Below are 60,948 nucleotides of genomic sequence, written 5' to 3'. Positions count from 1 at the left end.
AGGTCTTAAACTGGTTAAAAGAAGTAAGTGATCTGGCCTCATTTGGTAAAGAGTTCCAAACCTGTGCCGCCTCGTATCTAAAAGATTTTTTGCCAAAAGATGTAGTTTTTGGCCGGGGCACCTCAGCAGTATTTTTATACCTAAAATTATAATTACTATTTTTAATAATAACCAGATCTTGCAAAAATACAGGACATTCCTTATTCATGATTTTGAAGGTCTCCAAGGCAATAGTGCGCATCCGGCGGGTTTTCAAAGATGGTAATTTCGAAAGGTCCAAAAGATAATCGTATGAGCTGGAATAATCATCATAAATAAAACGGAGCGCACGTTCCTGAATTTTTTCAATTTTTGTTGTATTCTTTTCACTACAAAAGTGCCAGGTCAAAGGGCAATAACTGAAGTTTGACATGATAAATGAATAATAAATGGTAAGTTTTCCAAGTCTATTCAAATGTTTTCCAATTCTTTTAAAACGTTTAATTGCCTTGCAGCCTTCTTACAAATGTTTGATATATGTGAATCAAAATTCAATTTAAAGTCAATTGTAATACCAAGTAATTTTACTTCTTCATCACAAGAAATACTAATACCATTTAAATCAAAGGTAACATTTTTGTCATGTGTTCTCTTGCCAATCGAGATGGCTTGAAATTTCTCAGGATTGGCTTGCATTTTATTATCTGAAAACCATTTAATTAAAGATTTACTGTCCTCTTCTAAAGCTGAAATAACAGAATTTAAACATTTACCAGATTTTGAAAGGGTATTGTCATCAGCATAGTTATAAAGAGAACAGTTTTTCACAAAGAAAAATAAATCATTTATAAATACATTAAAGAGAACTGGACCAAGTATTGATCCCTGAGGTACCCCTTTAAATATATCCATCATACTACTAGTATTTTGACCAATTTTGACACATTTTTCCTATTACAAAGGTAACTAGCAAATCTGTTGCAGACTTTGATGAACCATAGTATTTGAGTTTAAGTAAAAGTAGATCGTGAGGAAGGCAATCAAAGGCCTTAGAAAGGTCCATTAAAATTGCAGCTAAATATTCGCTGTTATCTAAGGCTTTTTTCTAATCTTCCATCACACGCAAGAGAGTTGATTGAAAACCGAAATCAGATTGAACGCTACGTCAGGCTAAGAATATCTACACTCAACCTGGAGACACTTAGGTGATCGGTAATCAGAATGTAGATGAGGGAGGAACCTGAACAACGGGGAAAGACATGGTACAAGTCATAATGCAAATGTCATATGCCAAATATATAAGCATTACCTCATATAGGATGTAGGCTACAAACCACTAGTGTCACTTCCCATAGGCTCCAATGCTAATTTTATGAAGTTCAATGTGTTATGGGACTTGTACGTTAAGTGTAACCAGAAGAAGACTACACATTACCCAAACGGTACATATTTACACTAATATCCAAATATCATGTGGGATTTACTACCTTGCAGTGTGACACCAGCTCCTAGAAGACAATGAGCTAAAAATAGAATGAGAATTCCCCTTCATTTCACAAAAAGGGGTCTTCATGAAGAACCCATAAAAATATTTCATTCAGAAAGTTACAGTGACAATTGTTATGTAGAAATAAAAAATATATAATTCCCTGTCAAAGACAAACTCGATTGTACAGATTTGATATGCACTTTTTCCACAGCAACATATCACTCTAGTGCTCTAAAACTTGTGTAGGACTATTTTTTTTCCTATGTTCTTAAAGCTGGATGTACATTTGACAAATTCACATTCCCCAAAATCAATCCTTGTCTTCCATTTATTTGGCACCGTGTGGTATGATTTCAAGGAGATCTCAAATAATTGTTGGGACATTCTTAAAAAATGCTTGTTTCTGGCCTTTTTTATGGCCCTTCATTTTTAAATATGTGAAGTCACTACCCCAAAAAAAATCCTGGCCTCCCTTTGTTCGTATGGCATTTTGTGGTACAATATCAAAGAGATCACTTTAACTTGAGGTCAAGTTATAGTCAAGATTTCAGGAAAATGATTGTTCTTGGTTCCTATCTGGCTCGTAATTCCTAAAAGGTTGACCTTAAGTGAAAAGGTAATTATGCTGAAAGTATTTGATTAATCCACAAGAGACCTGAAATGATAGACAAAGCCGTCAAAAAAATTTCAGTCAAAGCATCTGAATAAATTAATACAGTACTTCCATCACAATCTTTACAACCAACTCAATGTCGTAAAACGGACCTATGTAAAAAAAAACAAACATAAATATGTATGGTCTTTTTCAGGTTTATTCATAATTAAATACCTTAATACATTATATCACAATTACTTATATATTTATTGAATAAATCATTAATATATGTTTTGTTTTTTTTTAATATCACAGTTCGGTAGGAAATATATGAACAAATAACACAATAAATATGAAGTACACAGATATACATATATGACGACTGCTTGTCATGCTTATTCAGCAATTAAAAATGCAATAAAATGAAAATTAAAAATCCGAGTTAAAATAAAAAGATTTGCCTAACATGATACGACCATAGCCAGTTGAACTATGTTCGCTTTGGGAAAATGTGGACACAATATTAGTTTTTGACACACTAAACAAACAGAGTTACAATGCATTGTGGACACATTAACTCATTAGGATACAATATTGCACAATATTTAAAAATTCAGTTATCAGTACAAAGTTTTGCTTTGATGAATTCATTCATAGATCACTTTGTAAACTCCTTGAAACATTCACGTTTTCCATTTTAGTGTTCCTGCATCATTTATCGTGTGTTTACATATTGTTTTGGGTTCGTTTAAATTCACGATAAATGCATGATACAAGTGTTCGTTTAAACGCGCTAGGAGCATTTGTTTAAATGCACAATTGAACCATTCATTTAAACACACAGTGGGAAGGTTCAATTGAACACACGATGGGAGCGTTCATTCGAATGCATGATACGAGCGTTCATTTAAAAACATAATACAAGCATTCCTTTAAACGCACGGTACGAGCGTTCTTTGATTTTTGTTCTTTGATTATTTCCTTTATTCAAGTGTTATTTTTATATTTTTTGCTATTATTAATTTATATAATTTCATTAATTTAATTTTATTTCTTTCTTCATTATTTGTTAATATCATTATTTTTCATCAATTGTCTGTTGTGTGTTTAAACGATATGAGCGTTTATCTATCGTGCGTTTAAATGCACACCAGGAGCGTTTATCTATTGTGCGCAGAAACGCATGTTGGGAGCGTTTGTTTCCAGCGTTTGGTGAGCTTTAAGTGTGTGTTTGGGTATCGTGCGTGTTGGAAACCTAAACGTCTCAAGGAGTGTACTTCATAATCTCAAAGACAGTTAATAATGAATTAAATTTTGCTTCAAAGAAGCATAATTCTTAAAGCTCTTGTATTCGGGCAGGGATTTTCATAAGAAATCCATTAAAATACATTATTCAAAAATAAAAAAAGTCCCTTTTTCCGTGCGCCTTTTTGCCCCTTATTACTTGGAAACCGTAGGAGATATCAGAAAACTGATTAAAAAATGTACGCAGATATTTTCATGAGGAATTAAATAAAATCAAATTTCAAAAGTGGACTAAAAATAGAGGAGACAATTTTGGGGCATGGCCCCCTTCAGTTTTTAAAAATCATTATGTTTAAGAGATATCATAAATCTGAGAGGAATATGCAGGCAGGATTTTTTATCAGGAATATAATAATAAAATTTAAAAAATATGACCAGAAATTAAAAAAAAAAAGGTATTTTTAAGATGTATCCACACTCTGGCCCCCATAGACTGACAATGTTACATGCTATTTTCATTCTGTGAATTCTCCTTGAAACATAATTTAATAGAAACAAATTAAAACAAGAATTGTCAAAACTGAATGAGAGGTAAACCTTCTACATCAATTTTAAATAAACACTTATTTTACCCTTTTTGGCCCCATTTTAGCAGAACTGTAAGAGGCATTAACTCTTTGTTAAATGGCAAAGTTCATCAAGCAGTAAATAACAATATCAAACTTTCATGACATTTGGTACACTACATCTAAAACAAAAAAATAAAACAATGCTGAAGGCAACAACAAGGACAGCATCATAACATATAAATATGACCACAATTTTTGCGGTTGTATAATGGGTGAGATTATAAAGCAATAACAGTTGTTTCTGTGGTAAAAACATGGAAATAATGTACATATATAAATAAATTAATTGGTTACCATTTTGATTAATAGTCAAATGTTTATTTCGTTTTTTAACCCGTGGACAGTCCAATTCCAAGGCTGATAATTACATCTTATAGACCATTTATTTTTGACACAGCCAGTGCTTTCAAATCATTCAATGGTTTCTCTCCTAATATAGACAACATCCATTCCAATGCTTTGTTGTATATAAGGTCCCATTCGTCTTTTCTGTTGCTGAAGTTCTTCTCTAACCATACCAAAATCAGGCAAGTGATCCAGCACACAGAATCCTTAAACAATAAATGCAACTACTGAAATAAACATTTTCATTGAAATTACACTGAAATGAAAAATTCAAGGGCAGATATTATAATCCTGTAAAAAATTTTTTCTAACATTTTATAATTTTTTTCCAAATCCAGAGATGAAGAGGTCAAAGAGTAATCAAGGGAACCAAGGTTATAGCGGTAATCAAAAGAATGTAATCCAGGAACAAAGACCAGACATGGAAAACAGACATACACAACAAAGAACATAGAGTAACTCAAATCATACATATTAAGTAACAAAAGAAATGAGCAACTCCGAGTCCTCAAAAAACTGGGAGCATGCACTAGGTGCATCGGTAGGGTAAACATCCTCAGCTTTTCTAGAAACTCCCGCCGAGTTGCTCATAGAAAGTCAAGTCCAGGGTAGACGAAAGAGGAAATGAAAACTATGACACATTGAACAAATCAGTTTTCATGTGCGCAGAAGGATACACTGTAACTATTTATGAGTTCATGATGATGGCCATAAAACTTTTGTAGTGATGACTTCAATCTTGTAGCAACATAACCTTGCTCCAGAAGCCTATCTGTTAGAATTCTAGCGCGATACAAAAAGTCTGCATAGTCTTAGCAAGTTCTGGCATAACGTATGAGTTGTGATATGAACACTCAATACGCAGATGCTGAAGGGATGTTGCCACAAATAACGGTCTTTCCAAGCACCATTTAGGTGAAATTATAATGTCAGATCAGTGTTTTTTTTTTAATTCTTACAAAAACACACTTGAAATCAAAAGCAATATTGCAGGTGTAAAACTACCTTTTCATGCTCTCTGATACTAATGGGCATTTTGAATACAAAGGGAATTTTCTAAACACAAGAAACTATTCAATTACTCACAATGCCCTCAGGTGGAGTAGTGATATTTTCAGGTATCTTCAGTAAATTAATCAATTGCTCTGACATTGGCCAAGAACCGTCAAAGTCCTGTAAACTTATAATACCTATCATTGCATCACCTACAATGACTGAAAGAGAAAACAAAAAAAGATTATGGCTCACCAAAACAGGCAAAGTGCAATTTTTCTCTTCTGAAAACTCTCTTGAGAAGAACATGTAGCCCCTGAGTCAAGACAGGTGGTTTTCACTACTTAAAATGTGTTAAAATAGATATAAATGGACTGAAGACTTGTCTTGTTAATAAATATTTCTGGTTTACCCAGGATAAGGTTCAAACAGGTTTCTGGTTTATTCAGGATATGGTTCAGACAGGTTTGACTGTACTGTAACATGTGTAAGGCCAAGTAAACTTATATGGAAGATTCTCTGCCAACCTTCACAAAAATTATGGGGCAAGTGGGAAGATTTTACTTTTTTTTTATTTCTTACCAGATTTACAAATTTGTAATTAATTGTAATTCTCTCATCTGCAGCAAATTTAACCATCTGTCAACCTGTTACGTAAATGTTGACTCTGGCTAAATTCTTTCAAATTTAAAGCATTTCATTGCAAATGTATATTGGAGCAATTCCCATATCCATTTATAAATTATTAATGGGCATTAATGTTGAATCATATAATAAGTAATTAAGTTGCTATTAGTAACTTTCTACATTTTTTTCTTGCAAAAACAACACTTTAATAAAGTAATCTATACATGTACAACAAAATAGCAAATCCAATTCCAGATTCTCAATACAAGTATATACATATCTACTAAATTATGACATTATAGCATGCAAAAAAAAACAAAAAAAAACAATGCGATCAATTGTTTCATACATTTGCATACATCACAGTATAAAGTCTATCTTGTAATAATAAATTTAATATTAGTATTTGCAAAGAAATGCAGTGTGAGATATTACTGAATATAAATATACCATTAACAGGTGAATTTGGCAGGTGTAAAATTTTGCCATTTTTAGGCAAAAAGGTATACGGAAAATGTTTTCTTTCTTTTTTTTATGTTGTATTTTCAGTAACTACATTCTACTTTTTTTGTAGAAAAGGGGCAGCATCTACAACATTGTCTGACAGATTTACACAGATTAATCTTACCATGCTCACTGATCAGATTTTTCTAAACCTATCAATTTTGGAGATATATGCAAAAAAACTTTTGCATAACCCCCTATGATCTACTTTCAGTAATGGCAGCCATGTTTGTTGACAGGTCAAGTCTCCACATCAGTTCTATGCAGAATAACCTAAGGAACATTCAGATCAATTTTGGTTGGAACTGTTCTAGTAGTATCGGAGGAGGAAGAGTTTTGAAAAAAAATTATTAAAGATGAGGACAGACAAGAACGACAGGTGCAAGTGATGGCAATAGCTACAGCCCAGAAACCTTTTGTTTCAAACACACAGACAAATCACTATAGGACATGCACCACTTCTTATGGAAGGGCTCTTATTAATTTCCATTTTATGGGTGATTATTTTTATATTCATTTTTTAATTTTCAAAGTTGTTTAAAAGAAAATGTAACATTTCTTACCTGATTGTTCACTACCTTTAGACTGCCCACCAAACGCACCTCCAAACTAAAATGTAAGATAACAAAATTAATAATACTTGTTTATAAATTACGTTTAGAATCATTCAATCGGTGGCAAATCCAGAAAAAAGGAGGCGTGGCTCCAAGTATACTGGTTTCATTTTTTTTTTCTACATATTGAACATTTTTGGGACAAGAATTCCTTTAGATTCACCTACAAGTATGTCAATTTTACTTATCTGTAAAAAAAAAAGGAAGAAAGACAAACTAAGAAAAGGTACAATGTAATTAAGTATATATATATAATCTTAGGGTGTTTCAGCAAATACAATGGTGTTTCTTTTTTCATGTTTTCTTAGTTCAAGTATTGATTTCAATGAAGAAGAACTATGAAAATAAGGTATAAAGAACAGCATATTGTGCATCTATATATTTGGCTGGCTTAAATTTGCGATAATTTTAAAATCAGTTATGTTAATATGTTGATAAATGTACTTTAAAGTCATTCTGTGAGGATATGTTTCAAAACAGCACACACACACATATACATTGACAAACAAATAGACTCTCAACAGCCTCATTTGCTCACTGAGGGAAAAGAGTAATCAAGGGAAAAAAGGTTATAGCGGTAATCAAAAGAATGTAATCCAGGGACAAAGTCCAGACATGGAAAACAGACATACACAACACATAAGATAAAGTAACTAAAAACTAAATTCATACATACAAAGTAACAAAAGCAAACGAGCAACTTGGACTCCACTAAAAATTGGGAGCATTGACCAGGTCCACCGGTAGGGTAAGTGTCCTCTGTTTTTCTAGAAAAACCTGCCGAGTAGCCATACACTCCTTGAGACGTTCACATTTCCCATTTTAGCATTTATGCATAATTTATAGGGCGTTTACACATCATTTTGCTTTTGTATAAACGCATGATAGAAAATTTTCATTTAAATGCACCATAGAAGCATTTAAACGCATGCTGGGAGTGTTCATTTAATTACACGATAGAAGCGTTCGTTATTTTTGGACTTAGATCATTTCCTTGATTTAACTTTTATCATTATATTTTTTACGATTATTAATCTTTATATTTTCATTTATTTCATTTTCTATTTTTTCTTTTGTCGTTATTTGTTATTATTATTATTTTTCATTGTTTGGCTATCATGCGTTTAAACGTATGCTGTGAGCGTTCACCTATTGTGCATTTAAACACATGCTAGGAGTGTTCATTTATCATGCTTTAACATACGCTTGGAGCATTCATTTATCGTGCATTTAAAGACATTTAAATGCATAGTTGGAGTGTTCATTTATCGTGGGACTAAACACACAAAAGGTGTGTTCGATTAAACGCACAATAAAAGGGTTTGTTCATTGTGCATTTGAGGAGCATATAGTGTTAGCTAAGATATTGTGCATGTGGGAAAACCTAAATGTCTCAAGGAGTGTAAAAAGTCAAGTCCGGGGTAGTCGAAAGTAGTGAAATAATGTGATCATATCATTTGATCATTTAAACAAAAAGTTAAAAGAGTTGCCTATACTTACACCATTCCTACCGCCTGTTGAGCCTGTCAGAAAGGCCTTGAGGTCATTTACCCTATCATGTTTCAAAATATTGTCACCTGTTGTTTCAGGGGAGTTGATCTTTGATAACTGGGCAATCAGAACTAAGATTGCAGATAGAATAGGGTATGTAAGTCTCGCCATGTGACTCTGTGGTTTCATGAGAATGGATCCTTGTCTACCATTCATGGATAAACATCTTAAACATAATTGAGTTCAATATTAAAAGCAAAACATTTTTTTTTGTGTAAAAATACTGATAAAAAATTACACATATCTAATTATGCAGGACAAAAATGTTAAGAAAAGCATAAAATAGAAGATCTTGCATTGTGATGCAGTGTTGTGATTTTCCAAAAGTAAACAATAAAATGCAGATGGATCTTCAGATTTCAATACATTCTACAACGAAAACGCCAGAAGGGAAACTGGGACGAGACTTACAAAACCTATGGGGCATAAAAATATGTGATCAAGTCTCAAGATGAGACTTATTTTTACTTTTCAAAGATTCTTTCAATTTGCAAAGACAAATACTTCATTTTCTACTTACTGGTGCATTTTCACTTGCAGAACCCTTGAAGCAAAATACATGTGCAGCCGAATCCTGAGGTTTACCAAATCCTCCTGAAAGCTGAGCTGACCCAAATGCAGCAGTTGGTTGAGAACCAAATCCTCCCATACTTTGAGGGGATCCAAATCCTCCAGGTAGTTGAGGAGGCTTAAACCCAAAACCACTGTTCGGTTGGTTTGAACCAAATACCCCTGCTTGCTGAGCTGAACCAAACCCTGATGGCTTCGAGCCAAAAAGTCCACTGTGAGACTGAACACTATCAAATCCTCTATCTGACTTGCTTGCTCCAAAAACTCCACTAGACTGTTCATTTGCTGTTCCACTTGACCTAAATGGCAATGAACTGCCATCAAATAATGCAGCTCCACCAGAACTAAAGGAAGCTGGCTGGCTGGACCCAAACATTGGCTTAGATAATTTGGCAGTCTGGAATAGCTGAGATTGGCTACCAAAGGAGGCTGAACCAAACAGACTACTTGACTGCTGAGGAAAGCCTTGCCCTACAGGGCCTCCAAATGAAAACCCTGATGATGGTGCTGAACAGTTAAACAAGGAAACTGGTCCTCCAAATAGATTGTTTGAATTAATCAAAGATCCAGAGTTCTGAAGAATAAATTTGATGTTTTTAGTTGTCAGAAAATAAATACCTTAAAAAGTCACTGAAATTAAGCCTACTGTGAAAGTACTTTAATTTGTGGGTACCAATTCTCGTGGATAAGGTCAGAAATACAAGTTCTTGATTTCGTGGCTTTGATGTTTTCAGTAAATATATCAATGTAAATCTCCTTTTCGTTGGAAATCAAATTTCGATGTTTGGCCTACCGACGAAAACCATGAAAATTGGTACACCACGAACAATAGTACTTTCACATTATTTATCCACAGTGCATATATAATTTACTTAACATGAAGTTTTAGAATATGTTTTTTGAAACAATGTAGAACTGTTCAATTTGTGAAGCAAATAACTGGTTCTTCCTTCCGAGGGACTCAAACTCGTACTGCTGTAACATCAATGGCAACACTGCCTGCACGAAGTCCAGAGCCCTAGACCACCCTGTTTCCTTAGATCCCACATTTGAAGTGCATTGAATAATAGATCCTTTAAACACCTGACAGGAGTGTTCATTTATAGACAGAATATATATAATATGTGTACATGTTCTTATTTTGGACGAATTACTTGTACAATGTTCTAACTGAAAATAGCAATGACTTGGACAATGACATAAATACAGAGTACATGGCACATTTGAAAAGATAAAAGCATATCATGTCAGAAGTTAAGTTACCATGGTAAATTCCATGCTTGTCACTAAATGCCAGAAGTTGATTTACCTTGGTAAATCCCATGCATGTAACTACATGTCAGAAGTTGAGTTACCATAGTAAATTCCATGCTTGTTACTTAATGTCAGAAGTTGAGTTACCACAGAAAATTCCATGCTTGTCACTAAATGTCAGAAGTTGAATTACACGGTAAATTCCGTGCTTGTCACTATATGTCAGAAGTTGAGTTACCATGGTAAACTCGATGTTGTCACTTAATGTCAGAAGTTGAGTTACATGGTAAATTCCGTGCTTGTCACTTAATGTCAGAAGTTGAGTTACCATGGTAAATTCCATGCCTGTCACTTAATGTCAGAAATTGAGTTACCACGGTAAATTCCATGCCTGTCACTTAATGTCAGAAGTTGAGTTACCACGGTAAATTCCATGCCTGTCACTTAATGTCAGAAGTTGAGTTACCACGGTAAATTCTGCGCTTGTCACTAAATGTCTATATAACTTATAATACTTCTAAACAATGTAACTTACAGATTGTTTAATGGGAACTTTTGATTCTTTATCCATCCCAACAAAAGCTGTATATTTGCTGATGATATTCGCTGCTACACTTGCTAGCACTATATCATGCTTCTTATCTGAAACATTGATTACAAGTTTGGTTAAACCTAACGGTTTTGGAGATATTTGCAAAAAACTAATGTCTGACCCCTATGTCCGATTTTTTGTAACAGTGGCCATGCTTTTTTCACAGATCAAAAATCCAAACAGTTTTTTTTTTGTGCAGGATACCCTTAGGAATAATCATGCTAAGTTTCATCCAAATCCAGAAAGTAGTTTTAGAGATGAAGATATTTGAAAAGTTGTAAGTGACAATGACAGACGCCTACAACCAGGTGAGCAAAAAATACAACTTGATCTGCACTTCATACATGTTACAGAACTGGTACAAATCTACTTCATCAGTTTATAGCAAATTATTTGGATAGTTCTAAAATTACAATCTTGAAGACAGACAGACTGACACACACACACATACTTGTCAATTAAAAGAAAAAGTATCACATTGTTTTTCATCACTGTAGCAAAAGTCTTTTTACTTTGATTTTGAGGGCAGCAAGTCAAAATGAGGTCTTCTTCAACTTCAGCAGTATTAAAACGTTTTTTCTCCAATTCTCAAACCTGATGTCTTGATACCACGAAAATTGATACCTTGAATATGTTAACATGACAGAATCTACCAAAATTAATATGTTTACAGTGTTTTAATTTTAAACCAATTTTAAAAGCTACTTTTACTTTGAATTCATTTCCCTGTGTGCCAATCTGATACCTATTCAGGTTTGACTGAAGATCTATCGTAAGCCTTGCATGCAATGCTCAGTATATAATTTACATGGGAATTAACTATCAGGCTAAAGGTGTCCTCCAACAGTTATCATATTCCTTCACACACATCCAAATATCATTCCTTCCTAAAAAATATTGTCAAACCCTACAAGTGGTTTAGATGGTATTGCGCTTACAAAAAAAATCTGGACAGAGTGTGAGACAGACAGTACAATCAGGATGACTCCTACATACCAATAACTTTGTATGCATGGGGTATAATTATCATAATAACATAATCAGTTGATATCAGCCTGTAGGTAGGCACTTCAACCCACTTGGATACATTATTCTTTTTTAAATACAGATGAAAAGTTAGACTGCACCCCTGAAATTTGCATCACAATTAAATCAACAAAGATTTCATTTTTGCATCCAGCGCATCCTGACCAAGGGTAATAAGATTAAAGCTGGCCTACCATTTCCATCTGTAGCCATTTCTTCAATTTCTAAATCCTTAACAAGAGCTTTGGCTGCTAGTCTATGTATTGGTGCTGCTGCTGTAGTATTGTCAGATTTCCCTCGTCCTTCAAATTCCAACTGGTATTCAAATGATTGTCCATCAATGTCTCCAGTCAACTTGACAGTTCCACACACAATTTCCTTGAACAAATAAAATCAGTTACCAATTAGATATCCATCTTTCTTAAAATCAGAGGTCAATGGCAAAAACCCAACAAATCACTTTTGTTTCTTATTCAGATATAGTTACAGACCAAAGTACCAGTCTTACTTTTCATGGATTAGAGAAGAATTCAAGTTTGTGGAGTCTTGAAACTTTGGTGTTTAGGTTTTCAGTATACACATCTATAGGAATCTCCTTTTCGTTGGGAACCAAATTTCGTGGATTGGCCTACCCACTAAAGCCACGAAAGTTGGTACTCCGTGAACAATATAACTCAGCAAAACATCTATAGACCAAAACAAAATTCAATCTTGATCTTCGACTTGCCATAGTAAAGCAAAGTTACAAATATCAAATGTGATTTAATAAGCATGGCAGTATAAAATGTGGAAAACTGAGTTAAAGCATCAATTTTCAGGGGCCAAAACTCAGCAAAAAATCAATGGACCAGAACCATATTCAACCAACCAACATATGAGAACTCCAATCTCTCTTGGTGACAAGAAATGGTCCATTGATTGGTCCTGTCCAAATTGCTCATTTGCTTTTGTTACTTTGTATGTACATTGTATGACTCTAGTTACTTCATGTCTTTTGTTTTGTGTATGTCTGTTTTACCATGTCAGGTCTTTGTCCCTGTATTACATTCAATTGATTACCGCTATAACCTTGGTTCCTTTGATTACTCTTAAACATGATCTCTAATTTGTCATGGTAAAACTGTGTTCTACACATCAAATCAATGCCTGTAATCACAACAAAATAAAAAAAAAATGAGAAAAACTGATTTACCAGACTGACAACCCAACCTAAAGATTCCATTCAATCAAAATTGCTGGTAGGGGACTAATAAAGAAATTACTCTAATTTTCAATTTTTCAATGATTTTCATACCATCTGATCTACATGTAAAAATATTTCTTATCACTTAGAGAGATTACAGTTCTTATATGTCGACTGGTTGAATACATTGGGGTAATGGGTTGTTGTGTGATTGTTTCACACAGTCTATAAAATTTCATTGCTCAAAAGCAATGTTGTGATGTTTCTTAAATTAATCTCCCGTAAAAATTGATGACAACATAAACGGAAAAAGGTTAAAATTTCAGCCTTGACACAGTTGCCAAATGAGGCCTTAAAATGATGTTGGGAGAACTTATTTTCCTTTGAAGTGACATTCTATGTGCACCTCTGCTGGTGTTTCTAGAAAAGTAGTACGCCTGTTCATCCTGCCAGTGTTTAGTGGAATTTGGATTGCTCATTTACCTATGTTTCTGCATGTGTGTTATTCAGAGTATTTCATGTTCTTTGTGTGTCTATATACTTTAATTTGGTAGGTGTTATCCCTTGATGATGCTTTTTTCGATTACTCTTTCAATCAAGGTTTCTTTGGTTTCAATTTATGATATCCAAATTTTATCAAAATGCATTGAACATGTATAGAAAGAGCTGTATTTATATACTGTGAAAGTACTATTATTCCTGGTTTTCATCAGTAAGCCAAACCACAAAATTTGGTTCATAAGGAAAGGAGATTTCAATAGATGAATAAAATGAAAATCTATAAAAAACCATTAATCGAAGAATCCATGAACTTGTGTTCCATCCCTAAGCCACGAAAACTGGTATCCACAATTTAAAGTACTTTTACAGTAATGTACATAGAAAGAAAAATGGACATGGTGACTCCTATACATATCTTAAAAACTTTATTAGGAGTTAGTTAAGAAGTTGATTAAAAGCAAATCTTGCTCAATAATTCATAGGAAATACAAAATTAAAAAAAACCTACATGTCTCTCAGCTCCAGATATTATAGCATACAAAGTGACAAGTTCTCCTACAAATATTGTTGGCAAGTGTTGAGGAATGGTGACAGCAGTGACACCTGGTGACAACAGCCATTCCAATGATAAATTCTTTATTTCTGGTTGTAGGGAGAATTTCATCAAAGCCATCACCTATTTAATATAATTATTAAATGCATGTATATCTATAAATTAAAAAAAAACAACTATTTAAGTAAAAGTGCATATGAAATGTTTTTCAGCCATAAGTGTGTCTTTATATATTAGGGTAATACTCCAGCTAAGAATCATATAAAATGTGATTCTTGGTTGGAAAGCCTACATATTTTTATTTTGATACAATGTGTATTTTTTTTCTGAATGTTAATATTAAGCAGAAATTACCATATGTTTTTTTTGTTATAACCCCTGTTCATAAGAGATATAAAATAAAATAGAATGTACTGTAGAATTCAAAATAAAGGGAGATAACTATGTAAATGACACAAAAATACAATAGAAACCATTGAGTTTTCATTGTGAATTATCTCCTAAGAGCAGACAGATTAGAATGAATGATTATACATTTTATCATATAAACCTTAAAAGCAACTTAAATCTGCATTAGCTGCTAAATTTGTTCAGCTTTGATTCTACTGAATTTTGCTGATTCAATGAAATAAGTTGGTAGTAATGCAATTGAAGCAATAAATGTTGATAATGCCTACAGAATATTGCACAAAAAAATGTTTTCTTTACCAGAGAAGATTGATAGCTCTGATCTAATTATTTTTCACCATTACATGTACTTCTGAAGATTGCCAACAGGACATTCACCTCGGTTAATAATACATTAACCTTGGTAAAAAATAACAATAACGGCTATACAAGTAAGTATGTGTCTTCTTTTCATTTCATTTCATCTATTTCTTGAATAGTTTTCAAATAAATAATGACCATATTTAAGCCACATTATATCACAATATGTAAATTTCAAAAGGATCCTTGCATTATATTTGAAGTTTTTTCCTGTACGGCTTGAGTCAGTCGGTCTTCGTTGCAGTTGAACAACCACTTTTGCTTTACAATTAGATTTGTTATTAAAGAACCGACCCTTACAGGACATGAGTGGATTAAGGTCACCAGAAGTCACATGCATGCAAATTTATCTAGGTCGATTTTTTGTCTTACAAGACAATAAATATATAGACACCTATTGCATGTATTTAATGCATTTTATTTGTGGATATCAAATGAAATTATACAGGAAAAGTACAATCTAGTATAAACAATTCAAAGTTCAGATGTATTTCAACAAAAAAAAAATTATGAAAATGACAGCTAATGCAGATTTAATAACAAAAATAAAAATGTGGAGCCTTTTTTGGGATCGTTGTATCACACATTACAGAATTTGCATGATTCTTAGCTGGAGGACTTCTTAGTGCCTCATCCTATCTATCTAGTTGTTACCAACTTGCAAGACAATAAAAAAATACATTTCACAGAAAGGTAGTTTACATTATATACTGTCAAAATTTTGCATTTCTGTGCATCTTTTGTTACATGTACTTGTTTAACTGTGCCAATTGTCTTTCTCTTTAATTGGTTTTAAATTTTACCTTTTGTTGCAGACGATCTTCACCATAAACAAACTCATATCTCCCACGCCCTGCTCTGGCCAGACCTTTAACTAGTGCTGTAGAAGCTCCTTGGCCAATTCCCACAGAAAACAACCTGAAATATGAAGTTGTACACATTCATGACATTGTCATACTACATATCTCTCACTCTTACAGGAAATTGATCTTTGGTAGCAAAATAAATCACTTACGGACATTCCAGAATAATGTGTGTTCAAGGATTTTAGGGGTACCACCAACACATTCAAATTAAGGTGTAGTACAAGTGTTACATAGAGAATTCTGAAATTTGACCCCAAACCAACACAACACATTAAAAATAATTCAATGGCATCCTGTCCCCTGGAGGCACTTTTCTGGAATAGCCCTTACAACACATGCCCCGTTTATATAAATCCAAGTACTAAATTTGAAATAAATTTATTCATTGGGAGTTGTGATAATTGTCATGAAATTTCAACTGAGGAACAAGGTAATTTCTATAAACCACCCACTAGTACACATATAGTACACCAATTAGTTTAGATGTTTTAACTCTATGCCAGTTGTCCAATATCCCTTTGTCTTTTTAACCATCTGGTAGTGATTAATTTTCCATGAGACTTCAATTAAACATGTTTTAAGATAATTGGAGTAAAATATAGTTTCAACAAGAATCAGTTCCTCCTACAAACCATATTCAGCAAAACCTGCCTAAACCAAAACCCTTTCGGACTTTTAAGTTGTTCTGTTCAGAAAGGAAATTGGTTTACCCAGGTTAAAATGCATTAAAATTGACACAAAGGGACCTCAAAAAGTGACTGGTTTAGACAGGTTTTCATATTATTCAGGGTTTGGTTTAGACAGGTTTTCAGATTATTCAGGGTTCAGTTTAGACGGGATTCACAGTATACAACTCGGATGTAGCTCCAATGATACACCTTGTTTCAGCATTAAGCAAGAGTTACTGTTCTTGAAGTAGAGAACTATCAAGTAAATGAATAGTTATATAACAAAACAGTCTGAAAAAGCATCTTAAGTTTTAGAAGACCATAATGTGAAAATTGAAATAATCTGAAGTGACTGCAGAGGTTTAACACTGAACAGTAGGGCAATGAACACAAATAACAAATAACACAAATACTAACAGTGTCATACAACCACAAAGGAATTTTCAGCAAATAATGAAACTCCTATTTTTTGGGATACAGGATAGGACAAAATGCATTCGCACAGACTTGATTTCCATCTCCTTTAAGTCAAATCTGGACTAAAAAATCCTCAAAAAAATAACTCCAAGCTTAAGTAATTCATGCACCAATTAGCATCTACCAAAACAGGCAAAATAATTTGTATACATTTTTGCCTAAAAATCACAAATTTTTACACCTTCTATATGGTATCATGAGTGTCCCTTTGTTAATGCTTACCTGGCTGTTTTAGAATTTCTTTTCACCAATTCCAATGTCTCATTAACATTACTGATAGCTCCATCTGTTAAAACAAATACCTGAAAGAGTGTAAGAATTTTGTAAACTGAAATTTCCACGGCAGTTTTATTTTCGCTATTTTCGCTGCAATACATCTAATGGCAATACATGTAACCTGAAAATAAAACTGTTGTAAATATTTTTTTTTGAAAGAACATGACTCTATAATTAGGGGAAAGATTGCAAATTTAGAACTGCATGAAAGTAGATTGATCACAGAAACTCTGAACAACAGACGGCACAGAAATTTCCCGGATTACAGTACATGTACTAGGATTATTGATTTGTACATGTAAGAGTGAATAAAAAAATATTCATCAGTGCAGAACAGTAATTCTCTGCATGTGTTGAATGTTCAAGCATACTTGGCGCAAGTAAACCGTGAAAGTACATAAATTCGTGAATACCAATTTTTGTGGATACCAATGTTCATGGATCAGGGAAGAAACACAAATTCGTGGATTTTTTATAATTTGTGGTTGTGAAGATTTCAGTGAACATATCAATAGTATTCTTCTATCCGTTGGCCCACCCATGAAAACCACAAAAATTGGTACCCCACGAACAATGGAATAATAGGACATTAAAAGAACATGAAATGATACTCTGCCATGCATGTAATGGTGGTAAAAGGGGGAAGACAACATGTTCAAATTGATATAATTTGAAAACTACAGTTTAGACTTTTTTATGATACTTTACCACAGTTTTAAGTTTTTAAAAAATTAATTGATCTCTTCTCAAGTTAATGTCTCGAAACAGATGGGCAGGTCGTTAAACAGATGAACAGATGGACAGACATGTACTTTTTTAGTGTGGCGGGTGTTAATTTGGTTGGTTGTTTACCTGTCTTGGATGCTGGTGAACTAGGGGGTCTCCAAATATTTTATTGAGAGGTCTTAACAACTCTGTCCCTCCCATATCAGCTGTTATCCTGCTGATGTGTTTTACAGCCTTAACTGAGTTCTCTCTATTGTACTCTACACTCCTGAAATGGAATACAGTATAACCTGTCAAAACAAACCACTTTTGAACTATAAACTTTGTTCAATTTGGAGAGGTGTTTGGTTTTCCCCGGTTAAAATACAGCAAAACCTTGTTGTATCGCCATTATCTGCCTGACCAGACAAAATTTTGCATTACAACCAATTTGGTGATAATCAAGTTTGATAAAAACCAGATATTTGCTTATGATAATATAATCGGAAAGACTGACATGTGACGACTGATAGTTTAAAGTGAAATACATGTATTTGATATGGATGTTCATTTATTTATTTATTTTTTTTTTTTTGTGTTTTAAATATTAGTATGTTCATTTACATTGCTTTATTTGTTCTATGTTTTTTTTATTATTTATGATGCTGAAATCATGGCAAAACAAAATTGGCTAGGGTACCCTCCTCATCAATGTTGTAAGATTCCTTGTCAGATAAAATACAACTGACATTTCTACATTAAACTGGTAAATCCCATAACGAAGTGCAATATTCTCCAATTTGCTTCTACATGCTTTTATGCAATGTGTAATTTTGACAGTATAACTGGGTTGTTTGCATGTACAGAAATCAGGACAATGGAATTTTTTTTGCGAGTTTGGTGATAATTTGAGGGGCATTAAATCAAGATTTCACTGTATATCAAACCTGGTGAAAAGAGAACTTTCAAAAGTGTCTGGTTTAGACAGATTTTCAGATTATTCTGGGTTCAGTTTAGCCAGGTTTCCCAGCATAATCAAATTAGTTTGTTTCATTGCTAGAATTGATAACTAATACAATTACTATGGAAATGATATGGAAGCATCCCGAGTATGCTCATTCATGTACTGCATAGAAGAAAAAAACAAATATGTTGAAACCCATCATATACTCCTTTGTATAACTTTTATAAAAATAGTAAATACTTACAGAGATCACCAAAAATTCTTCAACAAGTGTAAACACACCTATAAGTAAGCTCTGGAAGACCCAGACAACGAAAGTATCTCCTGCATTATGGTTTTTTTTTATATTCAGTAAAAATCATGTACGTATAATTTCACAAGTCAATATGTGCATGCACATACATTAACAATATTTTATTCTTATTTTAATCTATGAATTTTTCTTCTTTGTAAGTTCAGTTTTCTGGAACAAAATATTCATTGTCAAAATGTGTCAACATTCTAGAATGATATTTAATTACATTATAAAATATTAGGATTAGGATCAGGTAACTTGTACAATTATAAAAAAAATGATTTACAGGGTGCAGCTTGATAGTACCACAAAGGTCCAATCAAGAACAGTAGGGACAAATATGGACACACCATTCGCACTTGATACAACATTGTATTTTGATTCAATTAGATATTTGACACAGGATAAAAATTTGACTAGAACCAAAATGGTCGCTTTTTGTCCATTATTCCTAAATGGTATAAGTTGAAACCTGGAAAATCAATTTCAATCTTTTTTTGGGTAGATGGCACCTTGTACAATTTCAAAGCAATCCATTTGTTACCAATTAAGTTAACATCTAGAAACAAAATTAAATACATGTAGTTCCTATATGTCCACTCATTCTTACTTGGCTGAAGTCGCAAGTTATTACATGGCAACAAGATTTAAGTCTAAACCCCCAAAATCAAACCCAGTCTTTCCATGATGGTATGGAAACTTGTAATACAATTACAAAGAAATTAAGGAGGTAGACCTAGGGTAAGGGACATAGCTCTTGTAATCAGTGAAATGTTTGCATCATATTCAATTTTATCAAATCCTATCAAGCTTTCATATGAAACAGAATGAAATCAGTCAAAGTTATTTTGATGCTTACATGGGATTGATATAAAATGCTGAATACAAATGTTCCAATGACTTGTATGAGTTGCGTCCCTTACCCTAGGTCTACCTCCTTAACTGACCAAAATCCAAGTTTATTGTCTGGATATCGGGGAAAAATTTATGTTCTAGCCTCTAATTTTGGGCACTAATTTCTGAAAAAAAATCCCCAAAATCAACCCAAGGTTGACAATTGTGGTATAAAAAATTATAAACATTCCTATGCTTTTACCAAAATTGTATTGCTGAATTGTATGAAATGCTAATTTCCTCATTCTAAAACGGGGCTATAACCCCCATAATCAATTACAACCCTTCTTGAGTGGTTTGGAACCTCACTATTAAGTTTTTTTTAAAGATCAACCAACTTATAATCAAGTTATAGCGGGAAACCCAATTGTCTACGAACGATTACATGGACAAATCTGCCGCCGATAACAACAGTGCAACACCAATATATGGCCGCAATTTTTTTTTGAACGTATCAAACCTCTGTACCCTCAGATTTTGACATTGTCAGAGGAGAAGATGGAGTCAAGCTGCTAATAGACCAGCAGTCCTTTCCACAAAAAAAACTGTACGAGTAAAATTAGTTTTGATGTCATAATAGATAATAGTATTATGACCTTATAAGATACTACTAATTTTACACTTATGATCTTTTTGTGAAATCAATAGCTGCTTTCACCATTCATTTGGCAATGAAAAGTATGATTACACATATGTTCCAGTATTTCTTGGCATTTAATAACATCTCTATATATGACAGAAGCCAATGGCACAGAAGGAACTAAGAATCACTGCTTTCCTCAATCATAGGCTAGCTAGAATACTTAACTGACTTACTTCTCGAATAGGCAGGAATGGGTTGTCCCAAAACTGATGATGTTAAAGTAACATCCAGGCCTTAGACTTTTCACCAGCAACATCAGGGTCTGTACCGCATTTTCAATATTAGGCCCTGTCATACTCCCTACAAGTGCATAAATGTAATAAAAGAGTAATCAAGGAAACTAAGGTTATAGCGGTAATCAAAAGACCAGACATGGAAAACAGACACACTCAACAAAGAACATAGAGTAACTAAAATCATACATACAAAGTAACAAAAGCAAAAGAGCAACTCCGACTCCACTAAAAATATAGCACAAAAACACATGTAAAACCCTACTTTTTTTGTGGTCAAGTCATACATCTCATGTATCTTAGACAATAAATTTATACAGAACTATAAAAGATACTGTATCATTCCAATTCATTTCAAGAATGTAGTGTAAAAAGATATTTTGAATTAGAAATCAGCTAACTGTGAATCACAACATTGATTGAAATGTGAACTCTCGACAGCTACCTTAAAGCAGATAAAATGTCACATTTTGTACATGTAGCTTACTGATGAACATTTTGATTTTCTTGGGGATTATTTTTAAAGTTTGTTTCCAAGAAATAATTTGTCACCAGAGATGCTATAAAAAAGATGTATGTTTTACTCTCAGCTTTTAAAAGCTTTAATCATATATTAAAAAAAAACAAACAAAAAACGATGTTTTTGAAAAAAAAAACTGGTTTTTCAGACAAAGAAAACTTTGTCTTGATAGAAACTCATAATCCCCCAGAAAATCAAATAATCGCTGCCTTTAGGTTAAATCAAGGCAAGTATAAGTCAGAGCAAATTTAAAATACTGTTACATGTGCAATTTAACCTATTCATGAAACAAAAATGACTATTGTTATATACCATAGTATATTACTAACCTAGCTACAATACTCACAAGACTATGTTACTCACTAGAAAAGAACTCACCAGAACACCTAATACTACATTACTCACTAGAAAAAAACTCACCAGAACACATTACTCACTAGAACATATTACTAATCAGACCACGTTATTCACCAGAACATAATACTCACAAGACTATGTTACTCATAATACTACATTACACACTAGAAAAAAAAAACTCACCAGAACACATTACTCACTAGAACATATTACTAATCAGACCACGTTATTCTCCAGAACACAATACTCACAAGACTATGTTACTCATAATACTACATTACTCACTAGAAAAAAAACTCATCAGAACACATTACTCACTAGAACATATTACTAATCAGACCACGTTATTCACCAGACCATATTACTCATCAGACCACATCACTCACTAGAAAAAAAAAATACTCTCCAGAACACATTACTCACTATACCATATTACTAAACAGGACACATTACACACCATATATTATCAATCCACATTACTCACCAGGCCATATTACTCATCAGGTTTCCTTACTCACCAGACTATGTTACTGAACTCACCATTTTACCCACCATTACGCATATAGACTACATCCTCATCTGACCATGTTACTCACCAGACTACATTTCTTACAAGACCACATTACTCACAAGACCATATTGCTGACCTGACCATTGTACTCACCAAAATACATTACTAACAGGCAACATTACTAAATAGACCATGTTACTTACCAGACCTATCTATCACAAATATATATTCTCCATTCTTTCTTTTGGCCTCCTTAATCTCAGGATAAAAATTCAGCAATAACATGTCTGACTTCATAATACCATCTGAATTATAACATGTATAAATAAAGAAAATTCAATAAGGATGCTTCTACCATATTTTTTGGGACACAGTCAATATAGTTACGCTTTTTACCCTTCAACCTTTAAGACAGTCAGTCTTCTATGGAAACGCAAGTCACCTGATCACAATTCTGTTTCGCAAGTGGCCAAATACTGATAACTTAGTGGTGTTCGAACAAAAAACTGTATCAAAAATTGAAAATGTGCGCCATGTGTTATTTTCTTGAATGAAATGTAAAAATTTGTGAGTGAAAAAAAAAAACTAAAAAATTTACTGAATCAGCTAATCTTTTTTTTTTTTTTTTAAATAAAACTCCCCATGCAGGTCCGGGTGTCAAAAGAATAGGCCTGCAGCAGTGTTAAACTTGTCATAAAAGCCGGGGGCTTTGGTGCTTTGCCCACAAAGCAACTGGGTTGTGTGCCCCAGGTGGTGGAATGGGGTACCCCTGGCGTGTTACGCTGGGTTGTCAGGCTATAACACATAAAACCTGACCACCAACCATAGTGGTGCACCGTGTTGGGAAAAATGCCACGTTCCTCGCATGTTAAAGAACCCTACTGTGGTATTCTCCCGGCGTAGAAACCATAGGGCTCTGCCACAGGAGGATAAATTGCTCAACCCTACACACCTCTCCCTATTTCCAGTGGCAATCAAAATTTGTCGACCCCATCATCTTTGTGTCCCATCCCATTTTTCATTTCAACATCATTTCATGTTCATCGCCTGAATATAGCTGAAATATTGCTGCTTGGGCGTTAAACCCAAACAATCAATCAATCAATCAAAAAAATAAAACTTGTTTAACTTATTTCCCTTAATTTTAATTTTTCAAAAAATTTCATTACCCTATAGCTAGCTGTGATCATTTTTTTTCATCATTTTGTCCAGAAAATCAGTAAATATCACTAGTGATTTCAAAAAATGTACTGGTATAGATGTATAAAATCCAAATGTCATTGTCAATACAGTATATATTTCTAAACTAGACATCTTACATATTATGTCTAACTTTCCTATTAAATTCCATCAAAATCCCTTGAACGGATAAGGAGTCCTATAATAATTAAATTTTGTCATGCACATCAATGTATGCTACCCTTTTATAAAAGTTTCAACAAAATCTCTGTAGCAGTTTAAGAGGAGTTGTGCTTACAAGAATTGTCATGCACATCAATGTATGCTACCCTTTTATAAAAGTTTCAACAAAATCTCTGTAGCAGAGGAGTTGTGCTTACAAGAATGTGGAAAAATGAACTAAAATGGATGAGCAGAAAATGGATGAGGAGACAGATAGATAGTGTTATTCTATTAACACTGGCAAGGGATATAAATATCCAACATTGGGTATTTCCTTGTAATAAACTTGAACCTTATTTTTCTATTCTTTACATATTTAGACTCCATTTGTACAAAGTGCAAAGACCATTTAGTGAGTATATCTCTAAAATCACATTTACTTACTGCAACCCCTGCTTTTCCAACTAACCTTGACCAGAAGATCCTCTCTCTATAATAGCAACTGGCTGTTCGTTGTTGTTATAGGATACATATACTACAATATCACTATCTAAGATACATTCTTCTGAGGTGAAGGACACCTACAAAGTTCAAAGGTCATGCATAAACTTGACATATGTTATGTACATAATTAATGTCAAGTTGATAAATCTTGTTTTAGCAACTTGTAATACAAGCACCAAATTTGGCAAAAAGACTTTTTATCCTCTTATTAGTGTATAAAAATAAACTGTTATGCATCCAAATTTAGACATCCTATATATGTAGGGGGTCTGAAGCATAAGTGGGTCAAAATTGTTCTTAGGGAAATGATGTACATAATATTAAATAGATCGTTTGACAATTTAAAACAGGTACAGAGGGGTGTTTTTTTTTAGGAAAAACAGACAAGCAAACAGTAAGATAAAAAGATTCAATTATATTTAAAAATAATGTCTAAGTTCAAGGCTGTGTTTGAAAGGTTAACAAGTTTTTTTAAGATGGAAGTCTCTCATACTAAATCTAGTAGAAATATTGTATGCGTTTTAACAAAAAAATAATTGTGTAAGTCACCCTTAATCTTCATTATCCCTAAAGACTTTCAAATTATAGTATTTAAAAATCTTGTACACACGTTATACCTGTGTTTCAAAAGGATAGCTAGTTTTGAATGCATGTCTTTTACTGAGGGTTATAGCATGCATTTCAAAATAAAAAGCTCTGTCCCTAATTGGCAAAGCCTCTAAAGATATTTTAGATGTTTACTTTTATTAGCCATAAAAATGTATCTGTTACCTCTTACCTTAGCAGTATTGTGGTCTGGTTCCTGGATTTCTACTGTTAATTCCTTACAGTCCGTCTCAATGTTAGAAATATTGAATTGCGATTGGATGGTTAAACTGAGATTAAAGGAGTAACTTCCCTTGCCAGATTCCACAATTTGGTCAGGAAACTGTGACGGAGGAACAACTGGGGTAAAAAATATTAAGTTAGTATAAAAATGTTGTTGACCTTCATGATTTACGGCAAGAGACAAAATATGCTCTCCCTATAAGTGAGTTTTTTTTTTTATGCCTGGCCTATTAGACAAGAATTATAGATTCCCAAAATAATTATATAAATGTACATGAAAGTTCTCTAAAAAGTTTTGATTGAAGATCTGGCATTTCTTGCATAAGTGGTCCGAAACATAGTTTTTTGTACAATAAAAAGACGATATATTTCTTTCTTCAGTATAAGAAATCTCCAACTTTTTCCATGTTTCTCATTTCTACATGTATATATTTTTTAAGGAAAGACAACTCTGGCAAAGCAACATTAACCTTGATTTTTTTAAGTGTTGATGAAACTTTCAGGAATGTCAAATGCTGCACATTGACCTCATATACATTGTAGCTTTTATTCCTATAGAAGCTCCTAACACCTTGCATTTTTTTGAAAGTCTTCCTTGCAAGTTGTACTATTGTAATAGTTTTATCAGAATTTTAAGGAAGTGGACCTAGGGTAAAGGACATAACTCTTGAAATCAGTGATATGTTTGTATTATATTCAATTTCAACAAAGCCTACCAAGCTTCCATTTGAAACAGAATGAATTCAACCCAAGTTACTATCATGCTTACATGAGATTGATGTAAAATGCTTAATACAAACGTTCCAATGATATTTAAGAGTTGTGTCCCTTACCTTAGGGCTACCTCCTTAAGATTATGGCTTTTGGACATCCTTCCTCCTGGCCTCACAACTTCTCTGCTATGAAAGTAATAATAAAAACTTACACAGCCCCCTTTGCAGTGTAGCATCACGTCTCTGCAGACGATGATACCTAGGATTTAGGATGATAGGCAACATAAACTTGACTGATTGGTTCATCTCAACTGTTAACTCAACAATATAGGCGATTGTCAATTTGACCTCTTTCTGCGATGGCAGGTTGCCAAGGTTACAGACAAATATGTCGCTACTGTTTTGGTCCTCTTGAAGGAGAAATGCTGTCATTCCCCTAGACACAGCATCATCATACGTCTCCTGGGCCTGAAATTTAGTTAGTTACGGTACTTATAAATTGGAACTTGAATAATCAGATTGATTGTTTGTGGTTTAACATCCTATGCCAGGTACCATGCATTCGATTAATCATACAAATCATACTTTAACAATCTTAATCTACAGGCGCAGATCCAAGGACTAGTGTACCGGGCATACACCCCCTAAATCGGTAAGAAAAAAAAAATTTCGCAACAAGTTTCATTCCATAATGTTTTTTGCTTTGCTTTGCACGGCATTTAATTCAATTTACACCCCCCCACTAAACTCAAATCCTGGATTCGCCCCTGATCTATTCATAGCACCCAAACTCTACATGTGTGTGGTCCATTTGTGAGTGGAGTCTGATGGAGTCACATTGTGTCCATCAAACACATTGGAGTCCCCATTTGATTTTATGTCTCTATCTTTCTACTTTGCAAACATACAACAATGTAATTTATGTCATTTGATAATTTTGTGAGTTTAGTAAGATTTCAATAATGCATACTGTAGAGAAAGGAACTGAAAAAAGTTAAACAGAAATAATTTTACCCCAGTTTTATTTTTTTCGGGTTAAATTACAGTTGTACTAATGCCATATTTTTACTAGTGGAGAAATTAAAATTCATGCAGATGGAAGTGTTCATATTGTAATGTATATTTTTATGCGTAAAATTGATTTTTAAATGCTCTATAGCATCAGCTATTCAATAAAAGAGTAATTGGCTAGAATATAAATTTCACTCATAATCGTGTGCAATGTAAAATTTTACATTGGGACAATAATTCCTAACATTTGTGCAATAAACCTATAGTTTCATTCAAATCATTTCTTTGAATGTAACAAGCACCTGCTTCTTTTCTTGACACTCAGCAGTAATTGTACGACCGTCAATCTCAGCCTCCATCTTATAAACAGCACTGCCATCATCTAGAGGAAATTTGAATACTGTCTCTATAGCTTCTGGTGTGTCATTCTTATATAGGAGCTCTGATTGGACATGAGCAATCACATGACCCACTGTTGCTGATACCACAATGCTTTTGAGGGCAACTTTAATGAAATTAGTAGTGACAGTAATTTTAAAACAGTCAGATGACTGACATTCATGTACAGGTAATTTTTTAAAACAATTTTTGAGTTGCATCAGGCCTGTTTACGCTACTTTATGACAATCCATATTTTTTGCCATTTGTTATGAAAATGCTCCATTATTAACCCCTGTTATTCTTTTATCATAGGTAATATGGAAAGATTCACTAACTGTAGAGAATCATAAACTTGCAATAAAAATATGTAGTAACTATGAAAAACATGTAATTTAAGTCAACACCTCTGAGTCCAGAAGCAAGTATACTGGTACAATGTACATACTAAGTATACTGTAAACAGGAAAAGTTTTGTGCCGTCTTTTTTGAAGTTTTTTTGCTATAAATCTGCTTAAATTAGAAATCCATGAACATTCATTAAACTGTACTGTAATATTCTTCAAAGAAGATTTTCATTACAGTTGAATTTTTGTATTTCAGATTTTGGGGTGAAAATAACAAAAATAAAACTGCTGTGAAAATTTAACGGTCTACATTACTCTGTTTCCACCAGTCCTACAAGAAGCTTAAACTATGGGTCAAGTGTAAACACTGGAACCAAATATTTACATGTATCATGTTTTCTTAAGGACAAAAAAACTGAAAACAAACTCAAATTTTTTACGTTATTTTCGGTCATTATCAAATTTATCTATGGTCATATTCGGAAAATTTAATGAAATTGCTGTCAATTTGAATGTACATGTGTAAAAATTACATAAAATGCACTGTAGATTTCATAATTAAGGGAGATAACTCTGTAAATGAACCCAAATACAATAGAATCTATTGGATTTTTAATGTTGATTATCTCCTAAGAGCAGGCAGATTTGAATGAATAAGTACACATTTCATAATATAGACCCATAAAACAACTTAATTACACAAATAAAAGTATGTAGCCTTTTTTTCTTTTTTTTGGGGTGTATTACATTTTTCAGGTTTTGCATGATTCTTACAAAGACAGCTACTTAATAAGACGGTCATTATTGACAAAAACTCCATTTACAGTCATGAGACATGGGTCAAAACCTGTGCATTTAAATTGAAAAATTCATTTTTCTTCATCCAGCTATTTGTATAATGTACTACATGTATATTTATATTCAGACTTAAGGAATTTTCCTTTATATTTTCTGACCTATATGTTTAATATATGTTCCCGCCAAAACACTGACATTGGGAGAAAGATACACTACAACAGCATGGCAGTATAAACAAAGAATAATAAAGGGATCCGAGATTCTAGCGGTAATCAAAAGAATGTACTCCAGGGACAAAGACCAGATATGGAAAACAGACATACACAACAAAGAATATAAAGTAACTAAAATCATACATACAAAGTAATAAAAGCAAATGAGCAACTCAGATTCCACTAAAAACTAGGAGCATGGACCAGGTGCGCCGGTAGGGTAAGCCTGCCAATTTATTTTCACTTCAAACTGTTATATCAGATATCAGATGGACTAAACATTGTTTAACAGATTTTATGTGTTCCTTGATTAGGTAAATCAATACCTTTATGTTCAAAATGCATTAGTAGGCAACCTCCATTTAACTTTGCATCTAAAAAATACCCATGCGCGTATGAACATGGTTGACTTGTAAACATGTATTGTTGACCGTAGCCATTTTTGATTGGTTCACTATCAATATTTTCATCTGACTGACACTTCCCTTACTTATTTAGAATCTTATCAGCAGATTGGCTTCAGTAATAAATTTGCCATGATTAATGGTTCATATACATGTACATGTAATCTGAGGAACATACTGACAATCAAAAGCTAATCATGGCCGACAGCAATTTACTTGTGGCACTGACTTTTTAGCTATACTAGCAGCCTGCCATACTAAAACAGCCCATGGAGAACCCTGGTCATAGCAAGATCTAGATTTTTCATAGAAGTGATTTTTAAAAAAATATTTTCAATACCTGAATGAGGATTTATATGCTCCAGAAGTAGTGTAAATGACTGTATTATGCGATTGAGAACCACACCGGTCTAGGAAACATAAACTACCTTCGATAATTAAATACATATTGAATCTGAGCTTTTTCAAAGATAGGGATTGTCAAAACATGGCACCGAAATGTTTACCAAAATTACGTAATAATACCAGACAATTTGACACAAAAGCATTTCGGACCCTGACAACCCACAGTTCTTTCCAAAGCTGGAAATTTCAGTTCATACTTATTCCAGACCATGAAAATAGGAGAGTGCATAAGGACAATAAAAACCATATACACATGTACATGTATCATGACACATTTCACCAATTTGGTAGGTAATAATAACAAGGCTCACAAAAAATTATGAAAGGACTGATGTGTGTCTTCAGGAGCATTGAAGGTTTCACCTTCCTCATATTAGGAAGCAAATTGTGTGGGTAAGTTTCAGTTCGTTTATTTCCGCTACTTTCACTTTGAACTGTTGAAGTTGACATTTACAACTCTACTATTGTGAGTGAATCGTTTGTGAACATATCTTTAGCTTCGATGGAATGAAATATACCTCAGAAACTACATATAATACATCATTATAGCTGAGATTCACCTAACGAAGTTCTTTAAAGTTCTCAGTGAATCTCGTCACGAATGACACAAAAGTAAACATTACTCACTCACTGCTTTTCTTGTCTTATTTACCTTCATTCCCACTCTGAAGACATCGCAAACCAAAATATTGAGAACTGTTGTTCATATAATTGCCGAAAACCATGTTTTCTTTTAACTGTTCAACACATATCTGACGTTCTACCCCATCAAAATAATGGGTTACATGTAGGCCTACATGTAAGTTGGCAGGGGAATCAAACATATACAATTGTACATGATTATTTCGTCCCTAATTTATTTCGTCATACTCATGAGAATGTGATGTTACTAACTATATGGTCAATTTCTGTTGATTGTTGGTCTGAAAAGGGTTCTTTTATTAATTACTTATAAAATAGTTCATTATAGAAAAAGTCACTGATGTTGCCTAGCTAGTGATCAGTGCAGAGAGACGTGGACATTGCTTTGTTTTTTAATTGCTAGTTCTTCTGCCCTCCACATATTATACTCACTTTTTGTTTTCCAATTAAAAATCATATTTTGATGGACATTTTTTGCTTTTTTCAGAATCCTTATGAAACTGAAGATTTTTCCAGGATAGAATATATTTTAACTTCGAAGTTCTTTTTTTTTTTTTTTTTGTTATTTTATTTGACATATTATCCTACCGGTGCACCTGGTCCATGCTCCCAGTTTTTAGTGGAGTCCGAGTTACCCATTTGCTTTTGTTACTTTGTATGTATGATTTTAGTTACTTTATGCTCTTTGTTGTGTATGTCTGTTTTCAATGTTTGGTCTTTGTCCCTGGATTACATTCTTTTGATTACCGCTATAACCTTGGTTCCCTTGGTTACTCATTCACGAGAGCCCATTTCGCAGCCTCCACCTCTTTTCTAAATCTCTGTGTCCACCATGGCCTACTATTATGTTTGAACATGTACCTAAGTTTGACACCGTCAAAATTAGACAAGAACCATTTCCTTCTCTTGTGGGCCTAGATTTTATGTTGAGTAAGAATATTTTTTAAAAAAATTAATTTATTCAGCAGAATCTGGAGTTAACCATTTGGATTTGCAAATCTACATTCTTAAGGAATTCGGGGAGTATTGAAATATATTTTTGTTCTGTCCATGGCTCAATAAAAATATGCTCAAGTAAGAGTATGGGTTATGTTTTTAAGTCGAGATTTTAAGTGAGCAGGAGGGAAAGAAGCATACAGTGTTGAAAAATCGTAGGTTTTAAGAGTTGAATTAAATATGAGAAATGTTGATGCGGCACCATGACGATTTTCTCATAATTGTATGAAAGATGTAAGAATTATTTTGACTGGCTATCAATTTGTCATTTAGAAATTGTGAGAGTCGTTCTAGTCTGTCTGTCTGTCTGTCTATCTGTGTGTCTGCCTGTTTGTCTGTCTGTAATTTTACAGATATATCATTATCATGGTATAAATTTATGTGAGAGTCGTTCTTGTCTGTCTGTCTGTAATTTTGCAGATATATAATTATTACGGTATAAATCTATGTGAGAGTTGTTCTTGTCTGTCTGTAATTTAACAGATACATCATCATTACAGCAAAAATTCATATGAGAGTAGTTCTTGTCTGTCTATCTGTTGGTAATTTTACAGATATATCAATATTACGGTATAAATCTATGTGAAAGTCGTTCTTGTCTGTAATTTTACAGATATATCATTATTACGGTATAAATCTATACGAGAGTCGTTCTTGTCTGTCTGTCTGTAATTTTACAGATATATCATTATTACGGTATAATCTATACGAGAGTCGTTCTTGTCTGTCTGTCTGTAATTTTACAGATATATCATTATTACGATATGTATCTTTGTGAGAGTTGTTCTTGTCTGTCTGTCTGTAATTTTACATATATATCATTATTTCGGTATATATCTATGTGAGAGTTGTTCCTGATTTAATGTTATATTAATAATTACTATAACGGCACAGTATTATTGAACAGTGTCTGGGGCACACTGTGTTTTATCGAAAGAAACAAAGTATCTGACAGATGAAGGCTAGAAACCACTAATTCCACTTCCCATAGGCTTATATGAAAATTTCACAATATTCAATGGCTTCTCTGGACTTTACCTTAACTTTAACCTGTGGAGGACTATATATCAGCATGATTCTACATATGTCAGCTCACAATCATCAGAATGGCATGTGGGGTTAGCAGACTTGAAGTGCAGTACTGGTCACCGGAAGTTTGTGATTCTTAATTGCCAAAAGACAGCTCAAAGAGTCAGAACAAATAATAAACTGTGACAGATTAAATTGAGTAATCAATTTAAGTGCTAACATTATGGCTCGAGTCTCAGCTGTGAATATGGAAGCGCTTGATGGCTACCGTTCAGTTACAGTTCTGTCACCATGGACAGCAGCACATGCAACGCTATCGCCATCTTTATACAACGTCGAAAAATCTGGATAATTTGCTTTAATTTCAGAAAATTTTTGTTGTAAAAATAAAGGATTGGTATCGGACTTTTTATATTCACGCAGATCAAAAATGAAAGAAGGATGTGGAAGCTCCCATGGAGGGCATTTCGAAGTAACAACAGGTGTCACTGCATTGGTCTCCAGATGAATTGCTTCCAAATGAGGTTTTATTCGAATTCAAAAAGGAGGGGTTTTGCTTTCATGTTTTCGATAAATGTCGACATGAATATGAGTAATGACATAGTCGTAGGCAGGGCTATCTGGGTAGGCCATAAGTTTACTTATATATTGAAGACCTAATTTCAAATGTCTGTCTCCAAGGGATGGTTCATTTGCCTCGGCATAAAGGCTCTCAATAGGAGAGGTTCTGAAGGCACCAAGGCAAAGTCGCAACCCCTGGTGGTGAACAGCGTCTAAAATTTAAAGGTAAGATTTTTTGGCGGAACCATAAACAATAGATCCATAATCAAGTTTAGACCTAACCAAAGATCTATATAAATTTAATAAAATTGAGGTATCAGCACCCCAATCGGTACTGGACACCATTTTAAAAATATCTAGTGCCTTAAGACACCTAGATTTAAGTAATTTGATATGGGGAAGAAAAGAAAGATTACTATCAAAAAGTAATCCAAGAAATTTTGTTTCTTCTACTATTTTGATTTTATTACCACAAAGAAAGAGATCTGGGTCCGGATGCAGCTTTCGCTTTCGACAAAAGTGCATACCAACAGTTTTAGATGTAGAAAACTTAAACCCATTCTCCAAAGCCCATTTCTCAATTCTTTTGAGGCAAAGTTGTAACTGCCTTTCAATATTACTCATATTTTGTCCCCTGTAGCAGATCAAAAGGTCGTCTACATACAAGGAACCGTCGATATTGTCCTTCAAAACTTGGGCTAAACTATTAATTTTAATACTGAAGAGAGTGACAGAAAGATTGTTATCTTTTAATGCCGTTTCGGCGACTAGGGCCATATCACGGCAAGAACATTGAATGAAATGGAAATATTAAAAGCAAGATCAAAGTCTCTTCATAAAATAATGAAATTAAAACAAGCAGCTATTTACATATAAAAAGATACATAAAAGGTGAACCTAAGACATAAAATATATATAGAAACATAACTTCGATGAAACATTTAAAATATTGAAAAATCAAGGAAGGTATCCAATTTAGATTTTATTAAATAAACCGATGTCCAGTAAGAAATCGATAATGTTTTTAGATGAAACGGTCTTGAACAACTCAAACATATTGGCGCAGTCAAAATAATTTTGCCTGGTGTTGGCAAAATCCACACAATCTAGAAGAACATGTTTGATAGAAAAGGGCAATCACATGGGATACACTCAGGTGGAGGATCACCAACAAGCAAATGGCCATGTGTAAATCTAGAATGTCCAATGCAGCATCTAGTCATGACCACTTGCTCTTGGCGATTGCCCGACCCGGATTGATGAACGCCTAGATTGGGTTTTATGGAATTGAGTTTGTTGTGTTCAAGACCGTCCCATCGGTCCTGCCACATCTTTAAAATATATTTCCTTATTAAAGGTTTAAAATCGGTGTATGGCAAACTAACGTCCTTTATTCTTTCATTTAATGCCTTCTTGGCAACCCTGTCTACAACTGAATTCCACTGAATACCAACATGACTGGGTACCCAGGGAAAAACAATCTCTATATCAAATTCCCGAAGTCGATGAATAAAATATAAAATTTGTAAGATAAGAGTGTTTTTCAGTTTGTGATTCTTAATTGCCAAAAGACAGCTCAAAGAGTCAGAACAAATAATAAACTGTGACAGATTAGATTGAGTAATCAATTTAAGTGCTAACAGTATGGCTCGAGTCTCAGCTGTGAATATGGAAGCGCTTGATGGCTACCGTTCAGTTACAGTTCTGTCACCATGGACAGCAGCACATGCAACGCTAGCGCCATCTGTATACACCGTAAAAAAATCTGGATAAGATGCTTTAATTTCAGAAAAGTTTTGTTGTAAAAATAAAGGATTGGTATCGGACTTTTTATATTCACGCAAATCAAAAATGAAAGAAGGGTGTGGAAGCTCCAATGGAAGGTATTTCGAAGTAACAACAGGTGTTACTGCATCGGTCTCCAGATGAATTGCTTCCAAAATGAGGTTTTATTCGAATTCCAGAAGGAGGGGTTTTGCTTTCATGTTTTCGATAAATGTCGACATAAATAGGATTAATGACACAGTCGTAGGCAGGGCTATCTGGGTAGGCCATAAGTTTACTAATATATTGAAGACCTAATTTCAAACGTCTGTCTCCAAGGAAGGGTTCATTTGCCTCGGCATAAAGGCTCTCAATAGGAGAGGTTCTGAAAGCACCAAGGCAAAGTCGCAACCCCTGGTGGTGAACAGCGTCTAAAATTTTAAGGTAAGATTTTTTGGCGGAACCATAAACAATAGATCCATAATCAAGTTTAGACCTAACCAAAGATCTATATAAATTTAATAAAATTGAGGTATCAGCACCCCAATCGGTACTGGACACCATTTTCAAAATATCTAGTGCCTCAAGACACCTAGATTTAAGTAATTTGATTTTGTTTGTTTGTTTGTTTGTTGGGGTTTAACGTCCGAGCAGCAATATTTCAGCTATATTCAGACGATGAACATGAAATGGATGATACAATGAACATGAAATGAAGAAAAAAAAGGATGGGTCACAAGGATAATACGGTCGACAAATTTTGATTGCCACTGGAAAAAGGGGGGATGGGTAAGGTCGGGCAATTTAGCCTCCTGTGGCGGAGCGCAAAGGTTCCTACTCCTATCGAATACCACAGTAGGGTTCTTTAACGTGCGAGGAACGTGGCATCTTTCCCAACACGGTGCACCACTATGGTTTGCAGTCAGGTTGTCCGTTGATGCCTGACAACCCAGCATGTAACACGCCAGGGGTACCCCAGCCCACCTCCTGGGGCACACATCCCAGTTGCTCTGTGGGCATAGCGCCTAGCCCCCGGCTAGGTTTCTGAGCACTATTTAGTCGCCTTATACGACAAGATTAGCGCTGCTGCAGGCCTATTCTTTTAACACCCGGGCCTGCACGGGGCTGTGTGTACCAGACTATGCTAATTGTGTAGGACAATTGGATATTTACGGTAAAAATGGAGTTGGTCTGGCAAATGTTTACTAATTTCTGGACCAAATATCCAGTATTTGGTTCTTTTGGTTATTTGGTTTATTGTATTTCCGGTAATTTGTACCACTTCCAATCAGGTATAATTTTGTTTGGTTTGGTAAAGCTAAGTTGTTCTCCAGACCAAATGTCCTGTAAAAAAAAATATTTGCATAGTTTGTTGTACTAAAAAATTAAAACATGGTAAAATTTACATTTTTAGTTAACTTGATGACTGGGACATTAGTGTCACAGAGACTTTAGTTTCAGCCTCCATCAATTTACTTTGACTTCTAAATTTACAGACTCCTAGCGTCAGCAGTGACAGCAGTAGTGACGAACTGCCAGATCTTTTTGGTCCCAATTCCTCACAATCTTCTATTCCTACTAGTTCCGAATTTGATGCCTGTTTGACAACACTGATGCCAGTCCCTACAAGTATTTGTACAACTCCAAGTGCTACACAATGTATTGTTCATGCTGACACTACCACTGCAAGTAATTTCCCCGTGCAGGTCCGGGTGTTAAAAGAATAGGCCTGCAGCAGCGCTAAGCTTGTCGTAAAAGGCGACTAAATAGTGCTCAGAACCCTAGCCGGGGGCTAGGGCGCTCTGCCCACAGAGCAACTGGGATGTGTGCCCCAGGTGGTGGAATGGGGTACCCCTGGCGTGTTACATGCTGGGGTTGTCAGGCTATAATACGGAAAACCTGACCGCAAACCATAGTGGTGCACCGTGTTGGGGAAAATGCCATGTTCCTCGCACGTTACAGAACCCTACAGTGGTATTCGCCCGGAGTAGGAACCATAGGGCTCCGCCACAGGAGACTAAATTGCCCGACCCTACCCAACTCTCCCTATTTCCAGTGGCAATCAAAATTTGTCGACCCCATTGTCCTTGTGTCCCATCCCTTTTTTCATTTCATCATTTCATGTTCATTTTATTATCAATTTCATGTTCATTGTCTGAATATAACTGAAATATAGCTGCTCGGACGTTAAATCCCAACAAACAAACAAACTGCAAGTAATTTATGAAGTATAAAAATTTAAAGGAAAAACACTAGTTAGGGCCGAATCAAAGTGTGACAGATGGCTTACGTAATCACTCAGGCCATCATTCTGTGTGTCTGTCAATCAATCACAAACACAAGGAGGCACTTCTAATAAATATGTGATGGGTAAAGTGTCATTTTTTGTTTCAATTTGTGTTAACATGAAACTTTATATTTATGTCTTATTGTATCACAATTACAGAAACATACATGAAACAAAAGTTAGGTTTTGAAATTTTTAGGAATAAAAAAACCATGATGGGACAAATTTTTAGGGGCGAGAGGGTATGAGAATCTACCCATTAACTTTAATTGGCCTTATCAGGACGACAACAAATTAGAATATTATGTATCAATTTGGAACAGAAAATGAAATAAGATTGTGGGTAGGAAAAGAGGAAATATCAAGTTTAGACCATCACTAGTAAATATGATTGATTGATTGATTGTTGTTGTTTATTGCCGTTTCGGCGACCAGGGCCATATCACGGCAAGAACATTTAATGCAAGGAAAACATTAAAAGCAAGATCAAAGTATCTTCATAAAATAATGAAATTAAAACAAACAGCTATTTACATATAAAAAGGTACATAAAAGGTGAACCTAAGACATAAAATACATATAGAAACATAACTTCGATAAAACATTTAAAATATTGAAAAATCAAGGAAGGTATCCAATTTAGATTTTATTAAATAAACCGATGTCCCGCAAGAAATCGATAATGTTTTTAGATGAAACGGTCTTGAAAAAATCAAACATATTGGCGCAGTCAAAATAATTCTGCCTGGTGTTGGCAAAATCCACACAATCCAGAAGAACATGTTTGATAGAGAAAGGGCAATCACATGGGATACACACAGGTGGAGGATCACCAACAAGCAAATGGCCATGTGTAAATCTAGAATGTCCAATGCGGCATCTAGTCATGACCACTTGCTCTTTGCGATTGCCCGACCCGGATTGATGAACGCCTAGATCGGGTTTTATGGAATTGAGTTTGTTGTGTTCAAGACCGTCCCATCGGCCCTGCCACATGTTTAAAATATATTTCCTTATTAAAGGTTCAAAATCGGTGTATGGCAAATGGCAAACTAACGTCCTTTATTATTTCATTTAATGCCTTTTTGGCAACCCTGTCTACAGCTGAATTCCCCTGAATACCAACATGACTGGGTACCCAGAGGAAAACAATCTCGTTATCAAACTCCCGAAGTCGATGAATAAAATATAAAATTTGTAAAATAAGAGTATTTTTCAGTTTGTGATTCTTAATTGCCAAAAGACAGCTCAAAAAGTCAGAACAAATAATAAACTGTGACAGATTAGATTGAGTAATCAATTTAAGTGCTAACAATATGGCTCGAGCTTCAGCTGTGAATATGGAAGCGCTCGATGGCTTTGTTTGTTTGTTTGTTGGAGTTCTGTCACCATGGACAGCAGCACATGCAACGCTATCGCCATCCTTTGAGCCATCTGTATACACCGTCAAAAATTCTGGATAATTTGCTTTAATTTCAGAAAATTTTTGTTGTAAAAATAAAGGATTGGTATCGGACTTTTTATATTCACGCAGATCAAAAATGAAAGAAGGGTGTGGAAGCTCCAATGGAGGGCATTTCGAAGTAACAACAGGTGTCACTGCATTGGTCTCCAGATGAATTGCTTCCAAATGAGGTTTTATTCGAATATCAAAAGGAGGGGTTTTGCTTTCATGTTTTCGATAAATGTCGACATAAATAGGATTAATGACACAGTCGTAGGCAGGGCTATCTGGGTAGGCCATAAGTTTACTTACATATTGAAGACCTAATTTCAAACGTCTGTCTCCAAGGGAGGGTTCATTTGCCTCGGCATAAAGGCTCTCAATAGGAGAGGTTCTGAAGGCACCAAGGCAAAGTCGCAACCCCTGGTGGTGAACAGCGTCTAAAATTTTAAGGTAAGATTTTTTTGCGGAACCATAAACAATAGATCCATAATCAAGTTTAGACCTAACCAAAGATCTATATAAATTTAATAAAATTGAGGTATCAGCACCCCAATCGGTACTGGACACCATTTTAAAAATATCTAGTGCCTTAAGACACCTAGATTTGAGTAATTTGATATGGGGAAGAAAAGAAAGTTTACTATCAAAAAGTAATCCAAGGAATTTTGTTTCTTCTACTATTTTGATTTTATTACCATAAAGAAAAAGATCTGGGTCCGGATGCAGCTTTCGCTTTCGACAAAAGTGCATACCAACAGTTTTAGATGTAGAAAACTTAAACCCATTCTCCAAAGCCCATTTCTCAATTCTTTTGAGGCAAAGTTGTAACTGCCTTTCAATATTACTCATATTTTGTCCCCTGTAGCAGATCAAAAAGTCGTCTACATACAAGGAACCGTCAATATTGTCCTTCAAAACTTGGGCTAAACTATTAATTTTAATACTGAAGAGAGTGACAGAAAGAATACTTCCCTGAGGAACTCCCATTTCCTGTTCCTTCTCCTCAGAAAAAGTCGAATTTACCCTCACATTAAAATGACGATCTGACAAAAAATTAGACAAAAACAGAGGAAGTCTTCCTTTCAACTCCATATCAAATATATCTTTTAAAATACCATATTTCCACGTCGTGTCATAAGCTTTTTCTAAATCGAAAAAGACCGACACAACATGTTCATTTTTAGCAAATGCATTTCTGATGAGCGTTTCAAACCGGACTAAATGGTCAAGAGTACTTCTGCCTTGCCTAAAACCACACTGAATATTAGTGAGTAAGTTGTGCTTCTCAAGGAACCACACAAGGCGATCATTGACCATTCGTTCCATTATCTTGCAGACGCAGCTTGTCAATGCGATCGGGCGATAATTTGAAGGATCCGTATGATCTTTTCCTGGTTTTGGAATAGGGACTACTGAAGCCGTTTTCCAGATGGACGGAAAGTCCATATCTCGTTCATTAACGCAAGAAGTGTATGTAGAGATGGATCAGGAAGATGTTTCAAAAGTTGATAGTGAATATTATCCAGCCCACTAGCTGTATCGTGGGCTTTAGCCAGTGACGATTTTAGTTCCTCTATAGAAAATTGAGAGTTGTAGGATTCAGCATTATTTGACTTGAAGTTTAATTTTGTCTTTTCTGCAGATGAGTTAATTTTTTGAAAATCCGGTTTGTAGTTAGTGTTGAGGATGAATGTTTAGCGAATGTTTCAGCTAGCTTATTGGCGATATCTTTTTCGGTGGTTAGAGTGGTATTACCAACTTTAAGGTGTTTCACTGAAGAATTCGAATTTTTTCCTTTTACTTTTCTAATAAAATTCCATACTTTATTGAGGGGAGTGTGAGATTTAATACTAAAAACAAAATTTTTCCAAGAGGTTCGTCTGGCTTGTTTACATGTACGTCGAGCTTTTGCTCGAAATATTCGGAAGTTTGACAGATTTGCTGGTGTAGGATTTTTGTCAAACCGGCGATGGGCCTTGTTGCGTTCTTCGATCGCTTTGTCGCACTCATCAGTAAACCATGGTTTACTAGGCCTTTTTGGATTTGTCGAGGTTTTAGGTATTGTTTTATTAGCAATTGATGTCAGGCTTTCATTAAATAATAAAATGGGATCTTCAACATCCTTCATCGTTTCTAATCGTAATTCTTCAAGACAGTGGGCTTCAAATGAAGCCCAATCTGCTTTCTCAAGTATAAAACGAGGTTGACGTTCCTCCGTTTTGGAGGATAAATGCTCCAAAATAATTGGAAAATGATCACTCCCGCACAAGTCATCATGAACTCGCCATGTAAACTCTGAAAGTACGAGAGGATCACAAATGCTTAAATCAATAGAAGAATACGATCCATTGCCTGAATGAAGGAACGTTGAAGATCCGTCATTAAATATGCACAAATCTTCTTGCTGAAGGAGCTCCTCAACTTTTTTAGCCCCGTGCAGGTCCGGGTGTTAAAACAATAGGCCTGCAGCAGCGCTAAGCTTGTCGTAAAAGGCGACTAAATAGTGCTCAGAACCCTAGCCGGGGGCTAGGGCGCTCTGCCCACAGAGCAACTGGGATGTGTGCCCCAGGTGGTGGAATGGGTTACCCCTGGCGTGTTACATGCTGGGGTTGTCAGGCTGTAATACGAAAAACCTGACCGCAAACCATAGTGGTGCACCGTGTTGGGAAAGATGCCACGTGGTTTGCGGTCAGGTTTTCCGTATTATAGCCTGACAACCCCAGCATGTAACACACCAGGGGTACCCCATTCCACCACCTGGGGCACACATCCCAGTTGCTCTGTGGGCAGAGCGCCTAGCCCCCGGCTAGGTTTCTCAGCACTATTTAGTCGCCTTTTAACGATAAGTTTAGCGTTGCTGTGGGCCTATTCTTCTGAGACGCGGACTTGCACGGGATCTTTGAAAGAAGTTAATATTGGTTATGTAATATACATAGCTAGACTTTATTTGTACTAAATAAAATAATGATGTATGCCTGGGTCAAACAAACAAAATCTCCTAAAATCCTTGATTTTTATTGAATCTTAAATTAGAATTTTAGGCCTTTGAGATCCGGGCCGAGATTTATGCAAAAGTAAGGTTACTAATAATAAATAAGATCTGTATAAGGCTGACGTGATTGTACAGATAACGTGTACAGGTAACAGAGCTGAAAGAATGATATGACGCATCATAGTTCGGTAATATTTAATTTGTGTTTATCATAGACAGTTTACTAATACGGAAGGTAGGCGTTTTTGTTTAATCCCATCTATTATTATTACCATTACTTTGCGTCGGAAGTCTTTCGTATGATGATGATTACTGCTTATTGTAACTATTGAGTCACAATATAGTTAATTTTACTTAATACATTAAGGAAATAAAACTGCTTTTAAAACAAGTATTGCTGTCATCTTACCATCATGCTTCAAAATATTATTAAAACGAATACTCGGTAAAACAAATTCTGGCAGCTTTTCTATATCCTCGAGTGGGAACATTTCCGAGGAAATACTATCTAATAATTGCAACGTATTGACATATTGAAAACGAAAGCGGAATCGATGTTGATTTTTGTGAGTATATGGTAGGAAGATGATACACTGAATCATTGTGTGTCATATCTTAAACAATGACGTATTATGCAGCAACCTAAATGTGGTTACCTGTAATGATTTGTTTTGAATGTAAAAATGTAACAGAGAAAAATATGCTATGAGACAAATGGTTTATTCACCACCCAGTATTTGTACAGAATATTGCATTGTTTCAGGATAAAATAAATATTACTAGCATACAAACCACTTTTTTAAAATAAGTAATGTTTACTGCTTGTTGTCAAAACCCGATCAATTGTAGCTCACTCGACCTGAAATATCATTTGAGAGATTGCCGTTACTTCACTGTTGATAAATCTTCTCAGAGAATTTTGCCCAGAACTGATGTGGGATCGTATCTGTCGACAAACATGGCCATTGTTACTAGAAAAGGGTAGGGTCGAAAGACAGTTTTCCCATATATTTATAAACCATTTGATTCAGTCAAATTCGTGTTAAGATAAACGTATTAAGTAAGATAAAAAATCACATTTCCCTTGCAACATATTTGTCTGAGTTTTCAGTAACAAGATACTTGTTCAAAAGATATGCAAATTCATTCTCATAAATGAAAACTTCATTGTAAATGACAACAGTAAGGGTTTAAACAAATAATTTAAGATATAAAGTATTAAAATTATCTTAGTTTCCCAAACTTGTCGTATTAAACTTTGGACTTAGATTGTACTGAATATTGATTTGCCGGGTGGCGTAGAAAACGATAGTACAGGTGTTTCTTTTTGTGATATACGTGCAGCACTACTGTTTGAACATTTAAAGAAATTGTTAAAGTCGTATTTTTATAACCATTGCACCAGAAACAGATTTTAACACATATTTTTTTTCTTATTTCAATACTTTTATTTTCGAAATCCAACATTAACTGTAAGATGCATTTAACAAAGACATTTTGATTTATCCTTTTGCAAAATTGAGTCAATAGAAATACTCGATTGCCGAAGTGTGCCGAAAAAAATGTGCCTAGTTGTCAAATGTGTTTTTCCCCTTGAAACATACTCAGTCCTAAATAAGCAGATGTGTAGAACCGAGCACTGCTTTCTCTTTCCACAACATTTGCTTATATTCTGGATTTAAACGAAGTCCTTGATTTTTTTTAGTTTCAAACTGTGAGAACTCTCCCTTTGACTGTTTCTTTGTTGTTACATGTAAGTTATTGCTTCCTTGTATTCATTTCAAGAGACGAGTGTGTTTGAATGATGTATTGTTCCCTTGATTTAACTTTAAACAAACTGCTAAAAACTTTTTTCTCAACTGCATTTGTATTTTCTATTGACTTTTGCAATTATTGCTTGTTTATTTTTCGTTTTTTTTTGTTTGTATTTCTTGTATTGTTTGTACTTTGTTGTATATATTTTTTGTATTTTTTGTATTTGTTTCTCTATGTTATAAGACTTCCTTTTTGGTTTTCAATAAAACATTCTGATTTCAATGAGAATAATCGGAAATCTGTCATAAGGAAACTTTGGGGTAACAATACAAATACATCTAGTAATATTGATCGATCCTGAATACAATACCAAACTGTTTTTATAACAGTTGTTAAGATAAAAACGTAATGTGTAAGAATAGTTTTATTACCCTTGTAATCCTACTTACTTAACACGAATAACTACTCATTGCATTTGATGATTATTGATATGAATTTAAAACTTCCTAATTCTTAATGTCGTCGGACATAATAATATTGGGTTATTGCATGAATACTAGTGAATATTGTCCCGAGCAGAATATTATATTGCACGAGCTTGCGATTCACCACTATTCGTCAATAACCCTTTTATTATATAGTAATACATATTTCAGTTAACATTATACTAATTTGTTGGATATAATACATTTGACAACGTTGTATGTGTTTTATTGCACTAGTTCAAATATAATGCATAATGACTATATGAACTAGTGCAATATGAATTTATGAATGTTATTATAAAGTGCAAAGTGGGTATATATAGTAATGAGGATTTTCGTCTGTCGTATTATTCCCCCGTTTCACGGAGTAAAATAATTTCTTATTCGTTACTGTTTCTAAATTCTAATAGAATTCAGTTTTATATTAACCTTTATTGCTAGCTTTTCTATACTTTTTATGTTAACATTTAGTTATTTCTAAAATATGATACAGTAACACGTTGTCTTGCATAAACTTAAGTTCAATGAATACCAAAGGAACATTTACTTTGTAAATATAAAATAGATCGTAAGATATAAAGCGATAATTCAAAGTAAAGATAACAGCGATCAATATATATCGGTATACACTTGGAACACAAATTTGTTCTCCACTTCCAGACTTACTGGAGGTCATTGCACATCTCGGCAATCATCACAGACGGGACTGATTTAAAGACTACTATTATGAATAATTGAACATTTACTACAAAAAAATGACCTATATTTTAATAATAACATGTTTAAGTATGTTCATTCAATATCATGTTTCAGAAAATTAGGAATATCCATAAACTACTAGATTGAGTATAATCTACTTAAAATCAACGTTCATGCAGCTTTCTTAGAAAACACCCAATTGGTAGCCTATATATGCCTTTGCTACAACTCATTTCGTCTTTTTCTTCTATAACTGTAAACATTTATCACAAATTGTAGGAAGAATTATTTCCATGTTGCCAGTGACAGGGAATGATTCTAGAATTATGAAGAAAAACTATACATGAGAAACAGTGCTTAAAAGGGAATGCTTATTTGGTACACCATTTACGATATCGTAATTTACATTTAATTGTCTTATATATTGATTTTGCTAAGGAGATATAAAACAACAAATACAAAACAAAATATCATCATAATTTAGAACATGCGGTTCGTTAAAATCAGCAGAGGACATTTTATTTAAGGTTTTTACTTATGACAGTAATTGGTTACTAAAATCCAGATTTCAATAAATGTAATCAAGAAACCTCTGTGTGAAATACAAATGCACATTATTGTTATGATATTTAGGACACTGGGGATTTAAATTTTGGAATCCAAAAATGGCCGCTTTGTAAGTGGTAAATATTGAATTCCTTTTACCAATGTTTGATATATGAAATTGTTATATATCAAAAATACATGTGATTTCATTATAGTGAATATCATATGCACAAACAATGTTATGTTATGCTTTTGTGTGTTAAATAGGTTAAATATAGCCTAGACAAATTAAAGAGTACATGTAAACTGATGCCTTAATATGTAAGATTTCCTGGTGGAGATATATCAAAATATCATGACCCGAAAGGCGTAGTCAGGGTCTTGAAATTTTACTTTTTTTCAGCTTGTCAAAACATAATTATATACCAATGCATATAGTTGCAAACACCCCCATAGATGATTCAATTTGCAGAAAAATCACGATACAAACAACGATATATCAATTTACATACACATTAATGTTTTACGTAACTGAAGCCTGTATATCTGTATTTTATATCCATTTTTTGAGTCTAGTTTAGTGATAAATATTCCAATGTTTGATATATAAAATTGTTATATATTGCGAATACAATTATTATTGATATTTCATTACAGTGTTATGACGGTTTAATGTTTGATCCTTCGTAGGATGTTTGAAATTGTACTTTAATGTAAATATGAATAGAGTTTTCAAAAACAAAAAACAAAAAAAAAACAATATACACATAATAGGCAAAAATTTTAATCACAGTTTACGGGTCATAGTTTTCCTTTCCTCGTTTGTCTACCCCGGACTTGACTTTTATGAGCAACTCGGCATATGTTTCTATAAAAGCAGAGGACGCTTACCCTACCGGTGCACCTGGTCCATGCTCCCAGGTTTTAGTGGAGTCCGAGATGCTTGTTACTTTGTATGTATGATTTTAGTTACTTTATGTTTTTTGTTGTGTATGTCTGTTTTCCATGTCTGGTCTTTGCCCCTGGATTACATTCTTTTGATTACCGCTATAACCTTGGTTCCCTTGATTACTCTTACAGTATGGTATCATGTACCACATGCCATTAATACGAAAGACAGTAAATGAATGATTTTAATAAACTTCGAAAAGTTGTATGTAACCCTACAAACTCAATTATTTTTTAATTATTTTTATTGATTTTTTTTAGAGAAGCTTATGCTTTTGCGTTATATAGTGCATCATTGTGTCCTTACTTCAAGCAGTTTAGCCCTCCGAACCATAATGAAAATGGATTTGTTAGTAATAATAATTTATAGATCCGCCCTCTCTACTTATTTTTTTAGTTAAACTAAGCGGTACGTTCTGATTTATTCAGTTAAGCACATTACATAACATATAATGCTTTAAAGATTTCTGTCTGATATTGATATCAACTAGGACGTATCATGTAAGATTTTGCTAGAGCAGCAAAGAACGTCTTTTGAGCTTATTAGTTTATATTTAGTTTCGGTTATTCAGTAATGTAGAAACTAATGCAATTATTTTTCAAAACTAGTCGTCTATGAAACCTAATACATCTCTCATTCAAGCCCCCCTGTGGATCGCTATCCTTGTCGTGGTAGGGGGGCTTGCGTGCCTCAGTGATCCTAAGAGCTATGCCAGCTGGAGTTTTTTCTCCTGGTAGGGTTACCCATGCCGGAAAGGTCAAAGGTTAGAGGCCAGACTAAAGCGATCCGAACATCGACCGTGGGCCCGGTGTTTAAAATAAAAAGTGGGTTCACCTACTTGTTTGCCGTGAGTTGCAACCCGTGAGTTATTGGTGGGCGAGAAGGTCCTAGTGGATGAAGGTCGTATCTAGACTCCAGTCGTGACGTAACCCCCGTGTCATCGATGGCTGGATAGGTCATCTAAACGGCAGATCGAATGGACCCGGTTCGATCAATCGGCTGGTCACGCCATGCCCTTCATTTGCCCACCTGCTTTACTGATGGCATTTTGTTAAATCCAATGTTTCTAAGATTTTCAAAAGCTTACAAATGGCAAATGAAGAAGGCGGTGGCTCATGGGTCAATCGAGTAGTACGCTGTCTATGCGCCATTGATAGATACGCTCTGTTCGAGTATGTCGTCTCTGGAATCCCTGATGCTATCTGCTGGAAATCCGTAGAGTCATAGCATCGCCCGTGTTGGCACTCAGTGGCGGGTGGGGAACAGAGACGATGAAACTTACTAAAACTTAACATGGCGACAAAAAACAACGGGGAGTCCAATGTTTCTTATTCAAAAAAACGAAAAAGTGATGTCTGCAATTCTTCTGACGAAAGTGATAAAAACTGGCCAAGATTTATTGTAATTTCTGCAAAAGATAAAGACAAAAATGTTAATGACCTTTCTCCTTTTTTAATACAGAAAACTATCCAGGGTGTAGCTGGTGATGTTAAAGATACAAAGAAAATAAGATCAGGAATTTTAATTGAATGCCTCAGACCTGGCCAATCATCAAATTTGTTAAAATTAACCAGGATTGGTGACTTTAATGTGGTTTCATCTGCACACAAGTCACTAAATCAGTCACAGGGTGTCCTTAAATACCGGGGTCGAGACCTCGACGCCTTGACTGATGAAGAGATCTGTGAGGAACTGAAATCACAAGGCGTTAAGTCAGTGAAAAGATTTACTTCTCGACGTGCAGATGCAACCACACCAATGAGAACAATCCTGTTAACATTTAGTTCCACTTCAGTGCCATCTCATGTCTACATTGGTCCATACAGGACAGCTGTCAGTCTGTATATTCCTAACCCACTCCGGTGTTTTAAATGCCAGAAGTTTGGGCATGGAAAGGGCCAGTGTAGAGGAAAACTGTTTTGTTTCCGATGCTCTGAAGAAGGACGCGAGGGAATCGACTGCAGAAAAGATCTGAAATGCAAAAACTGTGAGGAAGCTCACATGTCACCATCTAAAGATTGCCCTCTTTATAAGAAAGAAAAAGATATTTTAAAGATAAAAACTGAAAACAAAATTTCATATAGTGAAGCTCGCCAGACGTGGTCCCTTTCCAACAATTTTCTTGCATCTGGCAAAACATCTTGTCTGTCCTCGACTGTTGAGGTGCAGACGATCATGAGTTGGAAAGAGGATATCAATGGTCTTGCCAAACTGCCCACTGAGGTATCCACCAAAATAATGAAACCATCCAAAAAATGTTTAGAGGAAATTAAAAAGGCCAGAGCTAAGAAATCTCACCAATGTTCCCAGACTCGGTCATCCCAAAATCATCTCCATCATCACAACAGTCATCGTCTTCCAAATCTCAACAGAAGAATGTCCAACCCCCCAAAAAGTTGGGGAATTTCCTTGTGGAGGACTTGGAGAAATCCAAGGCTAGGCGACAGATTGTGTCGCCTGTGGTGTCGGACTCGGATTCCGAATCTGACATGGAAACAACAGATCATGGACTTTGTCCAGGTGAAAACTGGCTGGGTCCCGACCTTGATCAGATTGACCACACAGATCCTGTTGCCATGAAAAAATACAAGGAGCAGCGCGCTCAGTCAATTCGAATCCTTAATGGTGGCACTCGTACTAGAAGGTCATCGAGTCGTGGTCGCGGATCCAAGTCAGAGAAAATATCCCCCATTCGTCACCCATAAAAATGGCCAAATTACTTCAATGGAATTGTCGAGGTTTAAAGGCTAATATTTTGTAATTAACTCTTCTTGTTCAGTCTATTTTACCAGTTGCATTATGTCTCCAGGAGACTCATTTAAAAGAAACGGATCAAATTTCCGTAAAAGGATATACAATGTATAGTACATTTGCTGAGGCAAATGAACGAGCTGCTGGTGGATCTACCATTTTTATTAGGGACAGAGTAATACATAGTTCAGTTCCTTTAACTACCGATCTACAAGCAGTGGCCGTTCGGTTATCCCTTGATAAAACCAGAACCGTTTGTTCCATTTACATTCCCCCAAATTCAATTTTGTGCGGAAATAAATTAGCTGATTTGGTTAAACAGTTGCGGAAACCATTTATAATTTTGGGTGACTTTAATGCTCATAATCCTTTATGGGGAAGTAATCATACGAATGATAAAGGTAAAAAAGTTGAGGAGCTCCTTCAGCAAGAAGATTTGTGCATATTTAATGACGGATCTTCAACGTCCCTTCATTCAGGCAATGGATCGTATTCTTCTATTGATTTAAGCATTTGTGATCCTCTCGTACTTTCAGAGTTTACATGGCGAGTTCATGATGACTTGTGCGGGAGTGATCATTTTCCAATTATTTTGGAGCATTTATCCTCCAAAACGGAGGAACGTCAACCTCGTTTTAAACTTGAGAAAGCAGATTGGGCTTCATTTGAAGCCCACTGTCTTGAAGAATTACGATTAGAAACGATGAAGGATGTTGAAGATCCCATTTTATTATTTAATGAAAGACTGACATCAATTGCTAATAAAACAATACCTAAAACCTCGACAAATCCAAAAAGGCCTAGTAAACCATGGTTACTGATGAGTGCGACAAAGCGATCGAAGAACGCAACAAGGCCCATCGCCGGTTTGACAAAAATCCTACACCAGCAAATCTGTCAAACTTCCGAATATTTCGAGCAAAAGCTCGACGTACATGTAAACAAGCCAGACGAACCTCTTGGAAAAAATTTGTTTTTAGTATTAAATCTCACACTCCCCTCAATAAAGTTTGGAATTTTATTAGAAAAGTAAAAGGAAAAAAATCGAATTCTTCAGTGAAATACCACTCTAACCACGGAAAAAGATATCGCCAATAAGCTAGCTGAAACATTCGCTAAACATTCATCCTCAACTAACTACAAACCAGATTTTCAAATGCTGAATCCTACAACTCTCAATTTTCTATAGAGGAACTAAAATCGTCACTGGCTAAAGCCCACGATACCGCTAGTGGGCTGGATAATATTCACTATCAACTTTTGAAACATCTTCCTGATCCATCTCTACATACACTTCTTGCGTTAATGAACGAGATATGGACTTCTGGTAACGTTCCGTCCATCTGGAAAACGGCTTCAGTAGTCCCTATTCCAAAACCAGGAAAAGATCATACGGATCCTTCAAATTATCGCCCGATCGCATTGACAATCTGCGTCTGCAAGACAATGGAACGAATGGTCAATGATCGCCTTGTGTGGTTCCTTGAGAAGCACAACTTACTCACTAATATTCAGTGTGGTTTTAGGCAAGGCAGAAGTACTCTTGACCATTTAGTCCGGTTTGAAACGCTCATCAGAAATGCATTTGCTAAAAATGAACATGTTGTGTCGGTCTTTTTCGATTTAGAAAAAGCCTATGACACGACGTGGAAATATGGTATTTTAAAAGATATATTTGATATGGGGTTGAAAGGAAGACTTCCTCTGTTCTTGTCTAATTTTTTGGCAGATCGTCATTTTAATGTGAGGGTAAATTCGACTTTTTCTGAGGAGAAGGAACAGGAAATGGGAGTTCCTCAGGGAAGTATTCTTTCTGTCACTCTCTTCAGTATTAAAATTAATAGTTTAGCCCAAGTTTTGAAGGACAATATTGACGGTTCCTTGTATGTAGACGACTTTTTGATCTGCTACAGGGGACAAAATATGAGTAATATTGAAAGGCAGTTACTACTTTGCCTCAAAAGAATTGAGAAATGGGCTTTGGAGAATGGGTTTAAGTTTTCTACATCTAAAACTGTTGGTATGCACTTTTGTCGAAAGCAAAAGCTGCATCCGGACCCAGATCTCTTTCTTTATGGTAATAAAATCAAAATAGTAGAAGAAACAAAATTCTTTCGATTACTTTTTGATAGTAAACTTTCTTTTCTTCCCCATATCAAATTACTTAAATCTAGGTGTCTTAAGGCACTAGATATTTTAAAAATGGTGTCCAGTACCGATTGGGGTGCTGATACTTCAATTTTATTAAATTTATATAGATCTTTGGTTAGGTCTAAACTTGATTATGGATCTATTGTTTATGGTTCCGCAAAAAAATCTTACCTTAAAATTTTAGACGCTGTTCACCACCAGGGGTTGCGACTTTGCCTTGGTGCCTTCAGAACCTCTCCTATTGAGAGCCTTTATGCCGAGGCAAATGAACCCTCCCTTGGAGACAGACGTTTGAAATTAGGTCTTCAATATGTAAGTAAACTTATGGCCTACCAAGATAGCCCTGCCTACGACTGTGTCATTAATCCTATTTATGTCGACATTTATCGAAAACATGAAAGCAAAACCCCTCCTTTTGGAATTCGAATAAAACCTCATTTGGAAGCAATTCATCTGGAGACCAATGCAGTGACACCTGTTGTTACTTCGAAATGCCCTCCATGGGAGCTTCCACATCCTTCTTTCATTTTTGATCTGCGTGAATATAAAAAGTCCGATACCAATCCTTTATTTTTACAACAAAAATTTTCTGAAATTAAAGCAAATTATCCAGATTTTTCGACGGTGTATACAGATGGCTCAAAAGATGGCGATAGCGTTGCATGTGCTGCTGTCCATGGTGACAGAACTGTAACTGAACGGTTGCCATCGAGCGCTTCCATATTCACAGCTGAAGCTCGAGCCATATTGTTAGCACTTAAATTGATTACTCAATCTAATCTGTCACAGTTTATTATTTGTTCTAACTCTTTGAGCTGTCTTTCGGCAATTAAGAATCACAAACTGAAAAACACTCTTATTTTACAAATTTTGTATTTTATTCATCGATTTCGGGAATTTGATAAAGAGATTGTTTTTCTCTGGGTACCCAGTCATGTTGGTATTCAGGGGAATTCAGTTGTAGACAGGGTTGCCAAAAAGGCATTAAGTGAAATAATAAAGGACGTTAGTTTGCCATACACCGATTTTAAACCTTTAATAAGGAAATATATTTTAAAGATGTGGCAGGACCGATGGGACGGTCTTGAACACAACAAACTCAATTCCATAAAACCCGATCTAGGCGTTCATCAATCCGGGTCGGGCAATCGCAAAGAGCAAGTGGTCATGACTAGATGCCGCATTGGACATTCTAGATTTACACATGGCCATTTGCTTGTTGGTGATCCTCCACCTGAGTGTATCCCATGTGATTGCCCTTTCTCTATCAAACATGTTCTTCTAGATTGTGTGGATTTTGCCAACACTAGGCAAAATTATTTTGACTGCGCCAATATGTTTGATTTGTTCAAGACCGTTTCATCTAAAAACATTATCGATTTCTTGCGGGACATCGGTTTATTTAATAAAATCTAAATTTGATACCTTCATTAGTTTTTCAATATTTTAAATGTTTTATCGAATTGATGTTTCTATATGTATTTTATGTCTTAGGTTCACCTTTTATGTACCTTTTTATATGTAAATAGCTGCTTGTTTTAATTTCATTTTTTATGAAGTTACTTTGATCTTGCTTTTAATATTTCCATTTCATTCAATGTTCTTGCCGTGATATGGCCCTAGTCGCCGAAACGGCATTAAAAGGTAACAATCAATCAATCAATCAATCTCTCATTCAATCGATTATTTTAATAGAAGAAACTGCTGATCACACATAACGTCGTCTTTCCAATTTTGAACACTCTTTCATTGCTACCCACACTTACATTAAGTAATCTCGTATGTGCTATTGAATTTTTGTTGCAACTGAGTAGTTATATATTGATGTTTATTTGAAAATATTTGATATAGTCCGCATAAATCAAAACAATAGATTGAAAAAAAAAAACTGCAACCAATCCCATTGTCCTGTATAGACATAGTTTGAACAAGGACCGGCCTTTAGGTAGAACAGTTTTCTTCAAAATTGATATAAAATCATTGTGAATAAGTAACAAAAGTTGTAAAAGAGTACACAATATACAGGTGTTAACAGACACACAATCTTCAACCACAGAAATGCATTAGGGTGAATATATGCAAACAATGAAGTACCTAACTGAATGGAATAAAACTTTCATCTTTTATTATTTAGATCTTCCTGTTGATGGACATGAGTAGTATTCATGTAAAACATCAAGAAAACAAATGTCGACCATTTTTTAACTTAAAGTTCAATACTTTATATGTTACTTTAAATTTAGTTTCATGACAATAGTTTGTAAACAAAATGGAGTTATCTTTCTTTGATTGTATGACTAAAAATCCAATGTACAAATTTCCAATTCTTTCAAAAGGAGTAAAATGCTACTTATTTTATTTTTGATATTGTTTAGAATATATGTTTCTCTGTAATTTATGCATTCTCATTTCAATTTTAAAGTCGGGTTTCAGAAGAAAACTGTGTGAATAATATACAAGATTGTACAGGATCAGCCCAATTTTAAAGGTTTTAAGCAGATCACCCCAAGGAAATAAAAGCAACTTAAATCGGATAATATTTAAAATTCGGTACTCTATTGAAATATTGTTTTAGTTAGACAAAAACTGAAAAAATCTCAGATTCACCTTGTATCTCCATTTTGGTGCAGCCCATGATTCTTAGCCAGAGTGCTACTTAAGACAGTAAAAACATGATTTGACCAAGGTTTAAATAGTTGTATGTAACTTTAATAACTATAGAAGTTTTTGATCTTCGGTTATATAATGAAACTTAGTGTCCTTCCTTCAAAAAAGCTCAGTTCCCAAAACCATAATGAAAATGCATTAATTAGCAATAATAATTTATGAGTTCAGCTATTGATTGGAGTCAGGCCTTTTTACTTAATTTTCAGTTAAATAAGAAGGAATACGTTTTGCGTGTCTAGTTTGTTTAACACTAATTACAACATGCAATGCTTTTAATATTTCTGTCTCGAAATTGGTGAGATACCTAGTACGCAGCATATTAGATTTTAGTACATTTAGTTTACAGAGTAACGTCGTTTAAGCATATTTGCTTATAATTTGTTATGTTTATCCATTTATGTAGAAATAAATGCAATTATTTGTTCAAAGTAGGATAACAATAAGTCTGAAGTTCATTTTTTTCTCATTAAATCGTTTGTTTTTTTTTATTGCAGAAACTGCTGAGCAATATGGTGTGTGTGACGTGATGAATGTCTTGAATATGTAAAACTGCATGATGAATGGGATTGTAACCTTGTTTATTTTACTCCAAAGCTGGACCATTGTCAAAGGTAATAATTTGTTATCAGAAGCTTTTTATACTTCGATTCACAATTTTTTTTAAAGTTTTGCAACATTATAGTAAACTTCCAACGTTCAAGAACTCTTTTATTTATTAGTTTTCAAGATATGTAGATAAAATCAAATATATTCTGTTTAAACGGTCGTCTTTATTTACAATACTCCCGAATAATTAAGTCGAAAGAAAAACAAAGGAACACAATTTTCGTTCAACATGAACGACTCTTCCTAAAAAAATCTTATAATAAACTTTAATTATTTTAGAAATTTATTCGTATTTTATTTTGTGTGTATGATATTTCAAATTCTAGGAAATTTGTACTGGAAAGTTTTGAAAAAAGCAACTGATTATGGACAAACAATTACACTCATATGTGAAATCGAAGATGACTTCCAATCGAATATTGGATACTGGGACAGATACTATGAAGATAGGCCATATGCTCGTCTTCTCTATTCTGTCCAAAAAAATAAAAATATATCAAGTCATTACAAATATGGCGGTGAATTTGTAAAAGGAGGTTTCACTCTAGAAATAAAGAATTTATCAAGAGGAGACTTAAACTCCAGTTATGAGCGTACAACACTTTCAAACAGAAGTAAATCTAAAGAATTATCTGAAAAGGATGTTTTTACAGGTTAGAATAATTTAAGAAATGCATTTGTTACTGTGTAATGTTTTTTAAGTATTTTATGTGAAGAGAGTGTGTGGTAAGAATAATGTCGAAAACAAAGTGCCATCACGAAAAACGTTGCAATGAATCAAAAATAATAAGTAACTTAAATACGATTCACTTTGGATAAATCAGACAGGCACCATGTACATTCAGCAATATGGTTATATCTAAAACATTTACAACATGAGAAATCGTCGTTGACAAGACGACAAAATTTAAACAAATTCTTCTTAGTAACTTGCACTTCATTTGACCATTGTGTAACGTCTCTGTTTTGCAAAAACTTGCTCATTAAGGACTCTTAAATTTTACATCCATTGTGCAAAGTGAAACACATTTTCGAATTGCCGTACCTGGCGGCGTCCATGCTGAAATTTACCCAAAAGTAAACTGATTTTAATGGGTTCCTATAATATTTTGTTTGTGTTGAAATAATGCGAAATTGATCTAGGAAGAGTTTTCAGTAATTTTTCCACAAGTAATCTTTAGATGAAGACGAATTTAAACTGCAAGTAATTTTTTTTTTTCATATTTCTTTAAGTAGGCTACTCAAACTTATTTATATTCAATATCCAGATATCTCCTTCTGACAAAATGAAATAAGGTAAAAATAAATGCTTTCAATTATTTACATGCATAATATTTTCATCAATGTCTCTCTGAACAAATTCCTGACCGTCTTAGCTATTCATAGTTCAACTCAAAGTTGGAAAAATTCCTCTGACAAACAAACTCTGAATCCTGAAACCCTGAAAAGGATCATGTCCTTTTGATATGACTACTTCGCAGATTGTTTCATTGAGTCTGAACAAATCACAGCTAACATGACCAAGTTTTATACAGTTTGACAGACTATTGACAATTATAAAGATATGTTTGCCTGGTTCACTTAATCTAGAGTGCTCTTGACTAAAGTTTACACCTCCTGAAACGTGTATCATTCCCATTTAAGTGTGCTTAGTGTGTTTTGTGTGCCAGTATCGTGTGCTTTGCGTGCGTGTTTCGTGGGATCGTGTAACAGGCAGCCTGAAATTCGTATTCTTTAACCATAATATGCAATTATTATTAACATTTTATCATGAAATACTAACATAAAATCTCTTGGTACACAGTATGCATTCAATTTTATAAAGTTATCTTTATTAAAAATAATGCACATTCCTCATGTAAATATAAATATATTCCTCACAGATTATACGTGCAATTTTATTATAATGAAATCCGCAAATAAAACCACACGATACACATTCTATGTTTGATTTTGTTATGTAATAGTCATACAAAATCACTCCCTACACATTTCACGATTACATTTATTATGTATTTATGATATAAAATCAGTCCATACACATATTACATTAAATTCTATTCATTGAGCCTTATATAAAATGCATGCATTCACGTTCTACATGCAATTTTATCATGTAATACTTACATAAAATCCCTCCATACACATAAAATTACTCCGTACTCATTCTGCATTCCATTGTATTAAGTAATCCTTATATAAATGCACCCAATACACATAAATACATTCGATTTTATCCTGTCTATACATGTACATGTAAGTCCTTAATCAAGGAAAAGTACTGCATATGAATACGCTACACACAAAAAAAAAAAAAATAAATCTGATCATGTGGTCAAAGCCAATGTAAGAGTACAAAATATATGGTAATCATTGTACCATATCACATTCACATTCACTCTTACCTATTGATGACAATGATCAACAGCTTTGGCCAAAGGAATAAATTAAAGAACTACATTGCTCATAAATGTGTGACATATCCGACTATTTCAGGCTTGGCCCTATGCGTCACAAGACTTGAAACATTAATAAAGAATGAGAAAATTCTAAAATGTTTGTGACGTCATCAATTAAAAAAAATGATCAGCGTTACCATGGAAAATAAGAATATAAAGTATTGCTTGACTTTTGTGACACCTTGGCCTGGTGTAAAACTGACTAATTTGACTAATTTTTAAATTCTGTGATTTTTAACAATAATTTCCATCAAGAAACTCTCAATATAATATTGATTACAAGCCACATGTTAACTGTTATCTCCCCATGCAGGTCCGGGTGTTAAAAAAATAGGCCTGCAGCAGCGCTTTGCTTGTCGTAAAAGGCGACTAAATAGTGCTCAGAACCCTAGCCGGGGGCTAGGGTGCTCTGCCCACAGAGCAACTGGGATGTGTGCCCCAGGTGGTGGAATTGGGTACCCCTGGCGTGTTACATGCTTGGGTTGTCAGGGTATAATACGGAAAACCTGACCGCAAATCATAGTGGTGCACCGTGTTGGGAAAGATGCCACGTTCCTCGCACGTTACTATGGTATTCTCCCGAAGCGGAGTAGGAACCATAGGGCTCCGCCACAGGAGGCTAAATTGCCCGACCCTACACACCTCTTCCTATTTTTCCAGTGGCAATCTAAATTTATCGACCCCATTTTCCTTGTGTCCCATCCATTTTTCATTTCATCATTTCATCTTCATTTTATCATCAGTTTATCGTCTGAATATAGCTGGAACATTGCTGCTCGGACTTTAAACCCCAACAAACAAACAAACAATTAAATGTTATCAAAATCTATCCAATAGTACCTGGTAACCTTGACTTGATTCTAAAAAAAATGATTTTTCTATAAAAAAAATATTCCCCAGTCAAAGCTTTCCCCAAAAGGAATTCTTAACTAAAGTATGTTCATCAACTACTTCTACAAGATAATAATGATAACAGGCTTAATGTAAATACTTTTTGAAATCAGTCCTTAATTACTTAAGTTTCACTTAAACATGACTAAAACCTGTGATTTATTAACAAAAAAAACTAAGATTCCCTCACTCCACACACACACAAACAGTTTCGGTGATTTCTATGTATTAATTCGGGATAATGAGAGGTTGAAACAACATGAAGAGGATATTGTAGTAATCAATTGTGTCGATATATATTGCCTCATTCGATCATTTAGCAAAAATTAGAGAACATGACTGATTTTGTCCAGAAAATTTCACGTTTTATTATCACGGGAACAACATTTGCCGTTTGTTTCTTTTTTTAAAAGCACGATGACTTATACAAACATGTACCTCACTTTACTTTTTTTGGTTGGTGCCCCGTGCAGGTCCAGGTGTTAAAAGAATAGGCCTGCAGCTGCGCTAAGCTTGTCGTAAAAGGCGACTAAATAGTGCTCAGAACCCTAGCCGGGGGCTAGGGCGTTCTGCCCACAGAGCAACTGGGATGTGTGCCCCAGGTGGTGGAATGGGGTACCCCTGGTGCGTTACATGCTGGGGTTGTCAGGCAATAATTCGGAAAACCTGACCGCAAACCATAGTCATGCACCGTGTTGGGAAAGATGCCACGTTCCTCGCACGTTAAAAAACCCTACTGTGGTATTCTCACGGAGTAGGAACCATAGGGCTCCGCCACAGAAGGCTAAATTGCCCGACTCTACCCACCTCTCCTTATTTCCAGTGGCAATCAAAATTTGTCGATCCCATTGTCCTTGTGTCCCATCTTTTTTTTCATTTCATCATCATTTCATGTTCATTTTGTCATCAATTTCATGTCCATCGTCTGAATATAGCTGAAATATTGCTGCTCGGACGTTAAACCCCAACAAACAAACAAACAAACGTTTTTTTAGTTATGCTACTAATCTATGTATTATACGGTTTCAATGTAATTTGAAGTATATCCTCTAGCATTCTTAGGTAGTCGTCTTGTGAATCATATCTCACATATTAGCATGAGAGAATGGAAAATGACTGAAATCGTGAAATTGATAGTACAAGCAAGTATTTTCTTAGACGTTAATTGCTTTCAACATGTTCAATAATTGTTTATAAATGTATTTCAGCAATGTTATTATTTTTTATCAGATTATACAACATAACCATGTTTGCGGCAGTTTACAATTATAATAAAGTGTATTTAATTTAACCTGTTCAAAAATTGAAAACATCCACGTCAAAGTACCAAGCCAGGTTATACAAACTAACCTTGTATGCCCAACGAGGACCAAGCAACGTGCGAGTTGTGGGCAATGGGTCGCTGTGGGTTGACAGTTTTATCCCGGTGGGGTTGTTTTCTCCTTGACTATTCAAAATACCTAAACTCGTAATATTAATATAATTGAAAATAAATTAATGAAAGAGTAATCAAGGGAAGCAAGATAATCAAAAGAACGAAATCCAGAGACAAAGACTAGACATGGAACACAGACACACACAACAAAGAACATAAAGTAACTAAAATCATACATACAAAGTAACAAAAGCAAATGAGCAACTCGGACTCCACTGAAAACTGGGAACATGGACCAAGTTCACCGGTAGGGTAAGCGTCCTCTGTTTTTTCTAGAAACACCGACCGAGTTGCACATAAAAGTCCAGGGCGGGGGGGGGACAATAGTGGAAAGGAAAAGTAATAAAAAATTAGTGTTCTGATATATTACTGATGATTTTAATTGTAGGAAATCTGAATTTAGTCCTCCTACAAAAGATTAAATCATACGGAGATACGTTGAAACTATTATGTGAAACAAAATCATGTAATCTCAACAGCTGTCCTTGGAAATATGCCTGGAGTAAACAAAATAATGAGTCAATGTTTGAATATATTGATGTGAACAATGGAGAATTAATCGGCAAATATTTCGTCAAATTAGTTTTCAACGGATTCACATTGGAAATAAGAAATTTTTCCAGTAAAGACATGGATTTTAACTATAAATGTCATTTACCGTTTAACAACAGTATCTCACTGGAGCTTACAAGGCGCAATATTTTTAAAGGTTAGTCTTATACTAGTAACCTACAAAGATTTTAAAGCTGTTAAATTTTCAATTGAATTGAAAGTTCTTTTCGTAATAAAATGTTTCTGAACTATCACTGATTTTATCGATTTTTATCCTCATAAGAACGATTTATTTCCAGATTATACGACTATCATGAAGGAGGGACTAACTGGTGGTGAAATGTGAGTATACGCATGGTAGTTCAGGTACTTTCGGGAAAATTCCGAAAAAAAATGTGATGGAATTTACGGATCACTTTAAACCTCTCTTATTTCTTCCACATGATAGATATGTTTCTGTAAAAGTTATGATATAAGAAAACAAGCGATAATATTACGTTATTTATTGTTTCTATATTTAGAATCGAAAGTAAGCATACAAAACAACACTTCAAGACATATGGACGAACTCCAGCGTGATAATCCCAACAGATCCTTATAAACAATACCTTAAAAATGCGGCGTTAAAAAAGTTTTAGAAAAGTGAAATGCCTACGATTATTAACAAATTTTAAGATTTTATTTTTGATAAAATTCCTTGAAAAAATCAAAAATTTTGACTTTTCAATTCGCTCTGCAAACTTTATACTTGGTTAATATCCATATGCATAGCAGTTTTTTAATTGGCATATTATCGAGGATTATTGAAATATGAGGAAGGAGTTAATCTGTGGGGCTTATTAACCAGGACGCTTTACTTTTATGCATCAAAGTGGCAAAAAATCGTCCTTCCATATTTTGACAAGCGCACAGATGATCAGTTTCTAATATCTGATCTCGTTATGGAATAACTACAATATATGACATAGTAGCATATCCAGCGTATTTCTTCAATATGTTGAAATAAATGTTCACTTTTTTAAATGCCAAATTTTTAATATAAACTCATTAAAACACAAAGGCAGAAATAGGTAATAATTAAGGTCTTACTGAAATCAAAGTACTCGTGTACTGTTTCACTGAATCAATTTATGTCGTTGTTTGAAAATTAACTTTGGAATAAAAAAGAGATTAAATATTCATAAGAAACCGGAATCAACGCATCAAAACACACATTTGCTGTGTTAATTTATTAACATTAAACCCACTAATTAAATTTCACCATGATGCTAAGCATAAATGACACTAATTTAGTCCTTAAAATTGTACAAAAAGTTCACGTGGCATCGAAGCAGTGCACAGGTTGGTGTTTTATTCAATTTCGAGAGTGTTTACATGGTACACTTACAATCAATGAACAGAAAACTCTCCGACTTTTTTTTAATTCGAAATTCACTGTAGCAAACGACAAGTCGATACTGCAGGTACGTGCAAAGAGGAGAGCGACACACAACAAACAAGCATGAATATTATATAACTCGTCACTTTGATTTAATTGTGACTATCACAGTCCCCCAAACCTCCGGTGGATTAGGTTAGTCCCCCCTTAGAAAAATCCTGTGTTCTGATCTGTATTATCTGTTAATGCAATCAAACTTGAAATCAATCCTAGCCTTAGATACATTTACCACATAACATTTACCTGTCATATCTCAGTTGATAAGACATACATACACAGCCCAAATACTACAAATTGGCACAACAAACCCGAAGTTTAAGAATATGATTTCAACAACAGGGTCAGATGAAGGAAACACAAGTTATGCATTTTAAGTCCCTTTACACTCGTGTACAGCTCTATTATCACATATAATCCAAGTTACAAGTTTTGAAATAACATAGCGTTTCTTAAAAGGTGGCCAAATAGTTACAAATTA

General features: G+C 34.5%; 2 protein-coding genes across 11 annotated transcripts in view; one reads left to right on the top strand and one right to left on the bottom strand.

Moving 5' to 3' along the window:
• Nucleotides 1-299: 299 nt before the first annotated feature.
• On the bottom strand, nt 300-30,196 carry LOC148597450 (von Willebrand factor A domain-containing protein 5A-like). Of its 5 annotated transcripts, XR_015918946.1 has the most exons (18): nt 30,021-30,184; nt 27,127-27,329; nt 26,026-26,281; nt 25,051-25,217; nt 24,238-24,349; nt 22,631-22,732; nt 20,980-21,106; nt 18,158-18,299; nt 17,252-17,331; nt 15,822-15,936; nt 14,206-14,373; nt 12,208-12,391; nt 10,931-11,037; nt 9,092-9,715; nt 8,521-8,737; nt 6,970-7,015; nt 5,369-5,496; nt 2,263-4,488 (listed from the first exon to the last, which is right to left on the bottom strand). XR_015918946.1 is itself a non-coding variant. In XM_088563125.1 (17 exons), the coding sequence occupies exons 1-17, from the start codon at nt 30,091-30,093 to the stop codon at nt 4,309-4,311; spliced, it is 2,814 nt and encodes a 937-aa protein (XP_088419251.1). In that variant the 5' UTR covers nt 30,094-30,189; the 3' UTR covers nt 2,263-4,308. The 5 variants fall into 5 exon arrangements, 4 of the variants coding, with proteins under 4 accessions (XP_088419252.1, XP_088419251.1, XP_088419253.1 ...); XM_088563125.1 differs by lacking the exon at nt 8,521-8,737 and having other exon boundaries at nt 30,021-30,189; XM_088563126.1 differs by lacking the exons at nt 2,263-4,488; nt 5,369-5,496; nt 8,521-8,737 and adding an exon at nt 300-725.
• Nucleotides 30,197-41,219: 11,023 nt separating this feature from the next.
• The window catches only part of LOC148597446 (uncharacterized), a 127,248-nt gene continuing 107,519 nt past the window's right edge, over nt 41,220-60,948 (top strand). The window contains exons 1-5 of one of the 6 annotated variants that reach the window (XM_088562692.1): nt 41,220-41,274; nt 53,584-53,700; nt 54,022-54,348; nt 58,869-59,189; nt 59,332-59,374. In XM_088562692.1, the coding sequence (XP_088418818.1) occupies nt 53,643-53,700; nt 54,022-54,348; nt 58,869-59,189; nt 59,332-59,374 (749 nt within the window). In that variant the 5' untranslated portion in view covers nt 41,220-41,274; nt 53,584-53,642. Of the gene's footprint in view, nt 41,322-42,812; nt 42,840-44,534; nt 44,702-45,413; nt 45,525-50,711; nt 50,735-53,583; nt 53,701-54,021; nt 54,349-58,868; nt 59,190-59,331; nt 59,375-60,948 lie in introns of those variants that run through there. The other 5 variants (XM_088562690.1, XM_088562695.1, XM_088562694.1 and 2 more) reach the window with 5 other exon arrangements.

Source organism: Perna viridis, chromosome 15, assembly GCF_037379345.1.
Source record: "Perna viridis isolate PV_CMFRI_1.1 ecotype Kerala chromosome 15, ASM3737934v1, whole genome shotgun sequence".
NCBI lineage: Eukaryota > Metazoa > Mollusca > Bivalvia > Mytilida > Mytilidae > Perna > Perna viridis.
The sequence above is the reverse complement of the archived record's forward strand: the minus strand, read 5'-3'. Positions and strand labels throughout refer to the sequence as shown.

Bases quoted from the DNA above. Each gene is read 5' to 3' on its own strand.
- LOC148597450 (XM_088563125.1), bottom strand. From the start codon at position 30,093: ATGGTTTTCGGCAATTATATGAACAACAGTTCTCAATATTTTGGTTTG. The intron at 26,282-27,126 runs GTGCTTGTTACA...ACTAAATTTCAG, and splicing joins AGTGTCAAGAAAAGAAGCAG to GCCCAGGAGACGTATGATGA. The intron at 4,489-5,368 runs GTGAGTAATTGA...TTATTGTTTAAG, and splicing joins CTACTCCACCTGAGGGCATT to GATTCTGTGTGCTGGATCAC.